Source organism: Platalea leucorodia (assembly GCF_965183815.1).
Source record: "Platalea leucorodia genome assembly, chromosome: 14".
In the NCBI taxonomy this organism is placed as follows: domain Eukaryota; kingdom Metazoa; phylum Chordata; class Aves; order Pelecaniformes; family Threskiornithidae; genus Platalea; species Platalea leucorodia.
Window position 1 is genome coordinate 14,137,042 of NC_138836.1, and position 57,065 is coordinate 14,194,106.

At 44.2% G+C, this 57,065-nt stretch overlaps 1 protein-coding gene across 1 annotated transcript; it reads left to right on the forward strand.

Moving 5' to 3' along the window:
- Positions 1 to 9,544: 9,544 nt before the first annotated feature.
- On the forward strand, positions 9,545 to 45,048 carry LOC309597304 (myosin-4-like; the record flags this gene model as incomplete). The annotated part of the gene is made up of 39 exons (XM_082326561.1): positions 9,545 to 9,748; positions 9,846 to 9,989; positions 10,083 to 10,239; positions 10,828 to 10,855; positions 10,942 to 11,053; positions 13,820 to 13,912; positions 14,009 to 14,072; positions 14,162 to 14,260; positions 14,357 to 14,460; positions 14,655 to 14,793; positions 15,206 to 15,324; positions 15,425 to 15,574; positions 15,652 to 15,822; positions 17,810 to 18,119; positions 19,581 to 19,654; positions 20,207 to 20,294; positions 22,407 to 22,524; positions 23,964 to 24,087; positions 24,944 to 25,080; positions 26,398 to 26,653; positions 28,530 to 28,772; positions 30,481 to 30,657; positions 31,346 to 31,491; positions 31,578 to 31,668; positions 32,461 to 32,850; positions 32,943 to 33,069; positions 33,488 to 33,606; positions 34,320 to 34,516; positions 35,030 to 35,213; positions 36,124 to 36,289; positions 37,084 to 37,208; positions 39,161 to 39,469; positions 39,556 to 39,759; positions 39,844 to 39,969; positions 41,132 to 41,302; positions 43,350 to 43,454; positions 43,534 to 43,629; positions 44,080 to 44,214; positions 45,037 to 45,048. 39 exons carry the CDS (start codon positions 9,545 to 9,547, stop codon positions 45,046 to 45,048), a joined length of 5,814 nt encoding a protein of 1,937 aa, XP_082182687.1.
- Between the last annotated feature and the right edge of the window lie 12,017 nt (positions 45,049 to 57,065).

A 57,065-nucleotide genomic window follows, 5' to 3' on the forward strand; every position in this document is an offset into this window, starting at 1 on the left:
TCAAAAGCATCATTAATACTGATTTTCAATAATTCTTGAAATATTGGGGAACCCCCAGAGGGCAGGTAGTAATTTAAAATTCTGTAAATATTATCAATGTTTGTAACACTCACAATGTGTTGTAAATAATAGACTAATCATATTGGTACTGATTTGAGGCAACCACTGGAATACTTGATATGCCAAACTAAATACAGTAATTTGTACTGTCTTTCTAAGGTAGCTTAAATTGTGTTGATATTTATGAGTTTATATACTTTCTTGTTAAAAGCAACAACACTAATACAGAGATCTGTTACCGGTTTTCATTTGTATATATTTTGGTAAGCCAGCACACCACAAAACCAGAGCAGTACACAGTATATAGATTAAAAATTGCTTAATTGACAGGTGTCAAAATAATTCTGTCTGTGTAGGGTCACCAGTGGGTGGGTGTGCTTTTGGAAAGGATTGATTCTTCACCATAAACTGTTTTAACAAAAAAATGACCCAGGAGAAAATACAAAATCACTTTTATTACCAAAGAATTAGATGAGTCAGATATAAAAGACAAAACAGTCTCTGACAAAGAGTAATCATGGTTCCATTATCCCTATGGTTAAGCTAAATATGCACATAATTAAAATGCAAATGTAAGTGCATAGAGCAAATAATGAAGAATGAAGCCTGTAATACAGATGGGGGAGGAGGGATGCCAAAACCAGGTCCTGAGACTGCTAAAATGTAAAAAGTGCATGCAAGTTCGGTGCTGCAACCAGCACAGCTAATTTAAATCTTTGACACATAGCAATCGGTCAAAGAAAAATACAGTAATAATATTATCTCCATATCTGAGTAGTTATCATTGTCATTTCATGCAGTGTCTGTGCTCACACTTCAGGCCAGACTGTGACAGACTGGCAACAACTCTGATTTAAAAAAAAACAATGTAATAAAAGCATTGAAAAACATACTAAAAAAGACTCGAGAAGCAAGAGAAAAGGCCTAAATAGGACACAGCTCAACACTGCATGTTGCAATGCCAGACTTGAAGGAGTCCATTTTCTGTAACAGAATCCAATATACCCTCTTAGATGCCTTTACTTCCTATATAGTGTACTGAAATAGCAGGCAGCCAATGAGAATGGTGTAAATGCACCACGGACATTCCCTGGATTGAACCAACATGAAGCAATGACAACAATGCATCTGAAAATCCATCTCTTTCCGGATAGGGATCTGGGTCAATTTTATAAAGAGGTGATAAGATTTCATGGCCTCTAAAGTTTAAATCAAATGTTTCTTCTGTCTTTAAAATAAAGAAAAGATGAGGCAATGATGACAAATCTACTTTGCCACCTGAAGTCCTGTACAAAATAATCCAATGGTAAGAGCATTTACCCAAGCTGTGAGAGATCTGAAATCAACTCTTAGTGTAATTTGTGGAATTCAGATTCCAAGCTCTCATTCCCATAGCTATAGAGCTCTCAGCAAGCTCACAGCATGTGCATAGGCCCATGTGGGAATGGATTAACATTCTCAACATGCCTTCTGAAGTTCTACTCTTCAAGAGAAAAGACAAAGAAAAAAAAAGTCTACAGGAGCGATTGGGACACAGGCAGAGAAGTAGGGATGACTTCCTAACCTACCGGTTAGGAAATTCATCTGTTTAATCTACATGATAAACTTTATTCAAAGGCTTCTTCATATAGTTTATAGCAAGCAACCACTGATTAAATAGTATAAATGGACACTTCCTTGCTGGTGATCCTACAGAGCTGTGGTTATCTCCAGCCCGCTCATGTTTGTTCTAACTCAGCACACTTTGAAATTTTTCTTCATATCAGAGCAGCTTCAAGAGAAAGGATGGAGAGTTTCATTCCTTGCTTTCCTCATTGTAACTATCTCATAATTCAGTGATAAAGCTGCAGACTAAATTAATAATAATAAATGTGAAACGATGCCCATGAGAAAAACGTAATCCCATTTTTACACGCAGAAAGGGGTTCTAAGATGACCATCACTACTCAGAAGAGATCACACAGATGCAATAGCTATTGCTCTGAAAACATCAGCTTCTGTGCTTGGTAATGGTTCAAAAAGGAAAATCCATTGTTTTACATTATTAGGAAAGGAATAGAGCACAAAGAGAAACTATTACATGAGTGTATAAATAAGTGATGTACTCACAGCTTGAATACTGCATGTAGTTCTAGCTATACATACCCCAAAAGGAGATGAATGAACCAGGGAAGACTTAGAGAAGGATAACAATAGTGAACAAAGCAATGTGATCACTTTTGAATTAGGAATTATTAAGGAATATAAATGCATGGGTGGAAAAAGAGAGTAGATAGGAAATAATGTTTCACTGTAGATGACACCAATTAATTTTTCAGATGGATGGCTGAGAACAAATAAAAGTGGTTGCTTTTCGTAAGTGTAATTAACTTACAGGATGTTGTAAATGCTAAATGCTTAGAGGAGTAAAAAAATGACTGAATAATTTCATAGAAGAAATCCATTAAGAACTGTTTAATCTAAAGGCATAACATCAGGATCAGGGATTCCTTGAACCATTAGCTTTTGCAGGCTGGGAGAGCACTTTGGGTAAGCAGCAGTAAATGTGTACCCTGTTGTTACATTCTTTCCTGCATATCTGTCCTGGCCATGGCTGGGGACAGCACGATGGATTTGCAGGACAAAATATGTCTGTTCTTATGTTTTTGTCTAAAGGTTTTATAGGTTGAAGTGGCCCATGGCAGAGGAAGGAATTATATCTAGGTCTCTCACTGAAGAAGAGGAAGGTGGGGGGAAGAAAGCAGCTGATTTTAGGAGTTTTCAGTCCCACCTCCTTTGGTGTGTAATGCAATTTTGTGCTTTTTCTAATTAATGGCTCATATACTGAGAAAAAGGAATAGAGAACAGAAATATGGGATACAATTCATGTGACTAAAAGCAGCCAACTGACACCATTTTAGACAGCCCTGTGTTTGACAACAATTACTCTCAACTACATCCCATCCCCCAGTCAAAGCTCTTAGAAAATGCTAATCTTCATCCCTATGTGTCAACATCTATGCGCCCAACATAACACCACTTAGACATTTACACTTAGAAGACATGCTTACTTCTACTCACTACCACCTTCATACCTAATATCCAGTAGCTACCGCTGCTGCTAGTCCTGCCAGGACAAAGACAAGGCCAATGAGCACCTCCAGTAAGAGCTCTTGAGAGACTGATTAGGCTGTTGCAGAAATGGCAAGCACACGCAGACTTGGGAATCAATAGTTTAAACAGGAGAACAGGAGATAAAAAGCAAGCAAACTTTATGACTGATTCCTAGGCTAATCTCAGGCAATGAACAGGCTAGATTAAGCAGGGACTGCAGACTGGAAACTTCATAGTGTCCAGCACTAAGAACCTAAGGAACATCAGGCGCAGCACATAGACATGGATAGTTTGGGTTAGAGACAGGTCAGGGTTGAGGACCTAAAGACAGTTAGGGACAGACTTGGGCTAGGGAGCATGGAAGGACTGCAGGTGAACATGGGGAGGGATGTGAACTAGGAATGAGGCTGGAGATAGTTATGTGTAGCAAAATCCCAACATGTTTGGAGAAGTGTACATCCATGACTAGAGAGGTTGAAAAGAGGAGTGGAGAACACCATTCTATTATAATGTTCTAACCACACAGCTTCTTCAAACAAATCAGTGTTGCATGGGTGCTGCAGTGAAAAATGGTTATAGTGGTTCAAGAGGTCAAGGATGCAGTGGAAGGATGATGGTGAGCTCCCACTGGTGGTACCTTACTGGTACAGGTGGTGAAGTGGGAAGTTCCCCCAGCAGTGACAAAGTGTCAGTTGTGGACAGCCACCCTTGAGGGGCCCATAGTGCTTATCTGGGGACATTCCTCCATTCCTGACAGTGGAATTTCCTCCTCTACACTCATGACTTGGCAGGCAGCACATCCTCAACTCAAAAGCTGTCACCATGTCCAACTAGAGCATTTTTGTGAATGAGGTCTCCACCTACACACTCCTAACACAGGGACCTGGTATGCAGCAGGGCTCCAGTAAATACTTGTGAAAAACTTTATTTTCCCACACCTCCTCCCCAAACCATTGCACCTCTGTGATGGAACATTTTAAGTGATGTTAGAACACATGGCCATCTCCTCCAGCCACTCCAGCCCAGTAACCCTGCCTGGCCACTGGAGCCCAGCCTTTTGCCCAGGGACCCAGGGTCTCTGCCCAGGCTGAGGGACGCAGCTGCCACTTTCCTGTTTGCAGGTTCAACCAGTAGCAAAGCTGAACACATGTAGCAAAGACAGACACACAGACACAGAGTCACAGACACACAGACACAGAGTCACACACACAGAGGATACTGACACAAGTGGTCACAGAGACTGCCACAGCCAAGATGCTGCTATCAACAGCACCCACACAGGGTGCCATCAACAGGACCCACATGACATGAGCACAGACACATCCCCTCCTCCTCTGGGACTGGCAGAGACAGGAGGTCACTGCTGCAGGCACACACACACACTCACCAGGTTCACAAGCACATGAACGTTTTCAGATCCCTCTGTCCTCCCAGCACCTCTGCTTGGACCCCAGCCCTCTGACCCACCCCACAGTTACCTACTTGCCAGCTGGTCCAGCTTGATGTTGGCAAACACGCAGAACTCACACACTCATCCCACGGGCACCCCACATTCACAAGTCCCCCTGGGCATACCAGCACGAACTCCCCACCTGCCTGATATCCCAGCCTGGACCCGAGGCCCCCCTGCTGCCAGTGAATGCACACGCACACACCATGCACACTGGGACTGGGGAAGACACAGGTGCTCAGCTCCCCCCAGCAGCCAGCACCAGGCACACAGGTTGTTAATTCTGGTCCCACTCCAACCACTGGCACTGAGCCCCTCACTCACCCCAGTATCCCCAGTAGCTGGGTTTGGGAACACACCGTTACCATCCAAGTGGCTGAAAGCTAAAGACCCCCACTCACTCCAGTAGCTGATGCCGAGACCCCACTGGCTCCAGCAGCTGACACCACAGGCCAGGGGTGCCCCCAGCCTAACTCCAGCAGCTGGCACCAATTTTTACTCACACACACACAGAGGCCTCACCAGTGGCTGGCACTTAGTCCATGCATGCATACACATACATGGGACAGGGAGTGAGATTACACAGAGAGCTAGTCAAGAAAAGATTTAATAAGAAGATGTAAGAAGACAGGACAGACTGCGGTGGTCAGGTGCAGGGCTGAGCCAGACAAGCGCACTGACTGGCCCCATTTTACATGTGACCAGCCCCTTATACCCTTCTCTGTTTACCCCCCTCTTCGTTCCTTCCTGCTCCGCCTTCCCCTACACATCCCCTCATGGGTTTGTACAGCTCTGTCAGTTCCTGCATCCACCCCACCCCTGTCTGGGATCTCCCCTGGTTCATAATCTTATCAGTCATGAAGTCCAGGTTGATCTTCCTGGAAGTGGCACCTGTAGTTTCTTGATAGCCCATCAATTAGTGTGAACTGAGGCTTCTTTCTTCTCACTGTCTCCACCTTTTGTCAGGTCTGTGTCTCTATATATTGTTTCTCGTTCCCCCTTTTACCTTATTTTCCCAACTGACAAGGTCCCTGATCTGGTAACCTTGCTGGAATAAACATTTTCACACTCTCACATGCCTTCATCAAGTAGTGTGACTGACGGGGTTTGGTTCCTGTCACCTCCTTCCTTACCATGGCTTCCTCCCTTTCTTACTGCCCCTTGTGGTGTAAAAAACAGTCCTTAACCAGATATACTCTTAAAGATACACTCTCCTTCCACATACCCTTACAGAGCAGGTCAAAGTTATTCTGGTTAGACGTTCAGCCTGCTCCATGACATCCTCTACAGGATAACAGAGTGGCACAGAAGCCAGGCTCCTTCCCGCAGGCTGAGACCTGCAGGCCTCAGGTATTGTAAACCAACAGGCCAGGACTGCTAGACTGCCTTCTGGTCCTGAAGCTGGCAGCTGTCTTACTCTGTCCCAAGCTTGAGGCTGGTGTCAGGCTTGCCAGCACCCCATACAGTAGTATAAAGAAATTTAATGAGAGAAAAATTCTGCCTCACTAAGTCTTCCTCCTTCTCTATCAGCATGTGTGAATAGACAGAGAGGATATGATGGGATCCGTTAAAATCATAGTCCGTAAATAAATAATTGTGCACAATTAGAAAAAAAAAACAAACCTTCTTGTTGGTTAAAGCAAGCTCTTGAAGCCAGGACCCAAATGTTGCCTTATTTGGCGTTATCAGAGCTGTCTTTGGGTTTCTTCATCCTCCATCCTGGCACAGAGCAATGTGAAAAGAACAGGTCAGTGCAGCTGACTCCATACAACCTTAAACCAATCCTGTCTCTGAGTAATTAGCAGAGAGATCAGAGCTTCAACACATTTACAACTAAAGAGTAAATTATTATTGACCAAAAATAGAGCGCTCGAATGCTGTGTGGGCAGAAGGTTACATATAAAGAGCCACGGCTGAAGGCAACCTTATTCTTTGTTACCTCAGCATCTCAGGGTAAGTCCCATCTGCTTGCTTCGTACTCTGACCATGGCACCTCCACAGCTCTGCAAAGAGGTGGAATACGTAGGGGCTTTTCCTCTTATTCCCTGCTTTCAGGTCATGCTTTACATGCAATGTCAAAGTTACATGACCCAAACCACTCCAGTGCGGTGGCACAAGCAGAAGCAGAAGAGTCATGCCATGCCATTCCTTGGAGGGGCCTTCTACAAACTTTGCTACTTCCAAGCCCTATGAAAGGCACGGGAAAACTAACTCTGAAGGCAGTTGAAATTGATTTGGAAAATATATGTAATGCAGCTGATCTTTTCCTAGATGTTAGATTTATTTTCTGCAGATCATGGTAATGTGGGGAAGAACACAAGATTTTCTGTGGGATTTGGCTCTAGATTAAGAGTTGTAAGGCTCTGTGTACAGTTCAGCTGTTGGGAGAGACTACACAAGGTTTCTCAATGTTTGATAGAGCATATGCTTGAGACAATGGACTGGTTTTGATTTAACTCTCTCTGTCCTTTCTTTAACCATTCCACACAGATACTGAAAGCAGATTTCCTCCTGGGCTCTCTGAAGGTAAGGGTTTAACAAATAACGTGTAGTTTTGCTAATTGATCCTGAGCAATGAGTGAAGCTCACCCAAACAATGGCAAAGGCAGGTGTCAAACCACCATGCTGTAGAACCAGGTTCACTGAAAAGGAGATATGCTATTTTAATCAATATGAGCATATTCACAGTTCTTGGTAGGAAATACTCCATTTATCGTGAAAGAAAAATGACAGATACTCAGGCTTAGCCAAGAGGACATGAGAGACAGTGACAGTAATGTATTTTTGTGGTGTAACCTAAGATTCTGGGATTTATAGACAATTAAAATTCACCCCCTGCCATCTGCACAACTGCTGGAAGCCTGAAACTGAGGTTGTGTTCAGAGAGGAGGCTCAAAGTACAATTCAAGAAGGGTCTAAGCTTATCCTGCCTTCAGTTATTTTTCTCTGGGGTAAGGTCTAGAACATTATATGCTGACTTTGGCTTATCACACAGGTCCTGAAACCAGACAAAGTTCAGGACGATCTTGTCTCCTGTCTGATTGATAGACAGATGTTTATGTACAAAGAGTTACCTTCACAGAGAACTTAATATGCATCATTCCCTTCTAGGTTTTCTAGGGAAGGTTAGTGATTGAGTGACTGGGAGAGTTCACCAAAGCAACAGAAGGAACCCTCCACACATGTGCCTTCCATCCTAATACCAAAAACCACTCACTGATATTGGAGCTGAAAGGGATGGAAGTACAGGTTATTCTCCCAGAGAATGCCTTCTTCTCTGTTCATGAACGCATAAAGATCTGAATTTTACACTATTCCCACCAAAGACATTCAGTAGTTTAACAGGCTGTGCCCCTTGAGAAATTTTCTGATAACCTATTGGCATTTTCTGATCCTCTGCTTAACCTTTTCATGGACACTGTGAAATAACTTCTCTCTTTCTTTCATGTTGCTTCCCTTGAGCCAGTCAGAGGCAGGATCACATAGGCAAAAATGCTGGGCTCTCTATACATAGAATAATACTTTCAATGTACATTAAAGGTTCTGGATTCTGTGCTTTGAAATTCCTGTGTATTAAAGGCTCTTAAGAGATGCAGTCTCTCAAAGTCCTGCAAGGTGCATATCCCATAGCAGAAAGGTTTTGCTGAGAGAGAACAGCACTTCTACAGCGATGTGTCCAAAAGCAGCATTACAAATGCCTTCAGACTCCTTTCATCATTTTCTTGCACATAAAATCACTCTGTGTTGATTGTTTCAGTACTGTGATGCCTTGGAATTTGAGTTGTTCAATTCTGTCCTTTTATCTTTTTTAGTACCGCGTGCATCAGACAGCCCATGAAGTAGCAGGACTTTAGAAATTTTTTATTTTGTTTTTGCTAGCCTGTATATTAGCTTACCTGGGGAAGAACATTCTGTTTATGCTCGTTCCTGCCTACATTATTTCTGCCTGTGTTATTTCCAGATGATGTTGAATTATCCATGTCAGTCCTTCTGACTGTAGCAACCAATAGCATCTATTTGTGTTGAAGAATTTTTACTAGATATTGCTAAAAATGTAAAATAAAACCAAGCATAAAGCAGTTTTCTGAAATATTTCTACTAGACAAATCCCTAACTGAATGATTGGTACACATTAATTGTCTTTTAATGATTCATAACCAATATTAGTCTACATAATATGTTAAAGCTAAAAGGTACTTTGTAATTGAAGTTCATTGAAATGTTATATCAAGTACTGATTTACCTAGATAATACTATGCTATTAACTATTACCTCCAATATAATTATATTCCTTTATTAACTAATTTTGCCACAGATCTAAAAGGATGTTTTATATTTGGTTCATATGATAAATAGGTTTGGCTTTAGATAGGTAATGATTGACCCTCACAATTTGTTCCAGTGCTTGGTACAGACAGAAACTAGTTGAAATTTCCTTGCTTGGTATTAAAACATAGAAAACAGAAGGGTGGAAATAATACCTCCACTTAGAAATTATGTGTGAGAGCTAATCTGCTTAACTTATGGATCTTACTTGTGTCTAAATTTTTAGATGTCTAATGAAACAAGCTATCTGAGTGGCTATGTGTATGCGGCTTTGAGAAGTATGTGGCTGTGCAGCTGGGTGAATAGCAGGGGAAGGTACAGCAGGAGAGGCTTCTGAAGACTTCTAGCTTGATATTCTCTCTGCCCTCACTTGGGCACACAGGCATCCCGTTTAAGGGGGATGTCTTCAAAGACACCTCTGTCTACAAAAGGGACTTTCTTTATTAGGACTTCTTCAGTGGGTACTTAAAATTGAGGCAGAAGTTAAGTGCCTGACGTTGTTTAGTCCTCCTCTTCCTTTTAGTCATTGAGCATGATCACTTTCTGGATAAATATAAATTACAAATGCACACGTTCTCTGAAACTTCTCTGCATTCCTCCAGAGCAACTCCAGCCATGAGTTCAGATGCAGAGATGGCAATCTTTGGAGAAGCTGCTCCCTATTTACGGAAGCCTGAGAAGGAGAGAATTGAAGCCCAGAATCGCCCATTTGATGCTAAGGCAGCCTGTTTTGTAGTGGATGAAAAGCAAATGTATGTGAAAGGTACCATACAGAGTAGAGAAGGTGGCAAAGTCATGGTTAAAACATATGATGATACAGTAAGTGATACCAGCTGTTACTCATACATGATCCTCCAGTTCAGGCAGTTCCCTGGCTTAGATTCCTTCTCCTGATGTTCCCTTCTGGTTTTGTCAGACTGTGACTGTAAAGGATGATGAAGTCTTTCCCATGAATCCTCCCAAATTTGATAAAATTGAGGACATGGCCATGATGACCCACCTCCATGAACCCGCTGTGCTGTACAACCTCAAAGAGCGTTATGCAGCCTGGATGATCTACGTAAGTACCAGCAGCAGTCTTCCTCTGGGCGGCTAGGAGGAACTGCTCTGCCAGGCTAAGTGGAAGCCAACGTGCTGTCTCCCTTCCTCGCAGACCTACTCGGGTCTCTTCTGCGTCACTGTCAACCCCTACAAGTGGCTGCCGGTGTACAACCCAGAGGTGGTAGCTGGCTACCGAGGCAAGAAGCGCCAGGAGGCCCCTCCACACATCTTCTCCATCTCTGATAACGCCTATCAGTTCATGCTAACTGGTGAGTCATTTGGCAAGAATGGGAAACCCTGACATATGCAGGGCTGGCTGCTTGGTCAAGGAACACTTCAGGCATCAAGGACAGTTCAGGCATCTTAGGTGTTATTCTACTCAGTGCCTGATGGCAACAGCTCCCATGGCCCTATGGCAGAAGTCAAGATTAGACTGCCTGTGGCACCTTAATGACCTTTGTGCTGTCAGATAATGAAGGAAAGGCAGTAGCTAGCTATATGGCTTTGTGCCCACTCTCCTCGTACGGAATTTAAAGAAGCAGTAAGGAAGGAACACAGCAGAGAATCTGATTCCGATTAAACAATATTTAAGCCAAGGTCTATACATAAAAGAAAACAAATACTAAGTGGGAAGCCTTATAAAGAACCACCACTTGGAGTTAGATTTTGGGCTGCTCCATCCCTCTTTGTCCAAAAAAATCCACGTGCAGACTAATGCAGAATTTACCTTATCTGGCTACAAAGTGATAAATACAGTTACAATATAGTTCTTTCCCTTGAAGTCAGTTAGTGATGTCTGAGGAACAAAAGCTCTCCACATCTCATTTGAACAGCTCTTTCTGTGACTTTGTTTTCAGATCGTAACAATCAGTCAATCCTTATCACGTGAGTACATTTTGGTATGTGTGACAAAGCTGACAGAGAAGTAAAAATGTTTCCTGTTTCCTGTAACAATATTTTAATTTCAACAGCGGAGAATCCGGTGCAGGGAAGACTGTGAACACCAAGCGTGTCATCCAGTACTTTGCAACAATTGCAGTTACTGGTGAGAAGAAGAAAGACCAACAGCCTGGCAAAATGCAGGTATGTCATTGGCTCCCCCTTCCAGTGTTTGACCAAGACTGTGCCTGCAGAGCAGAAATTATGAATGCGTATTTTTGGGCTGCAGGACTATCAAAAGGCAGAAAGCATAGCACAACTGAGGAGACAGTCAGGATGCACAGTCCAAGCACACCCACACTCGTTTACCCCTGCTACCTGGCCTCCTTCCCTCCTTTAGAGAAACTCTACTTAAAGAAACATTTTCTTACTGGCCCAAGACTCAGTTTCTCTCCAGTTTCCATTTACACAGGGGAAGTCTTAAACAGGGAGAGGAAGATAATATAAGACAGCAGTTTTCTCTGTGCTGACTGTCTGTCTATGTATCTATCCATTAGTATTCTACGAGATCGGCCACATCCACAGCACCTGAGTGGCTGCAAGTGACAAGAGAGCAGTTGTTTCCCACGGCACGTGGTTGTGCCATTCCTATTCCTTGTTTCATTCCTGTTGACAGGGGAAGTGCAGGAACTCTGAACTCCAGAGTGGTTGTGTTGAAGTTGAGTCATTTCAATTGCATCAGGTAGTAGTTTGCACCGGCTTGTTCTCCTGCCTGTGATGAACGTAACGGACCTGAGGGGCAGCATAAGAAAAGGGACAGACTTGGGACAGCTGGGACCACTTGCCTGACAGATAGAAAGTAACCTCAGAAAAGATCCTTCCAGGGAAGAAAGCACATGCTCTGATGCCCCTTTCTGCTGAGCAGCCCAGCTGCTGCAACCTGAGCCCACTGGTGCATTTGCAAGGCGTGGGCTTCATTCCCTAGCACAGAGCAAGCAACAAACATCCTTGTGGCACAAGTGTATGTCACCACGGTCTGTGAGATGGTATGTGCATCAAAGCGGGTGACATGTGTCAGCGTGTTATTTGAGTACACAAGGGCACAGCAGAACCTAAGGAGATTCCAAGGCTGAATATTCTTTTCACACTCAGAGGCAGGTGTCTGTGATTGATGGGTTGTTATGGCCAAGGCAAGTTCATCACAAGCACTCTTTCCATCAGCACCATTTCAGAATCTCCTGGGCTCAGCTTTCACCAGCTGCTCACTATGCTGGGACTGATCTCAGAAAAACTTTGAGACAGCTGAGATGTGTACTGACCATGTTTGATATAAGGAAAATCACCTGGCTCTCAGATGGACAACCACCTGTTCTGTCCTCTTCCAAGTTTATTCACAGAATACTCTATTTTTTTAGTATTCAGATCTCTATAACAGTAGTATGTGCCCCTTCATAAGAACATTAAATAAAACACTCAGGTTATAGTTCTGTCTTGCCCAGCATCCTATCTCAGATGCCGGCTGAAATCAGATGCCAGGCAAGAGTATATGAATAAGGGAAGCATGTAACAGCATTTGCCCAGAATACTGTCTCAGCCTCCAGCACTTTGTCACCCAGCCTGTAGACAGGACTCCAGAATGAACCTGTGTAAAGAACTGCCATGTCTTCTTCTGTGCTGTTCTCCATGCATGGTGCTCCCTTGTGAGTTCCTTGGTCACAGCGGTGCACTAAAAAGAGGTTTGGGGTTGGTGTAGTCAGCTGCACTCACAAACATCTCCTCTCAGATGAGGAAGTTCATTTAGAAAGCTGAAAGATACACGTGAGAGGGCATTACTCTAGGGATTTGGGATTTTTTATTTTTTTATATATATTTATGTGTATATATAACTTTATATGCTACTGTATTGCCTTAATTAAAAAAAAAAAACATAGAGAGCTTCATATGCTCCTGTGTTGCCTTAGTTTTATAGGGTCCATCTTCATGGTGGACTAATAAAAACTAATTTAAGCCCGTTGTGCCATCTGCAGACAGTGTTGGGAATGGCGCTCCCTCGCTCTCCAAGATGTTAAAGGCTGCACTACGTACAAAGATGCAGCAACTTGAGTATCTTTCATCTAGATAAAAACTGATTTTTTGTGCTGGAAATTTCCCTGGCAACACTTTCATGCCCTGACTACTTAGGGATCAATCATGACTTTGCTACAAGCCTTGAGAAAAGCTTTGCTCTACCATTCCAAAAAAGCACACGGTGACTCTGCTTCCTGCACTGTATCGCACAGAAAAGGAGAGGCATAAAGTCACAGAAGCTTCATTCCTCTCATATTTTTGCAGTTAACAAGAGTGATACAATATTGAAACTTTACATGTTGATCATTCCTTCTGCGGTCATGCAGCAAAAAACTCAGAGAGTTCTCTGCTTTTTTAAGTTTGGTTTCTGAGTCTCAAGCTTTGTCCATGTCCCACTCTTCGAAGCATGTCTGGAGATGTATTTCTGCATTCTGAAAGGCTGCTGGTTGTTTGAATGCAATTGCAAAACTTTACATTCTCCCTTGCTAGGTGCTTCCTACTAAAGGCGGTACCTCTCTCTGTGTCCTGGGCTGGAGTAACCTCCAGAATTTTCACATTTTCTTTAGCTGCCATGGCCTTTGTGAATGGGAATGTGGAAGCACCTCTCTCACACAGATTTCAAGCTCCCTGAGCTCCACTGTAGTGACTCTGTATATGGTACCTGATATATCACAGCGGGTACGAGAAGGAAACAAAATACAGATATGTCTTTCATCACTCTTCCTTTTGAAACCAATGGCAATATTCATAAGTGATGGCTGATGAGTGCTTAAAAACTCTGCTAAATTTTAGGTTAAAATCACATATGAATTGTAAAAATGATCTGTTTGTAATACCTCTTTTGCAATATTTGTTATTAACCTGTAGTGGAGTTCGATAAGAAGTTTTTTTTCCTGTAACTAGGGAACTCTGGAGGATCAGATCATCCAGGCCAACCCACTGCTGGAGGCCTTTGGCAATGCCAAGACCGTGAGGAATGACAACTCCTCACGCTTTGTGAGTTCATTTCAGATTTGTCAGAATGCAGACATCTAATACATGGCTCATTCATTGACCACTATAACCAGTGGGTTGATCTGTACTGTTTGATAGGGAAAATTCATCCGGATTCACTTTGGAACAACTGGCAAGCTGGCCTCTGCGGATATCGAAACCTGTGAGTTGGAGCAAGTCAGTGTATGCAGAATTTGTGCATTTATGATCTCAAGTTTACCGGGAGACGAACGGCATCTCTCTTTTGGTTAGATCTTCTGGAGAAATCCAGAGTGACTTTCCAGCTGCCCAGTGAAAGGAGCTATCATATTTTTTACCAGATAATGTCCAACAAAAAGCCAGAGCTCATTGGTGAGTGTCAGCAGTGCTGGGCTTGGCCCAGCGAGTGCTTTCCCTTTCCACTGTGACCTGCCCCCGTGCAACCAAAGGTGCCCCGTCTACCTGCAGATCTCCTCCTTATCTCCACCAACCCCTATGACTTCCCCTACGTGAGCCAAGGAGAAGTCACTGTTGCCAGTATTGATGACAGCGAGGAGCTGCTGGCGACGGACGTGAGTACAGCGGAGCCCTCGTGGCGGCCGCGGGGCCGGGCCGGTGCTGCGCACCCTCGGTGCGGGCAGGGCAGCGGGGAGGCAGGGGGAGAAACCCCACCTTCCCACAGCAGCACACATGGCTGTTAACAGCACCTTGTGCTTCAGCCCTTGCTCTTCTCTGACCTGCCCTGACTTGCCTGTTGCCTCTGCAGAGCGCTGTGGACATCCTGGGCTTCAGCCCCGATGAGAAGGTGGGGATGTACAAGCTGACGGGAGCCGTCATGCATTACGGGAACATGAAGTTCAAGCAGAAGCAGCGGGAGGAGCAGGCAGAGCCGGACAGCACAGAAGGTAGCGTTGACTGCAGAGTTTGCTTGTGAACTGCACCAGGAGACAAGGTAGCAACCCCGTCCCATGAAGTGCCCAACACTTTGAGAATGATTTTCCCTTCCAGAAACTAAATTCTTTAAGTTTGTTGCAAGTTCCACAAAGTCAATGGTTGAATTTATGCTCCGAAAGGAAACAGAAACATAAAGATGAAGCCTTGCTGCAGCCCTCCAGATGTGGAAGAGGAGCGTGCTGCAGCTGAGACGCTGCCTCTGTTGGGGGGAAAACATTCTCCATGACATTGGGGAGGAGCTTCCCTTGACAATAGGTGCATTTGAGTAGCACTGAAAGTAGGCTCCTTGTAACAGAAACATCCTAGAGGACCAGGACACCTTTCTTTGTCTCTTTTGAACTCGTTTGCTGTCTCTTATCCTAGTGGCTGACAAAGCTGGCTACCTGATGGGTCTGAATTCTGCTGATATGCTCAAGGCTTTATGCTATCCCAGGGTGAAAGTCGGGAATGAGTATGTAACTAAAGGACAAAATGTCCAACAGGTACCTAGACAGCTGATCAGCTTTTCATTTTATTCAGACAGTTCTTTCAACTTTAAAGCTAACTCAACTTTCATTACTGTCATGGCTGTGTTTCTTATAGGTATACAATTCAGTGGGTGCATTGGCTAAATCAGTCTATGAGAAGATGTTCCTATGGATGGTTGTTCGAATCAACCAACAGCTGGATACCAAGCAGCCCAGACAGCATTTCATTGGTGTCCTGGACATTGCTGGCTTTGAGATCTTTGATGTGAGTTACAGTAAGTATGCTTGCCCATTGATGACTTTTTCAAACTAACTGGCATTTTTTTATATTTGAATTTGCAGTTCAACAGCCTGGAGCAGCTGTGCATCAACTTCACCAATGAGAAACTGCAACAGTTCTTCAACCACCACATGTTCGTGCTGGAGCAGGAGGAGTACAAGAAAGAGGGAATTGAATGGGAGTTCATTGACTTTGGGATGGACCTGGCTGCCTGCATTGAGCTCATTGAGAAGGTAGAGGAAATCTTTTCATTTTAGGAGAGCACATTTCTTTCATGGTCATTTATTTTAGTCCAGTCATTCTTAATAAATTGATACATTACTGTTGAATGACCCTCTCATATAAGAAGAGGCAGTTTATAAAAACCAAAGCTTTTGGAGTGACAGGCTGCCTCTGCACAAACAATGATTTCCTGAACAACATGGCTGGGGTGGAAGGGAGAGGGGATACATGGTGTTAATTTGGTGCCTTTAACAAGACTGCCTTTAACAGTAAGGTGAACCTCGAGTCTTACTCCTTGCAGTAATGGATAGAATTAAGTTCTTTTTTCTAGCAACACAGCTCTTTCTGGCCCCTCTGTCACTGCCCCCTGCTACTGCACTGGGGATCTTAGTATGAATTAACCCCTCACTGCTATGTTACAAGCCAGTGTCCAGTGGTTGTGCACAGCACTTACACATCATGTGCAAATCCAATATGCACACACCCAAACATCTTCCTTCTCAGGAGCATACAGGTATCTGCTCCCAGCACTATCATTCATGCCCAGTGCCCAGTGACTGATTCAGCCATCCCACACGCATGTTCACTGCTTAACATTCATACCCATGGGTTAAGCCTTTGCATGTGAGCCCCACATTTCTTGCTAACCTCCCACACTTCCCACCACATAGCAGCATCTACAGGCAGCGCTACCATTCACAGCTAGTGCCTGTTGCCTATTGCTATATTTAACACCCAAAATCTACACTTACTCTTCAGTGTCCACACATTTTGTGTCCCATATTTATGTAATACAGAGTTTAGAACCAGAGGAATCAGAACATCTACACTGATCTAATGCTGTACTCTCTTTTGTAATGACGGGGAATAACTAGACACTTCTAGGATGCAAATCATCTCCTTATAAAGCATGTTCTGTTAGTGATTCTGTGAAATGTCTTTATAATGCTTCCATTACAGAAGAGCAATCTGGACAGCCAACTCAGATCTAGATTCTGTTTTATAGACACCTACAGTTAGGCAAGATGAATGCTAACCCCAGAGCTCTCACACAGCAGCCACACCTATAGGGAAAAATCTTCATTCAAAGCACAGCATTCCTGCCCAACATCCACCTCCTGTGGTTGCTACTGCTCTGGAGGATCCCTGATTCTAGATCTGGCAGCTATCTAGCTGAAATCAGATGTAAGCATCTAATGGCATCTTATTAACTTTTTTTTAAAAAAAAGGTTCATACAAAGACGGAACTCCTAGAATTCTCTCTAGGCCAATGAAGTGCAGGTCACACCAGTGCCTCCAGCAAAATCAGATGACGTGCTTATCTGCACTATGAGAAGATACCTAATGTAGCTCAGATGAAAGCTCTGATGTCGCTGAGAATGTGCCTACATCTCTGTACTGAAGTACTTCCAATTTTAAATAAAATGCTGAGACAAATTAAAAGTCTGTGGGTATTCTAAAGTGCCAGATTATTGCCATTTACACTCCATATAAGGTGAGGAAAATCTGATCCATCATGCACATTCACTGGAGACAGGAGTTGTTAGATATTAATTATCTATGCACATTCCTGAGGAGCCACCAAATTAAGTTCACGTTGACAGTTACAACCTGATGGCTTGTAACAGACGTACACAACAGCATCAGTCCCGCAAACAGGATGCTGAAACCTACTTCCTAACAATGTTGGGTAAAGATGATCGAAACAATTGATTATATATTATTATTATTGATTATAATATGTATATATATGTATATACAGCCTTTCATTCAAAGATGCACTTAAACAGTATTGTCGAGTTGCCACGTTCATGGGTAGCAGCTTGAGCAACACAAACTAATTATAGGTTGCCTGATTATTATAATAACTAGTAATGTATTAAGAACTTGTGCAGTACAAATTACAGCCACTGAAACAAGCCACAAATCATATGCAAGGTGACATTTTATTTACTTTTTCTCTCCCCACCACTTAATTTCTTCATGTATTTCTCCCAGCCCATGGGCATTTTCTCCATCCTGGAAGAGGAGTGCATGTTCCCCAAGGCAACTGACACCTCTTTCAAGAACAAGCTCTATGACCAGCATCTGGGCAAGTCCAACAACTTCCAGAAGCCTAAACCTGTCAAAGGCAAGGCTGAGGCCCACTTCTCCCTGGTGCACTATGCTGGCACAGTAGACTACAACATTTCTGGCTGGCTTGACAAGAACAAGGATCCCTTGAATGAAACTGTTGTGGGGCTGTACCAGAAATCATCCCTGAAGCTGCTGTCTTTCCTTTTCTCTAACTATGCTGGTGCAGAAACAAGTAAGTGCTTTTTCAGTGATGATCAATACGGCAAGAATCAACTAAAGTCTACTTCTGCTTCTCTTCTCTGTGGTATACTCTAGACTCTCCATCATCCCCTAATGTGACCTTGTTCTTGTGTGCACCCAGATATGCCAAAACTAAGACACCAACATGCAGAACTGCTGAAAACACCACATTCATGTGGTGCAGAGAAGTGAAACTCAGCAAGTCCAAAAAAAAGTGACAGGAGGTGTATGTTTCCTGACTTACTGTGTTGTGAATCATGTGCGTGCTTACTCATCCTCTAGACAGGTGCCAAATATACCTGCAAAGTGAAAGCACTTTATAGTCTTTGGAGACAGAGTTTTGTTTCTTGAGATGAACTGGAAGAACTAAAAGGAGACGATGGAACTATTTCATGTCCAGCTGAGCAGTCTTGGTGTTGCAAGGGAAAATGAGCGAGAGAGAGAATATAATTTAGAAGTCCTCTAAGGGCATCAGAGAGCAGTCTAATCTCTTGCCCTTTTTTGTGGCTGAAGCCATCAAGTTGGACAGTCAATAGGTCTGCGTTACCAAAAATGACCACACAGATTTCTACCAAAAAAACTAATGTTCTGGCAGCCTGGATGCTGGGCAAAAAGAAGAGGCAGTATAGAGTAGTAGTCATCTCAGCCCTCAGGCATATGGACAGCAAGGTTTGAGGCTCAAGAGAGTACTGCATGGGGACTTCCCTGCAGTTCAGTTTGGCTGACATAACAACATGTCTGAGCAAGCTCCTAGGAAATACTGGGGATGAGTCCACTGTGATCCTTGCAGATATCATCAGTACAAGGAAGGCGAGATGAAAAGGTTGTGGGGATAAAATTTTGGATAAGGCGTGAATTTTGGAGCACAAAGACTCCCTTGAAGTCTTGATGTAATTGGCTTCAACAGTGCAGCAAATATGAAAAGGCACTGAGCTGCTTGGACTTTTATTCTGAGACTATAATTTGCTTCCTGCCTTGGGGCTGCCATAACTCAGAATAGATCTCTATTCTTCACCTGGAACATTGGATTAAGAGATTTTTCTAAAGAAGACTTCACTGCATTGATAAACGAATGTCCAGTGCTGAGCCACATTCTTGTGGCCTTTCACCTAATTAAAAAAAAATTAAAAATGGGGGTATGTCTCTAAGTAAAAGCAATGTGATGAGTAGCACAAAGTACACTGTTATGAAACTTATGTCACTTATATATAGTGTTCCATACCACCGAAGCAATATACATTATGATGCAACCTAAATCATGCATCTGAGACCAAATATACCATACATGGCTCAACAACCAGCTAGCAGCAGTTCACTAAAACTCTCATGAAGCAGTGGGTCAGTATTTAAAATTAAAAATTATTTTATTGGCCCATGACCAAAGAAAGGAAGGCGAGGCCTACAAAACATACTGCTTACTCTAATTGTTCACCTCCTATCTACTTCTTCCAAGGTGATAGTGGTGGTGGCAAGAAAGGTGCTAAGAAGAAGGGAGGCTCTTTCCAGACAGTGTCTGCTGTGTTCAGGGTATGTGAATTTCCTTTTAAATGAGCCATGCTTCCACAAAAATGATCCAAGGGCTGGAACAACTCTCCTATGAAGAAAGGTTGAGAGAGTTGGGGTTGTTCAGCCTGGGGAAGAGAAGGCTGCAGGGACACCTTATTGCAGCCTTTCAATATATAAAGAGGCCTTATCAGAAAGACAGAGGAAGACTTTTTACCAGGGCCTGTAGTGACAGGACAAGAGGCAATGGTTTTAAACTGAAAGAGGGTAGGTTTAGATTGGACATAAGGAAGAAATTTTTTTACAATGAGGGTTGTGAGACACTGGAACAAGTTGCCCAGAGAAGTTGTGGGTGCCCCATCGTTGGAAGTGTTCAAGCTCAGGTTGGACGGGGCTTGGAGCAACCTGCTCTAGTGAAAGATGTCCCTGCCCATGGCAGGGATGTTGGACTCGATGATCTTCAAAGGCCCCTTCCAATCCAAACCATTCTGTGATTCTATTATCTCCTTGACATTTGAATAAAAATGCAAAAGCTTTGTAGCTCAAAGCTCAAACCCATATTTTGTTCTATCACAGGAAAATCTAAACAAGTTGATGACTAACCTGAGAAGTACCCATCCTCACTTTGTGCGCTGCCTGATTCCTAATGAGACCAAGACACCTGGTAAGTCTGGTGTTATACTCTGAGGACACAGGACTGAGTTGGCCTGCTTAGTTTCCACACTGGCTTCTTCCAGAACAGCTCCCTCTGCATGTGAAGTTCTTGTGGGGGCTGGCCTGTGGGACAGTGCCCAAGTAAACCTTCTTGTATTGTTTACCGTGACTGTAAAATTTTGAGCATTACACGGTCCACAACACTTACCCATCTTTGCTTAATTTGTGTACAGAGCTGAAGATGATAAAGATGGGGTTGATCACAGCTCATGAAATTGACTGTTGTGGGTAACAGCATTAGCAAATCCCTAACAAATGGCTGGTTTTAAGGACCACTGCGTCATTCAGAACTGTTGGGTTCAGTCCAAGACCACTTACCACTTTCTAAATATTCAGTGTAAAGATCTGATTCACTGAGCTGGAGGAATGTCAAAGAAAGCATATATTGTTTGTAGAATTCCATGTAATTCTGGGTGCTGCTAGCACTTGGAAAACATTTTGATATAAAGTTACTTTTTTCCCTTTATTTAATTAAATATTAAACTCTCACAAAGAGTTTAGTCTCTGAGAACAGTCAAGTTTGGGAGTATTTTCACATGGCCATTAAATTAAAGTACTTGGGGAGAGACTTGCCTGTGTGGATTTTAGGAGTCTAATCATTATGAGGTCTGGCACTGGTAGAATGATAAGGCAGATACTGGTAGAATGCAGTGGATGCAACAGGAGTACAAGGCCATGGGAGCTTAGCATCTGTTTAATCTGCTCAGGAAACAAAAGACCAATTTCAGAACGTTTCTCACCTTTCTTGTTTATGTCTCTCTGTGTAACCCTGAAGACCACAAGCAGGATTTAAGCAACGCACATATGTATGACATTCACATTTAGGCTATTCATCTAAATTCCTTTTATATTCAGTGGAGAGAAGCTGGCATTTTAAGGTATGACTCATCTGGCCCCTTTTATACATCTATCTTAGGATGAGATGAATCACATCCTAGAAGAAACTGTTTCACTCCACTGACTATAAATGACGCCCAAATGGAAATGACCACACTTCATATCCTAAAGTGAAGAAAGAGGAATCCCACTGGGGTCTTGACAGTCGAGAAGGTGGAAGGGGGGAATTAAGGAAACCTACTAAAATAGAAAAGCATATTTGAATGAATGATTTTGCCAGATATGGCTGTCATTTTAATGTTCATTTGATTGTTTTGACAGAGGTGACTCAGAGGGAATCCTGACTTTTGCCTTTTAAGAAAAACTAAAGTAGTGCTCTGTGAGCAAAATTAAGGATGGTGAAGTGAAGGAAGAGAAACTAGTCATCTTCTGATTTTTAGCTGGGTTTAGGCTGCTTATGCTCCACTTTTCTAACAATTCCTTTGGGTACACCTTTATTGATCACACTGAAAAGACAAAATTAGGCGTATGGACCATTCTGTACTAATTAATGTCTCTAGCAGCTGATGGAAATTTCTGCATTGCAAAGTGATTCCAAGAGAGTTTTATTCTGCCAGTTGTACTTTGTTTGTAATACTTGGGAATAAGACTTAGAAATACTGTTGATTATTATATCCAATAGATATTTTAGGAGGAGAAAGATAATTCTTCCAATTTTAATCAACTGTCCTTTACAGGGAGACTGAGAGCTTTAGGCAACCTGCTTATCCACGCCTGTGTTGGAATCTATCTAGCTATCAAATCTAATCAAGTTTGAGTATAGTCAATATTTGCATTGGAGATCCAAGGTAAAATCTTACATAACGTGAAGAGCTGATTGTCTAGATGGTACTACATTCTACATTGTGCCACCTCCACCTAAATCCAATGAGGATGCTGATGCTGTTGAAGATTTTTCAGCTGGTCTCCTAAAGCACTCTCCTGCTATTTTTAAGTAATGTGTCCTTATGCCTTTTGGCCATTGGCAACTCACAAGCACTGCCAGCCCTAGCATTCTTAGTAAATCTCAGCTCACTGAAGCAGTTCTCTGCCACTTGTATGAACCGAAGGCACGTTCTGTCTTGTTGAATTTTATCAAAAAAAAGGGAGGTCATTCTGGAATGCTAATACATATGGAGATTCTTTGGAAGAAAAGGAGAGTCATGATGGATGTATTTTGTTTAAGGTGAAATGGACCATTACTTGGTGATGCATCAGCTGCGGTGCAATGGGGTTCTAGAAGGCATCCGAATTTGCAGGAAGGGGTTTCCAAGCAGAATTCTTTATGCAGACTTTAAGCAACGGTAAGTCTTCAGTTATTACTGTATGTTAAGATAAGGCTTCAGTAAACCCACAACTCGGGTGACAAGGCTGGTGACATCATGGAGAGACACCCTCTGAATCAGACTAGATTAGTGGCATTTGAGGGAACCAAGACATTAATACTGTCTTAGGTCACTCCAGTCTTTCCCTCTTTGATCAGAACAGAGATTTCTTGATTCATCAGAACCAGTATCATTTCTAAACTGTAGTCAATGCCCAATGAGTCAAAGAGATGCAAAATGCTTGTAGTGTAATGAATTAAGTGGCATTATAGACATTGTAAGTCTCCCAGAGTACAGATACAAAAACAATACACATCAGCACAGCCTTCTTATGGTTCACTGACTAAGCATTCAAAAATCCGAGGTGCTCTGTCACTGGCCTGTATCCTGTGCCTTGTTTTCCTCATCTTTAAAACTGAGACAATTAAACTGGTTCATGTGAGCTCAGTTGCTATAAAGTGCTGAATCAGAATTGGCTGCTATCATAATTAAATGTAACAGTAGCATTTTCCATGCTGAACTGGTGTGAAAAGGACCCAAGACCTCTCTGAAAATGCCCTGCAACCTGATGTTCAGTAAGGCATTAGCTGTTCTCAGTTGTCAAATCATAATTTGATGTGACAGCTGAAGGAATCTATCCATAATGGCCATGGTCCAGAACCACAAAGTGCTTCATAGTTCAAAGGAAATGTGCTGAAGTTCAGGAGGAACTACAATGGAAGCCTAAAATAGAGAATAAATTCACTGCACCATTATCACTGTCTTGATTTTACATATTCTCTTTCAAGGTAGACTTGAGAATAAGAAGTGCTCCAGTGTACAGTCACACACCCTCACTGATGTATCTGAAGAAACTCCTTTAGAAGGATTAGGTGGTCCTGTCCATGACACAGGATTACCGTAATCGTTAAGTTACCTTGCAAAATGCTAAGACTGCTGTTAGCATTTACAGAATAATACCATGCCATTTTTAGTCCAAACTCAAGGATTCAGTGGTACAACTTGTAGAGACTGTGAGCTGTGCAAGATCTGTATTCCCTTTGGAATATAGCTGATTTTTGTTAGTAGTTTTAATTCATCTTGAACTTTAATTTGAGTGGCGTTCCTCTGATCAATGAAACAAGATAAGAGGAGGTTGACAGGTTCTCACTATGTTCTTCCTAATTCCTGGACCTGTAGACACTCTTAAGTATGGACATTAATTTTATATGTAACAACATACTGTGTTGTTACACAGCCAACAGATTCCTCTGAAGAGTAGACATGTCCTCTTGTCATCACATTCTGTTCAGCCAAGACTGTCTAGATTTCAGATGGCATATTCAGATAGCTCAGCTTCTGTATATTTTATGATATATGATGGATCCTATTTTCATCACCCTGTTTGCAACCAGTCCTTGCAACCTGTGTTACCATAGGTACAAGATCCTTAATGCCTCAGCCATTCCAGAAGGCCAATTCATTGACAGCAAAAAGGCTTCGGAAAAGCTTCTTTCCTCCATTGATGTTGACCACAACCAATACAGATTTGGCCACACCAAGGTAAAGTCCTTGTGGAAGAGTGGGTACAATTAATAACAAAAAATTTTTTTTGTTGAAAGTATTTCTTACATATGAAATCAGCCTTCATGATGATTAGAAATTAAGTGCCCCACTAGCAAGGAGTACAGAAAGCTTGTCTGGTTCCGGGGATATGTGTGAGGGGTAGCACTGTCAGCCCTGGTAACACCACACTACCAGAATGACCCAGCATGGCTGCAACTAGAACTAGTGCTGCCCCTTTCTCCTGCCAGTTGAACTCATGTATATCAATGCGTGTTAGACAGGCTCAGACAAGTTTGGACTGTCAGACTTTTCAGGGGATTTAGGCACACACACAAGTCTATCTTCCATATCCAAAGCAGTGTTAGGTGGGACACTGATTCTCTGATCAGCACAACCAAGGCAGTACTACCTCTGGACAAAAACCCCATTGCCTACACTACTGAACAGACATCATCATATATGCTTCTCAAGTCATCTCTAAGTCAGTTTACAGAGCAAATCTTGAGCCTGATGTAGAAGGGTAGAGTACAGCGAAGAGACAGAGTAGGATATAGTACTAAGTTGAAAGTTAACTCTTTGTTTTAATAACTGCTAATGAGCTAGATCTTCCACAACCTAAGCTGGAGCGGGTATCAAATAACACTGCAATGATGTGATTAGATCATACATAGTGTGACTTGTCATGAATCACAAGAACACCAAGGACAGGAATACTGACACAAAATTTGTCTAGCTATTAAACCTTTACTCTGCAGATATTTTTCCAAAACTGCCTTGTACTACCCTGCATCAGCTGCCAATGGTTGTGTATCTGCCTAAGCCTCAAACTATTTGACCCTCTTTTATGTTCTAGGTGTTCTTCAAGGCAGGTCTCCTGGGACTCCTAGAAGAGATGAGAGATGAGAAGCTTGTAAGCCTCATCACTCATACACAAGCTATGTGCAGAGGGTATCTCATGAGAACTGAATTTAAAAAGATGAATGAAAGAAGGTAATATAAGAAAATACTAAAAATCTTATTGTGTCAGACCAAAAGCCCAGCAGTGCAGTATACTGTCTCAGGCAAAAAACTGTCCTCAGGAAAGACCCTTGGAAAGACTAGGGAAACAGAGCAAGCACAAACTAATAGTTTCTTTGTTATAGCCTCCCAAATTCTGGCAATGGTTATTTAGCAATTGGACTACACAGCTGAACTATGATATTTAGTATTTAACAGTGAACGTTTTCTCCAGGAATGCACTTACCATTTTCAACCTTTAAAGAACCCTGTGATGGAGATAGCCAACTGAACAAGTGCTAAGGTTTGTCTGTTTTGAACATGTTGTCTGATAATATCATTGGATCACATTGGTTTTGTAAGGAATGGCATATAATCACACTCTGCTCTCCATCTCTTTAATTTTCTTTCATGGCTCCATTGTCTAAGATGAACAATTCTAGCTTGTACAGAGAAGGCACTCCATACTTTTGACTATCCAGATACCTTTCCCATTTCAGGTCTCTCCCTTTGGGATGGGATAAATCACGCAAAATTTAGAATGTAAGAGTGGCAGCACTGGGCGAGCCAAGGAAACTTTCTCAAATGTTGTTGACAAGTGAAAGCTTTAGGGGGAGCAGGGATTGCATAAATGTATAGGATGCTCTGCCAACCAGCTGCTTTTATTTGTACTACTCTGCAGTATATATTTAGTTCAGGGGCTTCCTGAGCCAGGGATATTTTCTAAGAATTCGTTAACTCTTACTGGATTTCTCTGCAAGGAATTGTCTAATCTCCCCTTGAACTATGGGCATCAACAACATCCTTTTGCATTCAATACCATAAAAGGATTTCATTTTTGTTTTCTGTCTTAATAATTTCTAATATGGTATTTGCTATTTTGAGTGACCCAAAAAGCATCAAGCTGCTGTTTCCACAAGTGACAGTAACTCCCAGATTTGTAATCTCAGCAGCAGTAGGATGTCAGTTTTCACTCTGGTATTCACCTGAGCACTTGCACTTTCTTTGAGACTGAGGAAAGTCTCAGAGAGGAAATTCTCAGAGATTCCCAGGCAACATGCCAGAGAAGTTGGTCTGTTTTGGAGTATTTCTCCCTCGTCTGTCCAGACATAGTTATTGTTCATGCTACTGAACCAGCCATTCTGCAATCAAGGGCCTAGAAATGACTCTAATAAAAGCAAGGGAGGTGAGGAAAAAAGTCTCATGCAAAAGTCCCTTGAAGAAATGCTGATGTTGTATGGCCAATAATCAGAGTCTGTTTCCAACCTAAGTCTCACCAGCCTCATAAACTGTGTTTTCATGTGCTTTCAGAGAATCCATTTATATCATCCAATACAATGTCAGAGCATTCATGAATGTCAAGCACTGGCCCTGGATGAAGCTATACTTCAAGATGAAGCCCTTGCTGAAGAGTGCAGAATCTGAGAAGGAGATGGCCAACATGAAGGAGGAGTTTGAGAAAACCAAGGAAGAGCTTGCAAAGTCTGAGGCAAAAAGAAAAGAGCTGGAAGAGAAAATGGTGACCCTGTTGCAAGAGAAAAATGACTTGCAGCTTCAGGTTCAATCTGTGAGTAACCTCCATTTTCAGATTCACCCCATTTCCTCTTATTCTGCTGCTGTTTCCCTTCTCTTTTCCATTGTCTTTCATAAACAGACATGTAACAGAGGCAAATTCTCCACTGCTTTGTATCTGGTCTTGTCATTTACACCTAAGCAAATTAAGTACAAAGCACATATAAAACATTACCACCACTAGGAATACAGGAAATTCTGACTGGGCTCCCATGTAAACCCACTTTATTATTAAGCAATCACCAGTGGAAGAATCAGATGTTCCACAGTATATATAATGTGCTCCTAACAATACTATCTGTTTCTGGATGAAATACAGGCTGTTTCCACATCTGGTGACCATTATAATATGGAGCCAGGGCAGGGGTGCTTTTCTGTCAGAGACAGGACTGAAACTGTGGAACAAAGACTGATGCTTTTCTCTGGAATATTGCCAAACAGAGACTGAAATTGCACAAGACAAGAATACTGTCAGGTTTTAAAAGGTAATAAAATACTACATGGCCAAGGGCAGTTTGGTGCAAGTGGACCTCTCACTTGTTTTCATGTGCTTTCGAACCAGTTAGGTTTCGACAAGAGTCCTGTATTGTTTCAAGCACTGAGGCTGTAACTGTGCGTGCTGAAGATCAGATTCATTACCTGAATCCTTCTTCAGAACTTCAACTTAACCTCACCCAGTTTTCTGAGTTTCTTTGTACCCTCCTTGGTACTTAATGCTCTGTTCTCCAGAACTCACCTAGTTTACAAGCATTTGGGGTGTCACTTTAACCCCTTCATGGATCGTAAGCCAAAAAACCCAAGAAGCCCAGGTTAACTAAATTCCAGGTTAGGATGCCTTTCAAAGCAATCAGATTTCAAATTTTAGAACATAAAAAAACTCCTAAGATATCATCATTGCCCTCAAGTCTGCTGTCTGACGCTTTCTTGACTCCCAGTTTCTCACTGTTTCAGTACTGGAAGAGTCCTTCCTGTCTTCTCGCCAAGTCCCCTTTTCCTGGGGGAATTTCTATCAACCCTGCTTGAAAGATTCCTCAAGCACCACCTTCTCCAAGTTTGTCCTCAGAAGATGCACACTCACGAGCCATGATTTTCAGTGCGATATGGGTTTCAGTCAGAATCTGAGAGAGAATTAAACATACCATCTTCTGTTACTGCAGTGATGGCTTTCAGCCATAACTCTTCTGGGAGGCAATAGATACCTTTTCTGGTATTCTGCCTAGAATACATCATAGTAGCAGTAATTTAGACAAAATTCTATCTGTTAATCATGTCTCTCAAAATGTTAGTTATCGTAAAAGTTGCAGGCTACAATTTAGGTCGAGCTTGACCCTGTCTTGGCTCTGAGAGAGGTTAGAGAATGATGGGAGCAAGGTTAGCCTCGTGTGAATAACGTGGGAGAAGTTTGGGGAGAGATGGTCTGACCTGTGTCATTAGAGTTGGAGGAGCTTATTAAGGATAGAATCATCCAACACCCTATGAAAGATGACTTCAAAATGCTATATGTTTTACAAATCCACATCTAAGATCATGCTTCCATAAAATCCAGTTTGCTACCCACCTCTTTATCTCACTGATCCCTTGCAGGCTCCTTGCTATGACTGAACCCTGTGAGTCTATTGCATGGTATTGTATTCAAACCACCTGACCAGCTGAAAGGAAGTGTCTCTACCATGGGATTATGGCCCACTTTCCTAGTCATGACTGATCAGGACAATTTCCTCATGATCGAATCATGTGCCTTACTGTGATTTGTATAGGCAATTCTGCCCTGACTTGTGTAATCAGTTTCCTGGAGATGCCACTTGAACAACATATGTTGCCTTTTGTCATTTTTATGATAAATATAATGTGCCTTCAATATGTTCTGACAGGAGGGTGAAAATCTAGCTGATGCTGAAGAGAGATGTGAAGGACTCATCAAAAGTAAAATCCAGCTGGAAGCTAAAATTAAAGAACTAAGTGAAAGAATGGAGGATGAAGAAGAGACGAATGCTGAACTGACAGCAAAGAAGAGGAAACTTGAAGATGAGTGCTCTGAGCTGAAGAAAGATATTGATGATCTTGAACTGACTCTGGCCAAAGTGGAAAAGGAGAAGCATGCAACAGAGAATAAGGTGACAGAGGAATCAGGGAAATATTCTTCCCCAGACAGTTTTCAGTTTTGTGAAAGTTGTGGTCATTCCTAAGTGCTCTGAGTGGAAGTGATATGTGCCCAAGGCATAGGAGAGAGGTATTGCCACTTAATCACCTGTGACAGAAAATTTTTTGTTAAAATTATAACTTCCTCTTAGGAAAAATACATTTTCTATGACAGTTCAAAAACAGTTAAGAGGTTGCTGTGGTGCTTGGTAGAGAATTTCCATATTTGGCTATTTGCAGTCATAAGGAACCAGTATATTTGTGTCTCTTGTGGATAATGGAGGACTAGTATGCTTGTGAGTAGCTCAGCATGGAATGGCGATGCTGGTTCTTTCTCACATGGATTAGGAAAACTGATTTTGCAGATGTCAAATGTTTTCTTGTAATTCTTTTATATTTAAGAAGACCAGGTCTCAGCTAGGATGGACATCCTTTCCTTCCATTGACTTAGAATCATAGAATCATAGAATGTCCTGAGTTGGAAGGGACCCACAAGGATCATCGAGTCCAACTCCTGACTTGATGATACAATGAGAGTTCTTCCTGACTTCTAAGGTTCAGACTGTCAGTGTAGCAAGGAGAGTCTATATCAGGTAGTCATTAACTCATTTATCTCCCAGTAAAAGCACAGGTCTCTTCACAGACATCTCAACAATCAATGTGAAGAGACAGAATTGAGATATATATGTTAGAATTCAAAAGCCCACATCTGTGGTGACAGTGTTCAGTCCTGCTGTGGAAACAATACCAGCAGAGAGGTAACAACAACCTTGAGGTTCCCTTCACTGCCATCACTGAGAACAATACTGGATCCTAAGTTTGCCATTACAGATATGTTGAACATTTCTATACTAATGCTTAGAGGAAATCTAGCTGGTGCTGGGTATTAGGATGAGGGAGTGTCTTATCAGATATCAGGGCCATACAGCTAAAGCACTTAGCAGAGTGGCCTTTCCTTTTCCCTACTGTCAGGCTTTCCCATCCGAATGAGACAAATGGGAAGCAAGGGTCAGGCAGGCTAATGCACAGCGCCTGATGTGTTTGAGATAAGGTTGCTGGTGTGCAATGCTCCATTGAAGTACAAGGAATAAGTTTCCAAGACAAAGCTAGCAGAGCTGGTATGTCCAGCAGCCCAGTAAGAAGCTCCTGCCCTAAATTCATGATCACCTGTTCCACTGTCATAAAGTTCTTTGTCATGTTATCGTGTTCCTTTCACTTTTATGGAAAAATTAATGTAGCTTTGGCTATGCTTGGCACTTGATAATATCTTTTTAAAGAACCTCACTTGCTGAGAATTTACAGCTGTTTGCCTAGCAAATATATCACATGCAGGAAATAATACATTTTTTGAGCAAGAGTAACTCAGAGGCCTTTTGTAAATCCCAGTGGCAAAAGCTTGCAGAGGCAAGTGAAGATCTAGCACATGTTCCACTACAGAATTCAGCAGGATAGGGCTGGTAGTCAAAAACAATTAAAGCAAGAATTCCTATCATTGCAGGACCAGAGAGGTGTGACTGTCAGGCATGACACTTGTTGCTACCCTCATCATGAATGATATAGACCTTCTGTGGGGAGCATTTTGACTACATCCATGCAAGATTTTGCAAGGATGCACTCACTGTGTTCTCAGTCTGTCATTTCTCAAGGCACCCTCTCATAGTATGGATGCTGGCTGTCTAACAGGTTAAGAATCTTACTGAAGAGATGGCAGCTCTGGATGAAAATATTTCTAAACTCACTAAGGAGAAAAAGGCCCTCCAAGAAGCCCACCAGCAGACACTGGATGACATGCAAGCTGAGGAAGACAAAGTCAGCACACTCACCAAAACCAAGACTAAACTGGAGCAGCAAGTAGATGATGTAAGAAAAAGGTTTTGGGTTGTGTAGGTGGATGCTCTGATGGATTAGAAGAGACTAGAAATCTGTAATTGGGAGTATAAGCAACACCTAAAGCAGCCAAGCCATCTCTAATAATTTCAGCAAATAAATCGTTGCCAGTTGACAGGGTATCGTGGAATCCAGTACATCTTTCATCTTTCCCTGCCTATTTAAACTATGTTCATCACTGGGTATCTCAGCCTTGTAGACTTCTGCACCCCATTTTAACCAATTAGCTAGAGCAGTATATCTGTGGCAGTTTGAATTTGCTGCAGAGTTATTTGTGGTCTCTTACTGTGCAGTGTGGATATACTCCAGGAAGCTGTGAACACTGGGAATTTGTCAATATTTGGCAGTCTGTATGCTAGGAACTGCAGCCACTGGAAAATTTCAATTTCTGTATTTTTCAAAAACTTGCATTTCAACTCCAAAAATTTGCATTTCAACTGTGCACAGCCAAGCTGTGGACAGCTTAATATCTGAAACCAAATCATAATGACAGCTCTCATGTTGCAGCAAGAGTGTAGCACAGGTGGAGATGAGAAGTACATACAGGATCTGATTGTTTTCTCTATTCATCAATTTCCAACTCTAGTTAGACTTTCAAATCAAGAATAGTTACCTTCAATGTATAATTTATGTGTTTCAAAGTATGTTTTATGTGGTTTAGCTTGAAGGATCTCTGGAACAAGAGAAGAAACTGCGAATGGACCTTGAGAGAGCAAAGAGAAAACTGGAGGGAGATCTGAAAATGTCTCAGGATTCCATCATGGATCTGGAAAATGATAAGCAACAGATGGATAACAGGATAAAAAAGTATAGCACTGACTTTTTCTGCTCTGAATTCTAAAATTCAGATTTTATCTGAACTGTATTGAATTTGTATTCTTGTTCTTTAACAGAAAGGATTTTGAAATAAGCCAGTTGCAAAGTAAAATTGAAGATGAGCAGGCTCAAAGTTCTCAGCTGCAAAAGAAAATTAAGGAGCTTCAGGTAAAGTCTAAGAGTTATTGACATTTTTAGTAGCCAAACTACTAAAAGTTCCTTAGAATTAATTGGAATTTATTCTTAGACTGTTCTATAAAAATATTTTTGTAAACATGAATAAAACAATTAACATGGACTCTGGGTGCTGTTCCCATCTCAGGGCACTTTTACAGAAGCTCTGGCCTCTAATCATACATAACTATGTAAGAAATTTCTTAAGTGAAGCTTGTGGCAGGCTTTGAAAATGGATCAGATACTGAGTTATAACAGTAGTGAAGCCACTGAGAATTACTTTTCTAAGAAAACAATAGAATGTGACATAATCTGTCATAATCAGGACAGAGATCACCTTCTAAATACAGAGCCAGGAAGACAGTTCTCTTCAGTGCTATTATCCCATGGCTGCTCATCTCAAGGTTCCTTCCATCTTGTTTGCCAATGGAGAGAGGACACTGCTTTGTTTTCGCCTGACCTTTGGGAAATTTCTAAGAAACTCGCATTCCTTTACATTTTCCAGTGACACATCCACTATTTCTTCAGAAAAGTCCAATACTAGATCCTTCATAACATAACAAATCCATTCTGAGCTATAACATAAAATGAAATATCAGATTTTACATTCACTGTTGTTCCAAAACTAAATATTGCATGTCCTAGGACACAATTCAATGAAATTTCTAGTGGTGCTTCACACTCTATGCTGATATAAATGGATGTGAACATTTGCTCTTTATTCCTTAATGATAATTTCAAATCTGCCTATCCAGAAGTCCTCGTTTAACCAATTAACTTTCACAGGCTCGAACAGAGGAATTGGAGGAAGAAATTGAGGCTGAACGTGCAATCCGTGCAAAGACTGAAAAGCAGCGAGTTGACCTCTCGAGGGAGCTAGAGGAGATCAGCGAGCGCCTGGAAGAAGCAGGAGGGGCTACCGCAGCTCAGATCGAGATGAACAAGAAGCGTGAGGCAGAGTTTCAGAAGATGCGCCGTGACCTCGAAGAGGCCACGCTGCAGCACGAAGCCACGGCTGCCGCCCTGCGGAAGAAGCATGCGGACAGCACAGCTGAGCTTGGGGAGCAGATCGACAGCCTGCAACGAGTGAAGCAGAAGCTGGAGAAGGAGAAGAGTGAGCTGAAGATGGAGATTGACGACTTGGCCAGTAACATGGAGTCTGTCTCCAAAGCCAAGGTTGCTGCACAGGAAGAAACATTTCTCATCACTACCATTGTTCTTCTGAACAATCAGATGAGCTGAAGGATATGCTTTCTGTCTCTTAACAGAGCAATCTGGAAAAGATGTGCCGAGCTCTCGAAGACCAGTTCAGTGAAGTCAGAACCAAAGATGATGAACATGTGCGAGTAATTAATGATCTGAACACACAGAAAACACGTCTACAGACTGAGAATGGTGTGTCCCTAGATGAACTGTAATAGTTCTGTGCCAAGTACTTAAATATGCTGTCTGAATGCCTGTGTATTTTGTAATATATTCATCACTGGGTGATCTGAACAAATCTCAGACTGTAGAATTTCCTCCTGGTGGCAGTCATAGAAACTCCACACAAGGAAATATAAAACCAAATCAAAAGAAGCACAGTCAATCAAAACGAATGTGTGAGTTTGTGGTCAGTTCATCCCCTTTCCTTTGATGCCAGCACAACATTTCTCTTTGATAGCTTTTTCATACTGGTGGGAATGAAATGGCTACTCTCCTTTCATTTTACCACATTATATCTTGTAATCACTTTCCATATGGCTAGCTCTTCTCATTCATATGTTTTATGTCTCGTATCTCTATCTAAAATACATAAATGTTTTCTCGTTAGGTGAACTTACTCGGCAACTGGAGGAGAAGGAGTCCTTGATTTCTCAGTTGACTCGAGGCAAACATGCTTTCACTCAGCAGACTGAAGAGCTGAAGAGGCAACTAGAGGAAGAAAATAAGGTGAATTGTTTTAATTTGGACCACGAAATTGTAAAATAAATCAATGAGCTAAAACAATAAATGAGATTTCTCCTCAGAGAAAGGTGGAGACATCAAAACAGGGAAACTTTTGAACTTTGCCTTGGAGTATAACACAGAGAAGAGACATTAGAAATTAAATAAGGAAGACAGTTTAAGTCCTTCTCATCATGCTTTCTGAAGTTCAAAAACATGAAAGAAGTGAATGAAAATAGCTCTGTGTGCATACCTTGCTGCTACAGGTAATCCCTGAGGCAAAGAAAACAGCAGCGGACAAAAAAAGGAAGGAGAGCAGGAGTGCAGGCATACCCAGGGTTAGACATGACAAAACAGTTTAAAATTTCTTTCTTCTTCAGATAAACACCAGACTCTACCTGAAAAGCTTACAGGGAAACTTCTTGAGAGAGAATTTCCACCTTGTCTGTTGCTGGATTTCTTGTGTCTTTGCCTGAAGCATTTGGTGCAGATGTGTTTGAGATGTAGTATCCCAGAGAAGAGGGACAAGTGCCTGATCTTGTGTAACAACATCAAGTCTGAAACACAGAGTCCCTAATGTTATTCACTTTGCTCCTTCTGTTACTCTAGCAACTGTTGCACATGGGCAGTGAGATGTGGAGTTTTTATCAAAATATAGTAAAAAACTCCAGTCACAAATTGTTAATGTTTTGAAAATTTGTATAATTTTAACTACCAAGGCCAAGAACGCCCTGGCCCATGCCTTGCAGTCAGCGCGCCACGACTGTGACTTGCTCCGGGAACAATATGAGGAGGAGCAAGAAGCCAAGGGGGAGCTGCAGCGTGCCCTGTCCAAGGCCAACAGCGAAGTGGCCCAGTGGAGAACCAAATATGAGACGGATGCTATTCAGCGCACAGAGGAGCTGGAGGAGGCCAAGTATGTGGAGGGATGGTCTGGAGCAAGTAGAAGGATATTTAAGTATAAATGTGAGAAGGAAGTGCAGGAAACCAGAATATGCTTGTAGTAGAAATTTGCAGAGCAGTGTGCTTTGTAATGTGTTAGGAGTGAAAAGGGGAGTGAATAGAGGTTTAAAGGAGGAGAAGGAGTAGATGCTTGGGAGTGTCTACAGAAAGGAGATTTCCAGTGCGTTAACTATGGAGTTAATCACAGTAGTTGAAAAATCACATTCTTTACACTGCCAATATTGAAAGTGTGTTTCTGGTTCCTCTCCATGTTGTCACAGTTTACCCCTTGGGTAAGTACCCTCCCAGCCTATGCACCACTCTAGCATGCTGTGTCATCCCAGGCTCCTGTCAATGCTCTCTGTTCACACCATCACAGCTTTCTATGTTGCTCTCTCTGCCCATCTCTTCCATGCCAAACTCCCTGTCCATTTTCTGAGAATGTCAGAATTTTCCTTCTCTCAGCACTGATTGTCTCATCCTGCAGAAAGAAGCTTGCTCAGCGCCTGCAGGAGTCAGAGGAGCAGATTGAGGCTGTCAACTCAAAGTGTGCTTCACTGGAGAAGACAAAGCAGAGGCTGCAGGGGGAAGTGGATGACCTCATGATTGACGTAGAGAGGTTGAATGCAGCCTGTGCAACATTTGATAAAAAGCAGAAGAATTTTGACAAGGTTCATTCAAAGAGCCTGCCAGATCTGAAATCGTTAGACATCTGATAGGCCAGGCCAAATTCTGAAATTATAAAAGTTCTGCACTCACAGTAAGATAAATTACGTTTTATCCAAAGCAAAGCTATGGTAAGGAGCACATAATGGGACATATAGTAATGATAATGTCACAGTGTGAGTAACCCGAGATGACCACAGCAAACGATAAAGTAGCTTTCTGATAGTTTTAAAAAGCATGAAGTCTTTGCAAGGCAGGTTGGGAGGATCCATATCTAGTCTTTGATCAAGCAGACTGAGCAAGTACTCACATGCAAGCTAACAAGCCCTGACTTTCACCTTGTGCTAGTCTGCCAGCCTTGTATTTGGGTTAGGCAGAGCCTCAGACTCCTTTACATAGTTCCAGCCTTTGCTGCCTTTAATAACATTTAAAAGAATCAACAATGGTTGACCAAGTGATGTTGCACAGCCCTGTGCCTTGGCACAGCCTTGCGTGAGTGAATTAGTTGACTGTGCTAAAAAAGATGCCCTGCAGGGCTGTGGTATCAAACTCAGGAGACAATCCGTAGAACCTGATCTTTCTTTGTGGGCTGAGTGCAAGACCACTGGCTCCTGCAATAATGAAAAGGCTTACACAGCCTCATTCAGACTAACCACATTGTGTCCAGGCTGGTGTCAAACCAAACTCCTGCCTGAGAGCTTGGGGTATGCACTAGTGCTGGCTGAAGAGGATAATTTAAGTAGCTTCCACCAAAACAGCCAGAGTATGTATCACAGTCAATTGATTGTCACAAGCAGAGAACAGTCCAAAGCAAAAGATCGTAAGACAGGCCATGCCTCTTGGGTTCTTGTCCTGTAAGGATGCAGAGACAAGAGCGTTGCAGAATGGGTCATTCTTATGCTCCTGTCATTCCAGGTCCTGGCTGAATGGAAGCAGAAGTACCAGGAGAGTCAGGCTGAGCTGGAAGCTTCCCAGAAGGAGTCTCGGTCTCTTAGCACTGAGATCTTCCGGATGAAGAATGCCTATGAAGAAATGCTTGACCAGGCTGAGACTGTCAGACGGGAGAACAAGAACCTCCAGCGTAAGTTCAGATCTCTGTCAGCTGGGATCCACCGAGTCCTAAGATGATTCCATGTTTCTGGGCTACCAGAGCTCTGCCTCTTCCCAGAGTTTTGTTCTTTATGATTTTCCCACAAAGCTCAGGTTAGGTGACTTTCTTTCCTGTTCAGCTGATGACAAAGTCACCTGTAAGCACACGCCTACAGGTCATTACAGCATCCTACTTCCTCATGGTATTCCCCTTCTTTCACACCATCATAATCCTATTCATGGATAGGGACCAAATTAACTGAATGGACAGAAATGATGATGAAACCAGGTACCCACTTTTTTCGGATTACTTCAGTCACTGCCATTAGAAAAAATCTGGAGGGCTGTTGTCTATCTCCTGATTATTAGAGGACCATGCAGTTGTGGCACAATGGATTGGCATTTAATAAGCAAAGTAACTGTATAAAGGAAACACAACTCAGTTCCTTTTTTGAGCTGAACGATCCCTGGGGAGTATCTGAGGATAAAGAGAGCAATCAAACAGGACTGTGTCTGGAGATGTAATTTCACTGTGCAGAGGAAGTTGACATTACTCTCTGAGCTCACTCCAGTTGGTTCCTCTCATTTTCAAATTGCACACTGAACTGGAAATAGCTGGTAATCAGAAATAAAGATTGTACATGAGACAAGACCTATTATTTCTCCTCACTGCTGCATCACATTACCTCATTATCTCTTCTGTCACTCCCATTGTCAAACAGCAACTGCAGGTGCCACTGACAACGTTATCTAAAATGAGTCGAGTGTGTATTTTCTGTGTTGCAGAGGAAATTTCTGACCTGACTGAACAAATTGCTGAATCTGGAAAAGCTAATCATGGTCTAGAGAAAGCAAAGAAGCAAATTGAGCAAGAAAAGTGTGACCTTCAAGCAGCATTAGAAGAAGCAGAGGCAAGTGTCCACAATGAGGAGGCTTGTTTTTAGAGAGATCATGAATGGAGAAAATTTGGAGATTCCTCTTTATCCTGATACTGTCACAAACGTGCAGTATGACAGCATGAGCAGACCAAATAGCATAGGGACTGCTCCTGTCCTGTACCAATGTGGCATTCCTTGCTGTGCTATCATGCACAAAAAAACTCAGTCCCAGACTAAAATTGAGCTCATTTTGCACCACCTGTTTGAATTTGCTCCTGTGAAAGGCTGAAGAAAGGTCATTTGTATTTCAAAACTCTGACAATTTTTGTTTTCTAGTCAAATTAATCAAGGATGTTTTCAGAGCAGGTCTAATCCATACTTAAAAGTCTTCTCAATGTCACCTCCTGTTCAAAGAAAGCTGAATGTTGTAGAGAATTTAAATTATATTTCTTCAGTTCCTCCACTTTCAATGAATGGGAGTCAGTAAGACATTCAAAGAGGAGTCAGTTCACAGGACATGGGTTCTGATGAACATGGAGAGGTTTCTGGGGATCAGCTGAATCTTAGAGGTGCCACTGGTACGCTAACATGCTTTGCTGACACAGGCTGCATACCAGGTCCTGCAATTCCATGATTTCTGTCTTCCTTACTGTCTTTGGCTATCCCTCAGCTCTTCATAACTTTAAATCTTACTTTTTTCCCAATCCATGCCAGATTGCAGCTCCTTCAGTTCCCTTTTGTCTGGGTTCTGCCTTTTGTTCCCTATCTGCCCTGACTGCCTCTTGGAAAAGCTTTTATTACTTCTGTATGACCGTATCTGGTTCTCCACAAAATGTCTTTGAGAGCATTTCATGGAGCTGCCCATGGTATACCCAGGGCATAGCTCAGACACAGAATTAAATCAGGTTGGAAAGGATCTCTGGAGGTCTTTATTCCAACCTCCTGCTCAAAGCAGGGCTAACTTCAAACTTACATTAGGTTGCTCAAAGCCTTGTCTAATTGGTCTTTATAATTTCCGAGGATGGAGATTTCATAGTATTGCTGGACAACCTTTTCCAGTGTGGCATCATTCTCATGGGAAAACACTTTTATCCTTATATGCAATCAGGATTTCACTTGTATCAGCTTTTCACTGTTGCCTTTTGTCTTTTTGCTGTCCACTACCAAGAAGAGCCTCACCTTATTTTCTCTGTAACTCCCCTTAGGTAGAAAAAGAAGTAAAAAACAACTGACACATCTCTAATCTTTAGATCTCATGAGACGGGCGGGCAGTAGGAGCAAGAGTTATAGTGGCCATGCAAATCCATCTACTCTAATTTATGCATCTAAATGTCATCAGTCTAATCCTGAATTAGTCACCATAGGCTCATTCTAGAATCAAAAAGGAGAAATACGCATCTCTGGAGGGTCTGTTCTTAAAAGGGATGCCAAGGCTACATCAACTGTTTCGTTCTCTGGATGTGCTTATTTCTGTCCACTGGTTGTAAAGACACAGCCTCAGGCTTTTAACTCTTAGACATCTGAAGCTAGACGATGAGTATCAGAGTGAAAAGGCTGTATGGAAGGGCAACATGCCCACAGTCACAGGGGTGGGACTAAGTGCAGAGTCCGTAAGCAGAATTCAGCAGGGAGATACAAGAGAAGGCAAGCTGCTTCTGAGCATGAGGCTTGGCTGTCCTATTTTATGTTTTCATGTTTTGTTATCTATGAAGTGTCAACATAGCCCTCAGTGCCCAGACCTTGTGGTATTGGAGGCATTTTCCTAAGGAGTCTTATCCCTAAATTACTGATTAATATCCAGCTGAGGTATAATTATGCTTATGTATGGGAATAGCAGCCAGATTTTTCAGTGCTAGGCCTTTTCTAAAGGTCCACAGTAAGGCAAATATATCTGTGTTACTGGCTGCAAAGTGTCAAAATTCTGCAGGGGCGTTTCCCAGTAATGGACACTAGAGAAACAAATTGTATTATTTCAACCCTGCCAGGGCTCTTTAGAACATGAAGAGGGAAAAATCTTACGTGTTCAGCTGGAGCTGAACCAGGTGAAGTCAGATGTTGACAGAAGGAGTGCAGAGAAAGATGAGGAAATTCAACAGCTGAAGAGGAATCACCAGAGGGTATTAGAGTCTATGCAGACCACGCTGGATGCTGAGATCAGAAGCAGAAATGATGCTTTAAGGCTGAAAAAGAAGACGGAAGGAGATCTGAATGACATGGAAATACAGCTGAGCCATGCCAACTGTCAGGTGGCAGAGACACAGAAGCACCTCAAAGCCGTGCAAGGGCAACTCAAGGTAGGGACCACAAGGGCTACTCTCCTGCAGGTCTTTGCCACTCACTCTGCTTGCCTCTGAGTCTCACGGTGCTTTCACCTTCAAAGGATTCCCAGCTCCATTTGGATGATGCTTTGAAAGAGAACGATGACCTGAAGGAGCAGCTTGCTATGGTAGAGCGTAGGAACAATCTGATGACAACAGAAATGGAGGAGATGCGAGCTGCTATGGAGCAGACAGAGCGAGCCCGGAAGGTTTCTGAGCAGGAGCTGATGGATGCCAGTGAGCGAGTGCAGCTTCTCCGCTCGCAGGTACTCGGTATCTCCTTTACAATAGGCGTGTGGGAGTGGCATGAAATGGGGTGGGAATGACCTGTCTTTGGACTGTCCCAACAGAACACAAGCCTCCTCAACACCAAGAAGAGACTGGAAGTGGACATTACTCATTTACAGAATGAAGTTGAAGACAGCATTCAGGAAGCCAGAAATGCGGAGGAGAAAGCAAAGAAAGCGATCACAGATGTGAGTACTCTTGCTTGCCTCTCTTCCATTTTATACTACTTCAGTCACTTTTACAGGTTAGAAAGGCAGCAGTCAGATGGAGGAGAGCCAATTCTTCAACATAGGAACAGAAAATACCAGTGACACACAATCCCTCCCACATGGGCCTCACACAGCCTCTGCCCTACTGCTTGCCATGGAAGACCCCTTCAGTCTAGGTCCTCTACTCACGTTCTGCCAGCAGTCTGTATTGAAGACGCATCCTGTCTCCCCCATACCCACATTCAGTTTTGCTTCCAGGATAAATGTAATAGACAGGATAGAACAGAGAGTGGCAAAATTGTAATAGGAAAAGTGTAGTCTGAACCAAGTCCTGTTTAGACACAGCACAGAAAAGCAGAAGTTAAGACTAAAATCATACACGCTTCTATACAAATGCTAGACATGTAAGAAATAAAGAGAGAGAATAGGTATGTTTCATTTAAACAAGTCTACAGTTCCACAGCATCAGAAGAAACAAATCTTAGGACTATCTAGGAAAGGTATATGAAAATGAAACAGAAAATGGTTACACTATTGCATCAAGTCATGGTGCACCTGGGCCTGAAGTGCTGTGTACAGCTCTGGTCGCCCGCCAGCGGCAGGGCTGCAGGTTCCCCTCTGCCCTCTCTGCCCTGTCACATTGGTGACAGCTATCCATCCCGGGTTCTGAAGATCTCAGCAGGCACAAGCTTTTCATTGTAGTTCAAGATACTTGGGGTCATTTCACTGGCAAAAACTGCTTAGGAGTCTAACTCTGGCAAATTTAGGCACCAAATCACCAGATATTCAAAATCATTTGGGAGCCCAGAGATGCAGAGTGCTAGCTGGTGATACTTCAAGGTGCCCCTAATTTCCACTGACTCTTAAAAAATGAAACTTTTGTACTGAGTCATTTGCATGCCTTAGTTATTTTTTTCTTGTCATCAGCCCTGCCTGTTCTCTAAGGCAGAGTAGTTTTAGAAATATAGATACTGAGAAACAGCGATCCTCTTTATACGAGACCCTTAGCACAGCCACGGGCACTGACTGAGAATGTGGAGAGCCATACACCCATGTGTAGCTGGGCATTGCTCCCAGGGAAAGCGCAGAACCACCAGGGATGGGGAGGCCTATTTGTAACATAACTGTGCACTACAACCAGGCAGCCATGATGGCAGAAGAGCTGAAGAAGGAGCAGGACACCAGTGCCCACCTGGAGAGGATGAAGAGGAATCTGGAACAGACAGTGAAAGACCTGCAGCTCCGTCTGGATGAAGCTGAGCAGCTGGCACTGAAGGGTGGAAAGAAGCAACTCCAGAAGCTGGAGGCGAGGGTATGGTGAAAACTACGGTAGGCTAAGGTCAAGTTCCTGAGTGGGCCCTTGGTTGCTGGAACCTCTTGGGAAGGTTACAACAGGGACAACCCCAGGTATCTCCAGCAGGTTTGATGAGAGTTACACTAAGTAACCGAACATTGCACTGTGGGTGAGGAACTTGAGAATGACCTCATAAAAACCAAGTGGGCAAAAATGGTGGCAGATGAACATCAGGACAGACATATACAGTAACTTATCTAGGGAAAAATAATTTAAAACATACTTACTTGAGGATGAACTTGGAGCTGGCAATTACAGCTCAGTCAGGAGATCTCAATCTCATCTGTGACAGGCCTCAGAAACTGTTTGTTCAATGTGCAGTAGAAGGAAAAACACAAAAGCGAAAAAATTTTGGGCTTCATTAGGGAAGGCACTGAGAACAAGACAGAGCGCATCACTTTCCACTATATTAAATGTACTATGTGCAGTTCTGGTATCTGCAGCTCAAGAAGGATCTGACAGTTAGCAAAGCACCCAGGGAATGGCAGCGGAGTGGCTGGAGCCTTAGGAGGAGAGACAAACAAGGCTAGCGCTCTCCCGTTTGGAGAGGAGGTGGCTGAGGGGGATGTGATCAGAGTTCACAGAATCACGACAGCAGTGACCAAGATGTATTGTGAATGGTTATTCATCAAAATGCACGATATGAGAAGTAAGGACACATGATGCGGATCAGGATATCTTCACCTGAAGATTGGTTTAAAAGAAATAAAAGGAAGTACTTTACGGAGTCCTTCGGCTGGGGCTGCACGGCTAGAAGGCGCGTCCCCTGGGTGGTGGATAGGGGATCCCTCTCTGGAGGGTGCACCGGATAAAATTGAAGAAGGTGCCGTGAACCAACGCAGCCTAAGGGAAGGCCACCCTGACAGAAAAACCACTGGCCCTCCAAGTCATGGGGGTTGGGCAGGAGGCCAACTACCTCCTCCCGGAAAAAAAAAAAAAAAGTTGCAGCAACGACGAGCATCAACTCGGAGATGGAGAAAATCAGTAATGAAGTGAGGAGGAGGAGATGGAACTGGATCGGTCATGTCTTGAGGAAAAAAACCAACAGAAGACTGCGCTGTGGCCCTTGGGACTCCAGAGCACGCAGCCGCAGACCGATCGAAGTGGAAGAACGATGTTCGTGCCTTGTGTGCCTCCTGGCACTGAGAGAATTCAGATCAGATCAGACTTTACAGAGTGGGCAGTGAAATTCTAGAACCTGCTGCCATGGAAGGCTCTAGGGGCAGCTGGCAGAAGGTGCAAAAGGGATTAGAAATCAGCAGGTTTATAGACATACGTAAGGGAACAGGCACAGATATACCACCTTACACCTCTAACCTAACGACTGTGGAAGCTGCACAAGTGTGAGGGGAGTAGATAGCGGCCAGGTTTCCATGCTGTCCCTAAATAGTATATGCTGCTGCCGCTCCCAGAGGCAGAGCATTAGGCTAGATGGACCTTTTGCCTGACCCACTTATTGTGCTCTTCAACTGTTCCTGTTCCAAAACACAGCACAACTGAGTGGGAATTAGGTGCTCTTGGCTTTGAAAGAAGTACCCACACAGAAATAAAAACATTGGTGTCCAGGTTTGACTTATATGCACTGCAGAAGAGGCATGGAGCTATGGGAGGTTGTTAAGGACTATTCACGAGCTGGACTCGAAGATTACAAATGAGACAGATTTTCCCTACTTACCTGGTGAACATTGACAGAACCTTCCCTTCCCTGTTTCAATTTCCTCTTCTCTGACAGATTTAAGCCTACTTTTGATTATAAATGCCCCAGGTATGCACAGCTAAGTTCCTTCTATACATAACTATGGATTCACACACTATGTCACTACTAACATAGCATGGTGAGCAGTTTTTAGTTAGTCTAGCCCCAAGAAGCAGCTGCTGGGAGCTGCCCTGCACTGCCACTTTCTCTGCAGCCGTAGTCCGCAGAACCCTGGTTCCCAGGATGCTGCAGCAGGATCAGGAGCCATTCTTGGCAGCTTGCTGTCTTCACCATGATACTGTGTTTCAGATTAATGAGTTAGAAAATGAGCTTGATGCTGAGCAGAAACGAGGAATAGAGTCACTGAAAGGTGCTCGCAAGTATGAACGAAGGCTGAAGGAGCTCACTTACCAGGTATTTCAAATCCTCTGCCCTCTTACATGCAACACCTCAATTCATCTTCCGAGGCTGATTTCATTTTCACTTCCCACAGTCTGAAGAGGATAAGAAAAATATTCTCCGGCTCCAGGACCTGGTGGACAAGCTGCAGTTAAAAGTGAAAGCATACAAGAAACAGGCTGAGGAAGCTGTGAGTGCAGGACTCCGTAAATCTTTGTGGGCCCTGGGTGGAGATTTCCGAAAGGTCTAGGCTCCCAAGTTCATTAAAATAATTGACTACTCAGTTTGATAGGGCAGCTATGGCCACTGCCTTTGAATATTCCTTACCTTGTAAAGACTTATGGCTTACAACAGAGCAGGCGCAGCTGTAATTATCCTGGAGTTGTTGCACTTCTGGAGCCACGCTAGCCAATTTTCCCAGCTGGAACTGAGAGGGACTAATTGTTATGTTCCCAGCTGAGTGCTCATGTTGTTGACAGCACTAGATAGAAACGCACGGAGTGCTGGCAATGCAAGGGTGTAGCTGTGAGGCTAACCAGTAGGTGATGTCACCGTGGCGCAGCCATAGGGTCTTCGGTTAATGGTAACAGGGCGATGTCAGTTTGTGTCCATGTCACTGATGGCACTGCATGACTTTCAGGAAGAACAGGCAAACACTAATCTCTCACGATGCCGCAAGACCCAGCACGAGCTGGAAGAGGCTGAAGAACGAGCTGATATTGCTGAATGTCAGGTTAACAAGCTGCGAGCCAAAAGTCGTGATATTGGAGGACAGGTGAGTTGGAGGGCTGCAGAGGAGGACGGTTCCCATGCAGCAAGTGCCACAAAGACCTGTGCCCAACCGCCTGGCAGCCACAGCTGTATTCCTCCCACTCTTGCACCAGAGTGTCCTCATAAAGGAAGGCTGGAAATTGGCACTTATGCAAAACCAGTGGGTTTTGAAAGGCCTTCTGGTGCCTCCCAAGAGGCAGACCAGATATCATCGACTAGGAATCCAGGTCTTTCAGCAGAATTGGGAGATACTGGTTCTTTGCCAGTAATATGGCAGAACATACGCAACAGCCACAGACCTGAAGCAACCCCACAAATAATTCAATTGCTCCAATAACCTCTACATTATCTTCCTTTTTTTATATTTAGAAATCAGAGGAATGAGGTCCCTGACCAGAGCTGCGGCAGGCTCCCTTGCAATATAGACTTCTGTGCATCCAACAGAGAGATTAATTACTTGCTTCAAGTAACTAGGTGTGCATGTAACTGTATGTGACCTTTTACCTGACCCTAAGTAGAAGCTGTGAGAAATAAAAATAAATCTGGGTGATGCTCTGGTGACTGTCAGGACTATCAATTTGTTATGAGACTGACAGTGAATGGATGTAGCAGGTACGGCAGCGGTTCCCAAAGTCCAGGTTATGTCCTATGCAGGGAAAAGGGTACCCAGGGCAATGGGAACGCACTCCTCAGTTGTTCTCCATAGTTTCAACTTTCATGCTTGAGAGAAGCTAACAGTTAAATAGGAAAAAAACCAGAAAAGATCTCTCCGTAAGGCTGTAACAGTATCTGCGACCTGGACTGCTCCATTCTTCTGCCTTTGCAGTCCATGGCGTAGCTCTGTGAGGACAGGGAGAGCGTCTCCTCCCGACGGTGCCTGTCTGCGGGGATCTGCCACGAGTGGAAGGAATGGGTGGGGATCAGCACCCCACGCTGTGTGTGTGCGTGCTGTGGGCTGCGTTGTTTGTGGGAGGGAGGGAAAGGAGGGCGGCCCTCCGTGCGCTGCGTGGGGGGAATCTGCTCCATGCAGGGCGGGGGTGTCGATCTGCTCCATGCGGGGGAGGGAGGGGATGGGGCTGTGGATCCGCTCCCCGCAGTGTGGGGGGGGAGTGGATCTGCTCCATGCACGGGGGGGGGGTGTGGATCCGCTCCCCGCAGTGTGGGGGGGGAGTGGATCTGCTCCATGCACGGGGGGGGGGTGTGGATCCGCTCCCCGCAGTGTGTGTGTGGGGGGAGTGGATCTGCTCCATGCACGGGGGGGGGGGGGGTGTGGATCCGCTCCCCGCAGTGTGTGTGGGGGGGGAGTGGATCTGCTCCATGCACGGGGGGGTGTGTGGATCCGCTCCCCGCAGTGTGTGGGGGGGGGGGAGTGGATCTGCTCCATGCACGGGGGGGTGTGTGGATCCGCTCCCCGCAGTGTGGGGGGGGAGTGGATCTGCTCCATGCACGGGGGGGGGGTGTGGATCCACTCCCCGCAGTGTGGGGGGGGAGTGGATCTGCTCCATGCACGGGGGGGGGGGTGTGGATCCGCTCCCCGCAGTGTGTGTGGGGGGGGAGTGGATCTGCTCCATGCACGGGGGGGGGGGGTGTGTGGATCCGCTCCCCGCAGTGTGTGTGGGGGGGGAGTGGATCTGCTCCATGCACGGGGGGGGGGTGTGGATCCGCTCCCCGCAGTGTGTGTGGGGGGGGAGTGGATCTGCTCCATGCACGGGGGGGTGTGTGGATCCGCTCCCCGCAGTGTGTGTGGGGGGGGAGTGGATCTGCTCCATGCACGGGGCGGGCGGGGGGAGGGATCCGCTGCCCGCGGGGGGGGGGGAGGGGGAGTGGATCCGCTCCCCGCAGCGCGTGCGCGGAGGGGCTCTGCTCCATGCGGGGGGCGCGTGCCTCTGCTCAGCCCCGCCCCTGCCGCCGCCCCTCGCAGCCCCGGGCCGCGGCGCGAAGCCCCGCGGGGCCGCGGGGGGGGGCGCGTCCCGCGCAGGCAGCGCTCGGGGCGGGGCCGCCGCAGGGCGCGGGGGCCGTGCCTGCGCCCGGGCGCGCCGGCAGGGGGCGCTGCCGCGCCGCGGCGGGGAGGGCGGCGGGCGGGGCCCGGGCTCCCCCTGCGCGCCGCGGGGCCGGGGCGCGGGGGGGCGGCGGCGGCCTGAGGCGCCGGAGCGGCCGCCGCTGAAGGCTGGGCCGGGCCGCGGTGTTGGGGGCCGCCCGAGCCGGGCCAGCAGCCTCCTCCCGGAGCGGGGCCGGGAGCGGGGCCAGGGCCGAGCCCTCCGCCTGTCCCGGGAGCCCGTCGGGGAGGCCCTGCCCTGGCGCGCTCTCTGCCGGCTCCGGGCTTCTCCCCCCTGAGGCGCCGGGGTCTGGGCTCTTGCCGTCAAGTACCGCTCCGAGGCCCCGTGTTCCGGAGCCCTCCCGGGTGAGCAGGGTCTTCGTATGCAAAGGGAGGGGATGCTCCGGCTGCCTTGCCCAGCACAGGTCTTTGCGGAGCGGCTCGTCGTTGTCCAAGTGAAAAAAGGGACCGTTTCTGGAAAGCAAAACGTTCTGGAGCACATTAACAGCTTCAGACTTTTCATTGTAAAATGTCTGGATATTCGCTGTCTGTAGGAGCCAGACTTTGCTGGTTGGTCGTGTTCAGCCAGGCGGTCGTGTCCAAGTGCCAGCCAGTGGCTCTGCCCATTTCCTTCGGTCTCGTTTTTGTCCTCAGGCACAAGCGCCATCACCACCCGCCAGCCGGTCACCCCTGTCAGGGTTCCCGCTGCCTCCCGCTTACGTCCAGTACTCAGTGGCCTGCTGTTCATGTCCCCTCGATGCTCCTTCCTTCCATGACAGTCCTTTCTTGTGGATTCGTCTGCGTCAGTTGTTCTTCTACGTTGTGTTTGTTTGGATGTCTGTCACCCGTCTCCTGTGTTTTATACCCTGCCATCACTGCTGGCTGTATGTAACCCACGTGCCTCCTGACTGGTCATCCTCCTGTTCGCATTCAGAGTCTTTTGTGCCAGTCACAGCTCTCTGATGTTTTGTCTGCTCATGTCCCATCAGATGGTGATCTGCCATCGCTGCCTGTCAAGCTGACAAAAATCATCTTATTGTTTCTTTTCCCCTGCTCCATGGCTACCTGCCATCATTGGCTCTAGCTTCTATGTTCTTCAGCATGGTGTTTTCTGTTGTGAGAGATGGATATGGACGTCCCGGTCACAAACACAGCAGTCTGTGACTTGAACTGTCGTCGTGTCAGCCCCCCCAGACTGGCAGGTCCTGCCCACTCTCACATGACATGACACGGTTTTCATTGCACAGCTGTGCACATTAGGACCACGTCTGCCCCAGCCAACAAACAGTGCTGTGATAAGCACAATGCCAGCAGACAAATCAGTAGATTAGCAGCGTTTATCCTTTTGTTAAGTACAAACCTGTTCTCGGTACCCTTATTTGTACATAAAGGAAGAAAAATGAAAAGAATGAGAAACAGCTCCTGCCTGGGAGTTTTGTTCTGCAGGAGTGGTTTTTAAGGCTATTTTTTCTCTACTATGATGATGGCTGCAAGCGTATTTATAAAGCTGAAAGAAAAGCCTTTGTCTGAAAATTTCTTTGCACTCCCAGAAGCTTCTAGATGTGCTTTGTAGCTGCCATGAGATCTATAGAGCCCTCGGAGTCCTTTGCTTGTCCCAGTGTACGAGGAAGAGAGAGGTAATGGAACGACCAGACGCATGTGCATTTCTCATGAGCCGGCACTGGCTTTTTCTTGACATGCTGGCCAGCAGTAGGGAAGTTCATTTTGTGCGATCACCTGTTCTCTCCGCAGGAGTATTTCAGTAAACCAGCCTGTTAGGTGTTTAGGCCATAGATTAGCATCACTGGCTTCCTTTTGTGACCACAGAACATGCTCACTCAAGACAGCTCTGGGAAAGAGGCAGAAGAGACAGCGTGAAGGTTAAAGACTCAGTCCGAACTTATGCTATTTGCCTCCTCTGCACAGGGGCAGAGAGCAGTGTCCAAGCTGATGGTTTGAACAATGCTCAGGCCAAAGGCTTGAATTGCTCTTACGCTGATGAAAAAAAAAACAGGCCACGCCTTTAATTTAGCTATAAATGTGAAAATGACAGCAAACATCCATGTCATCTGCTCCTCAAAAGTTGTTCACTGTTCAGCTAAGTATCTCCACACAGAGAGAGACTGAGAAGACATGAGAGAGGCATTGAACCTCCAGAGGCTGGCAAGAACTTGAACACAGGTCTGTGCTGAGCAGCTCCAGTGGGCAACTCTAGACTATTCCCAGCTCAGAGATTTTGGTATTTCTGTATCTCTCTGCTTAGTACTTGCTGCTAAATTTATAAGATATGCAGGTGCTTATCAGCATTCTGAAGAGAAGCAGATGTTTTCTGGAAAATAGGAGAGGGACTGAGGGGACAAAAAAAAAAATCCCCCCCCCCCCCAAAAGCCCAGAAAGCTGAAGGAAATTGCAATAGGATAACTGCTAGGTTTTCAAAATAAACTTTATTTATTTCTTTAAGAACAAGAAATGTACTATTTTTCATTTAGTTGAACCAGAGGTAGCGTGAAATAGACTTACGGAAAAAAAAAGGACAGACTCTTTATTTTCGAACAGTAACAAATAAGCTTATTAAGAGAGCTGGAGCTGTGTCATACCTCAATGTATACTAAGAATAACTCTTACTAGTTTGCCTATCTGTGAAGTCAGAAGGAGGATTAAAATGCTGATTTAAAAACACACCATGCACACACAGAGCTCATCCCTTCTAGGCACGGTGCCTGCTCCGCCTTTGAGGTCCGGGGGGAACGGATGGAAGTGGGATTCATTCCAGTGGCCTACAAGATTCTCTTTCAAGCCTGCAGGGCCTTTTGCTAGGAAAAGGGTAAATTGTGCTGAAGTTACAGCCTCTTTGCTTATGTCTGTGACCGATATGAGACCTTCTACAGCTCTAAAAACTTTTTGCAGAAAACTGAGATTTCTCAGGTATGAAACTGGGCTCCCAGGTGCCCCCATTGCTCCTTACTTGTATGAGCAGACAGGCTAAGCACAAGAGGACTCAGGGTTTGACCCTTCTCAATCACGTGATAAATTTGGTCTAATTCACCTCATACATTTGTTCTAATTCTACGAAATCATAAATCCTCCCTATATTTTCAACCCGGGACAAAACAACTCCATGCATCAGTGCAGGCTGGGGATTTACTGCTAGGGTGCAGCCCTGCAGAAAAGGCCTTGGGATTCTGGTGGAAAAGAAGTTGGACCTGTGTCAGCAGTGCTCCCCTGCAGTAATAATGCTAACCCGTCAAGGGATTGCATTAGTAAGTAGCCAGTGAGCAGCCATCAGGTGGAGGGATGTGGTGATTCCCCTCTGCCTGGCACTGGTGAGGCTGCATCTGCAACACTGTGGTCAGTTTTGGGAACACCCACCCCCCCCGCATTATATGGGAGGTGTTGACATACTGGGGAGGATCCCACAAAAGCCCCTAGTGTCAGTCAGCCGGAGCACATGCCATATGAGGAGATGCGAAGTGACTTAGGTTCATTTGGCCTGGAGAAGAGGCGGCTAGCAGGGGATTTAATTGCAAACCAACCCTGCTGAAAAGGGGCTTGTGAATTAAGATGCATCCAAGCTTTTCCTGCAAGTGCACAGTTAAAGGACAAGAGGCAATGGCCTCATGTTGCAAGCCAGGGAAATTCTTTTTCAACAAAAGGAACACATTATTTACCATGAGAGTGGTGCAACCCTGGGACAGGCTGCCTAGAGAGGCTGTGGAGTCTCCATCCTCAGGGATTTCCAGGATACATGTGGACAAGGCCCTGAGCAACTTCATCTAGCCTTGAAGTTAGCCCTGCTTTGAGTAGGAGATTGGACTAAAGACCTTTGATATGCCTTCCAATCTGCATTTTCCACTGATTCAGTTGAACTCACTAATGCAGCAGGGAGAAAGTTGCATTTTGCTGTTTGAAGACTGATCAATTCACTGAAAAGGCTGAGGAACACAGAACGGCTACCGGCCACAGGAAGGTCAGGACCATGCAGCTAGCAGGAAGGGTGGTGGTTGGGGAAGGACAGCATGGGAACGAGGCCTCTGTCTCAGGCACCACGCAAGTGAGCCATCAAATCACCTCCTTCAGCCTGTGAGTCCTCAAAGTGATGATTCCAGGGATAAAGTGCCAACCTGGTTTTCCCATGATATATTTACAGCACAGATGATTTGTAATCTCTGTCCTTGGAGATATTTGAAAGCTGTCTGGACATAGACCTGGGCAACCTGCTCTAGGTGGCCCTGCTTATGCAGGTGTTTTGGACCAGATCGCTTCCAGGGTTCCCTTCCAACCTCAACCGCTCTGTGATTCTGATTTTATCTGTTGATTTTAACATTCTGTCCAACTCCAGCCACCCGGCTTCACTCACACTCACAGGAGCCTGTTTCCTTTCATGTATTAGCACCTCTGACCCTTGCTTATCACCTACATTCTAGAGAAATTTTAAAATCTGAGAATAAAATTTCTAATTACAATTCTAAATTAAAATTCTAATCCAATTGAAAAATTGTGTTTATTGTGTGCATGTTTTCTGGGTATGGTCTACATAGCTGGAGTTGTCTTACATTATTAGGATATGTCACCATTTGTTTTAAACTTTCTTGATCATCTGACTCTGCATCCCCAGAGACTGCTGCCTCTCTGGGGCAGTGGGGAACATGAGAACCCAGTAACCTTTTCTTTCCACAGTGCTGGACAAGGTGCCACAAAGCAGAACCTTCCCCACTAGCCAGAGAAGGTCACTTGATTTTCAGAAACTCTTCTTTCTGCACTCATTCTGGCCACAGGAGACTTTCTGATAAAATCTTCCGGATATTTCCTTTCTTTCAGCTATTTCCTAAGTACCCAAACCTTGCTAGATATATAAAGTGAAGATCGTCATGATTTTTTTGATACCAATATGGATCACTGCCCCAGATAGTCCCTACGGCCAACTTCACAGTCTTTTGGGCAGCTCAGGGTCTGGGTGTAGCTTGCAGGGTGCCGACAACAGTGACCCTACTTTTTCCCACTCACCCACTGCAGTTGGCAGAGATGCAGAGTAGCCTGGAAATATAAGGGAAAGGGCTAGAGAGAGTCATCCGTGGGGGCTGAGAAGAATGTGGGAGGTGGAAGAGTCACTAGGTGGATCCCCGTTGGAAAACGGAGTGAGGAAAAGGTTGGCCGCGGTGAGCGGTGCTGTGCTGGGTCTTTGTCAGAAGCAAGTGGTGGACTTGCAGTGCCTGTTTGCAGAGACAGTTTACTGCCAACCTGTAGTTTGTAAATGTGTGTCAGCAACAGCAGATTTTAAAGATTAAAGCTGTCAAGGGAAAACTAATGCTGAGTTTCCAAGAGTTTATGGGATTGAATCCTCATCTTCAATACTACTCAGGATGAACATAGTTCTTGCCTAATTCTTAGAGACTTTCCTGTATGAGTCATTGTTCACGAGAGAATAGCAGCTTTATACACAGATGGTTGCAGAACAGAGACACCATTGAGTGGAAAACACTGAGACATCTATGTCCTGCAGATACAGGCACACACATATACACAGATCAACAACTTTATCCACAGAAAGCAGTCAGTCCTGCTCAGTGTGTTCAGGCAGAATCTCTGCTCTTTCATGACATAAGAAATCCCTGATGGAATTCAAGTAATGAGCAATTCATGCTGAAGAGGGAAGCTTAGTGTCAGTGAAATATCAATGTCCAAGCTAGCACACCCAGAGGGAGTTTGGCTGGAGGACTGCCTAGCTGGATTGCTCTTCTTAGCTGGCCAGAAGCCCAGTTCTCCATTGGATCAAAAGAAAAGATCAGATGCTCTGGGACCCAGCAAGCTGTTGTAGATGATCTGGCAAGTCCAGATCACACCGCTAAGACTGATACTAAGCCAGAGAGAAGGAGGTTTGAAGGAAGGTTTAGGTGCTTTCATCAGAGTCCCTTTGGGATATTTTCCTGCTTTTCCAGTGCCTCTCCATGTGATCTTGGATCAAGTCCCTTATGACCTTTGAAGTAGGTGATTCATGTAGGTTCATGCCCAGATCTCCACATGCAGGTCACATCCAGTTCAATGGTTCAGGTTTGGACACGAGTGCAGCTATAACAGTATAAATGTCACTGTGGGCGGGTTGTGCATATGAGTGTGGGCCAGCACTGCCTCAGATGAAACAGGCAAGGGACAGATTCCAAAATACACTGCCTGCACTGGAAACCCTTGCTACAGAATTTTATGGATGCTAAAAGTTTGCATGGACTCAAAAAATAATGGAAATGAGCTGTTAAATACAAGATACTACCTCTAACTGGGGAAGACCTGAGCTATCGCTTGCTAGAAATCAAGAGGATGTTCTGAAGAAATATCTCTCTGCACTTGTCCTTTTCCCTAGACTTCTGCTATTAGATATTGCTGGAAACAGGATAAGAAACCTGACAGACCTGTGGTCTCGTCCAGAACTATTTGTCTTTTGTTGTTGTATAACACTTAGAAGTTGAGACCCAAACGGCCACAGCTTGCTTGTTACTGATACTGAAACTATATGGTTTATAGATTATGCCTTTCTTCCTTTCAATGGCTTTTCCATTTAGCATGAAATAGTTAAACATTAAGTAAATAAAATTGTGTGACCTAGTGTTCATAGAGCTGGAAGACGAGAGAACACGGCTACAGTATCTGCTCTAATGAATACAAATGCTTAGGAATCATTGAGGTGGTCTGCAGTCAGGCCTGTCCTCTTCTTTGTGAGCATCCTGACCGCCATGAAATGCCCTGGATATGCCCTGCATATTTAGTTTGCACCAAGAGGAATGGCAGTGGGATGGACTACGGGAAGCTCTCTCCTGAAGTTCTGTAGCCAGCTGGTTGGAGCACATTGTTGTCACTTGGGCTTTCCAGAGCCCCAGGAAGAGAGAGGTGAACACGGAACTGCCGGAGAGAAGGCATGGCATCGCCATTTCAAACAAGGGGTTTGTGACAACTGGCTGCTGTTGATATCTGCCTCTAAGGCGAAGAGTCAGAGTTATGAGCAACATTTATATGACCAAATATGTGCCTGTCATGTAACAGGGTGGGACCTGCCCTGCCTCTCAGTAGGAAATATGTTGACTGGAAGTAGGCTGATGTTATCGGAACAGTTTGTTATTCTCAGCCTGCTTCCAAGAAAGGAGGTGAATGGAAGCAGTCAGCTCTCCAGGTGAATTATCCTGGCAGGCAAATCCAGTTTAGTCTCAGGTGAATCACCACAAGCTGTTTGTGCATGTAATATCACTGTCCATTTATAGCCAGAGACTACGTTTGTTTATGTCTGACTCTAAAATAGTAGGTACAGCTCTGGGCACTGTTACGACAAAGATGACTAAATCTGCTCTGGAACATCACTAAGTTTTACAATGGCCACGGCCAGGCAGGGCACTGCATGGCTGATCTTATTTTCAGAATTGACCGTGTAGAAGGGGAGTTCCAAGGTCAGCAGAGCCACAAGAAACACTGCTAAAGGCAGAAATCAAAGGTAAAGCCATTCTGTATCATGAAGTGCATTTTTTTAATTGTGTTTGAATCACATCCTTGGTCATATGAACATGACTCATAACTCTGAGTCCTCTCCTTGGAACATCTGAGGTCCTGGATGCCTAAATTTCCAAGTGTGAAACTCAAGAATATCTGGCTTAGGAAATCCCTAAACTGCCGTTTGGTGGACGATGGGAGAGTGTTCAAGGGAAGCACTGCTATATGTTGTCCTGCTCTTTCACTCCACCCTATGCATTCTCTTTGAGTTGCTGTCAGGAAGAAGACTGCAGACTGGATGAAATTTTGTTCTGAGCTCCTGTATGTGTTCTTATTCCTTGGCTGTTCAAAGCATTGAGAATGGTCCCTTCCGTCAAAAGCTGTAGCTTTTAAGCATTTTAATAACTGGAAGTATCTTTTGTGTACAGGCTCAGAACATTTCCTCTTCAGCAACAGAACTAATTTCTGCTAGTCATTTAGACTTCAAAGGTCGTTTAAAGACCCAGTGCTACATGTGGTTTCTTTTTAGTCTCTTTCTTTCCTGGTTCTTGGCCTCAGGAGATCTCCTGGTGTTGCTGTTTATTGCAAACAGGTATGGCAAATCAGTTATTCATGTGAGTCTCCAGTCCATCATGACTAAAAAACTCTCCCATGCACCTATGCCAACCCTTTCTCATTTTGAGCTCTGCAGGATCTTTTCAGTGAAGACAGCGGGAGTAATTTAGCTCTTGTCCATGGGCTAGACAGATTGTCAGATGTTGCTTTAAGCAAACAAAACACTGACCAGGCTGCTCCTACAGCTGTCAGATGTGAACTTTCTTCTGTTACTCCCAAGATGTTCTTAGGTCCCTCTTCAGGGAATCGGCCCATCTGTACAGGGTTTGTTTTAGTGGTGTCATTTTAAGCTCCAGGTACAATCTGTAAAGTCATGGAGTAAATTCTCTCTGACTGGATAACCATAACTGAGGCGCTTCTCAGCGCTACATGAAGTTGTCTCTTTCTCATTCACAGACAGCATTTCAGTGACACTAAGGTTTGTTAAAAAGTTAGATGTCTAAGACTGAGGTCTTCACCCTACACTCTTTGGTAGCAGACGGGGAGAAAAAGGTTGAAAGGACCTGTCAAGGAGATTCGTCTCACCCTAACATAGAATATGTTCATGTGACACAAATTTTAGAGTTGGTTTCTCATTGCTAAGTGGAATGCTGCCGTGGTTTTACACCAGCTGGCAACTAAGCACCACCCAGCCGCTCGCTCACTCCCTCCCGGTAGGATGGGGGAGAGAATTGGAAGAGTAAAAGTAAGAAAACTCGTGGGTTGAGACAAAGACAGTTTAATAGGTAAAGCAAAAGCCACACACGCAAGCAGAGCAAAACAAGGAATTCATTCACTCCTTCCCATCGGCAGGCAGGTGCTCAGCCATCTCCAGGAAAGCAGGGCTCCATCAGGCGTAACGGTGACTTGGGAAGACAAACGCCACCACTCCAAATGTGTCCCCCCCCTTCCTTCTTCTTCCCCAGCTCTATATGCTGAGCATGACGCCCTATGGTGTGGGATGTCCCTTTGGGCAGCTGGGGGCAGCTGTCCCGGCCGTGTCCCCTCCCAGCTCCTTGTGCCCCCAGGCCCGCTCGCTGCTGGGGTGGGGGGAGGGGCAGAAAAGGCCTTGACTCTGTGTCAGCACTGCTCAGCAGGAACGAAACCATCCCTGTGTTATCAGCACTGTTTTCAGCACAAATCCAAAACACAGCCCCATACTAGCTACTATAAATAAAATTAACTCTATCCCAGCCAAAACCAGCACAAATACCTTCCTAGAACAGATGACAGAGTGAGTATGACAGTTGTGATGGCTCAGAAAATAAATTCAGAGAGATCTTACAGCCAGAGGGATTGTTTTGCTCATTCAGTCAGGCCTGTTGAGTACAGGCCAGAGAACACCTGCATCCAGCCAAGATGCTTTAGCTGAGCTGGAACAGATGACAGAAAACAAGGTTGAGACTGAAAGCTGACCAATTCATTCCAGTGCCTGGTACTCTTCAAGTTGCAAATCTGCATGTTTCAGGGATGGCTTCTGTATCTTCCATCTAGCAACTCTGGCTCTGATATCTTATGCTAGATAAAAAAGCTGTCTATGCTCAGAACTAGTTTTCCTCATAGAAACGTGTCACCCTTTAACGTCCTTCACGGTAAAGACAATACATGATGCAGAAGCAAACATAGGTCTAAGCCTTTGGTGAGAGCTGCTCTCTGTGCAAGAGGTAAAGCCATTTTGCAAGTTGAGGAGAAGGACCAGACATATCTCCAAGAAACGAACCATGTAATTATCTGCACAGTGAAATGAGGATTACTTACGGGACCTGCTCAAGAGAGATGGAGCTCCAGTGACTGAAACGGATCCTCTGACGTGAATGGAGCCATTCTGTTTACAGACTGGACATTTGTACACGAGCCAAAGTGAAGTTGTAGTAACAGGTTTAGAAAGAAAATGCAAAATAAGAATGAAGTTAGTGTTCACATTTGGGCTCGCCTGCTGAAAAAAGGAAGTTTGTAATTGCTTCGGGAAGTGGGCAACCCTAGGACTAAAACCTTGCTAGAGGCTTTCTCATTGAGAAAGTTCATGCAAAGAAGGACAGAAGCCTGCAAAAATATCAGAAAGGGAGATAAAGAGAAAGCAGAACAAGTTGGAAGTATAAAAATAGCAGAGGAAAAAAATATCAGAGAGTAAACCGAAGAAAAATATTTACGTATTCTGGCAACATTAAACATAATAAAAGTAAAATTTAGACTAAAATTCATTGTTGTACATGAAAGCTCTAAACTATTTGGATCTGTATTCCAACGTAGGCATAGCTGGGTTTGTATATGCGGAAGAAAAAAATGGGTTTTTTGGTTCGATTTCAGTTCTTGCCATCTATAAATGGCATTGTTAGAGAATACTGCTGATAGATGTACCTGGCCGTGTGCCATGATATCAGGTCTGTTGCTTTTTGCCAAGCAAGGCACAGCTGGTATGATAATAACACATAATGGATCATAGTTCAATAGTTATCAGCTTAAATGCTTATCAAAAGGGGATGATTTTAAGCAATTCACCACAAATTCAGAGAATCAAAAATAGAACTGTGGAAAGTAGTCCAAAAGTTGTTGAAAGAATCCTAAGAAAAAAAACCCTGAAGAGCTCAGCTCAGATCGCTGCTTAGCCTCTCTCTAAATGAAGGACAGCTACATTGAAAGTCACCTCCTGAAATGTTCAGGGGAAAGGCTATCTGATTACTCACGTTAAAGAAAAAGGTATTGCAAATTTGTAAAACTCCAGGACATGAGAGATGATAGAAAAATACTCTAATAAA